The sequence below is a fragment of the Ictidomys tridecemlineatus genome, chromosome 6, assembly GCF_052094955.1.
Source record: "Ictidomys tridecemlineatus isolate mIctTri1 chromosome 6, mIctTri1.hap1, whole genome shotgun sequence".
Classification (NCBI taxonomy): domain Eukaryota; kingdom Metazoa; phylum Chordata; class Mammalia; order Rodentia; family Sciuridae; genus Ictidomys; species Ictidomys tridecemlineatus.
Window position 1 is genome coordinate 184,902,133 of NC_135482.1, and position 61,666 is coordinate 184,963,798.

Below are 61,666 nucleotides of genomic sequence, written 5' to 3' on the forward strand. Positions count from 1 at the left end.
ATACACATTATTTTGATGATTTCTCACGGAATGCAAAAGAAAAGTTCAGATTGGGGTTATAGGTTAAAATTAGCCTCAGCCAAATACCATGGGTCTGAAAGTAGCCATTTTAATTCTAGTGATAATAAATAACCAAAGAAGTTGGAGATAAATAAATATAAATTCCCAGAGAGTTTAAGAAAAACTAAAATTCTTAACTACTGTTGTAGACAGATTTTACATTTCTTTGACTAAAAGACCTGACAAGAACAATGTAGAGGAGGAAAAGTTTATTTTGGATCACTGTTTCAGAAGATTAGTCCATGGTGGGCCAACTCCATTGCTCTGGGGTAAGGCAGAACATCATGGCAGAAGGGTGTGGAGAAAAACAGGACATGGCAACCAGAAAGCAGAGAGCCAAGGCTCATTCACCAGGGGCAAAATATAAACCCCAAAGGCACATCCCCAAGATCTATGTCCTCCAGGTACACCCTATCTGCCTACATTACCTCCCAGTTAATCCATCAGTGAATTCATTCACTGATTAGGTTATAATTCCCATCATCTGATCATTTCACCTGTGTACATTCCTGAGTTGTGTCACACATGAGTTTTGGAGGGGACACCTTTTGTCTAAACCGTAACAACTACACTCCACCATTTTGATATACTTGCTGATGATGTACTTTCAGGGTTTTGTGTTGTATTTACCACTCTTTTCCTTTACAATTAAACCCACAGTTAACCAGCTTACATTCTATCTACTGAGGCTAAACTTCCCCCACTTGATTTCCATTTTTGTTCTAAATGTATTAAGTTCATGAAACTTATTGGAATTAATGCCCCCACCTTTTCCTGATTGGTTTATTTGTTTTGGTTTTGCTCCGTTTTTATTTGCTTTTTAAAAATATTGAGGACTAAACATGAAATTAAATATTCAAATAGGTGCACAATACTGCAGGAAGGGGGAACCTCAGATTCTGTGGGAACAGGTGCTGTGCGGCAGGCAGATGGTGACTGGTGCTTTGGGTTCAATGATAAAACCCAACAAGCAACCTGTAAAGTCAGCCTGAGAGTGTCAATGCACGATTTCTGGAAGAATACGTTCGCCTCCAACACTCAGATGTGTGAAAGGCAGCAGACAAAACAGCGAAATCAGGTTCACGACCCCTGGAAAGTGAAGACCGCAAATCAAAGTGAGCAAGTATCTGGGCACATGGCTAAGCAGAGAAGGGACTCTGCTTCCTGTGAGTGAGGTGGGGGCTAGTCAGCCCCTTTCCTCCCTGTCCCACATGTTTTCTGTTGCTGTCTCACCCCAAATCCAAGCCAAGAGAAACAAACCAAGAAAAGGGCAAGCTCGAATTATCCAAGGCGCATCTGTGTTAAATGCAACCTGAGTTCACCGTTGAAGTTCTTCATCTTTGGGAAAGAACTAGAAACCAGGAACCTTTTCTCTGACTTTACTAGCAGAAAAAAAAAAAAAATGTAATCGGTAATGAAGCAGAAGCACCATGTCAATTGCTTAAAGTTCACTCACATTTAACATTTCACACACCATTTACATTCCAGTTCTCTCTCCACCAAGTGAAAAAGGTAACGGTGCCCTTTGGGGCTTAGCTGGATGGTTGGCTCTCCTTGAAGCACCTCTCTCTGACTCTCTTCCTCCTCACCCGGTGATGAGATGTGACCCACGTGAGCAGCAAGAAATCACACAGGTCCTTCCACCACAAATAGAGACACGAGCTCAGGTTCTACAGCAGAGCCCCTGTTCAAGTTCTAGAGCCAGGATTTCCTGTCTTGATCAGTGGAATTTAGCTGGCAGTGTGGCTTCCACTCCAAGCACTCCAAAAGGATTTGACAAATCAACATTCACTGAACAACTTCTCTTTTCCAGGCTATTATAGGATGCATTCTGTTCCCTCAAATTCCTATGTTAAAGTACTTCAGACTGTAACCACATTTGGAGACAGGGCCTTGTAAAGATGTGATTGAAAATGAGGCCATTAGGGTGAATCCTAATGCACTACTGACCAGAGCCCTAATAAGAGGAAATTTGCACACAAAGACACAGCAGGGATGCAGACACACACAACACACACTGGGGAGGGGGGCAGCAGAAGGATGGGAATCTGCTAACCCAGGAGAAAGCAACTCTGCTGGTAGCGCCTGCATTTTGCATTTCCAGCTTCCCAGAAGTGAGAAAATACATTTCTACCGTTTATACTACCTTATCTAATATGCAGGCACTGTTTTGAAGAAGCTACATATATTAACTCAATTTATTCCAACAACTTGTGTGTGTGCGTATGTTAACAAGAAGAGCATTATTAATATCCTTTTGCAGATAAGGAAATTAAAGCCTAGAGCGGTTAAAAAAATAAAAGTTTGGAAAAGATTACATGGTAAATAAGCAATTGAGCTAGAATTTAATTGCTTGTACTCTGTCTGCCTCCAGAGGCCATAAGCTGAACCACTGAAAGCTGCTGTGCCTGTATATTCTGAGGCATTCTTCACTGTGTGTTAAGGCATTGCTCTCTCTCTTCATGTGCTTTTAAAAAAAAAAAAATTAGTTAAAGTTAGGGTTTATGGTATCTGGAAATAATAAATAAATACACAAATAAGCGAGCACCACTGTTTCTCCCTCTCTTTCTTATTTATTTATCTATTTATTTATTGGGTTGGTTTTTGTTGTTGTTGTTGTTTGTTTGTTTTTTGAGATTGAACCCAGTACGCATCTCCTCTCTCAAGCAGGCAAAATGGCTGCTGCAACACCAGAGCTCACATCTTCACACATATGATTCAGAGGTGACACCATGGTCCTTTTGGCTTTATCTCCCAGAATTCTCAGCAAAGAACCCATCGCTTGACTTTCTGTTTCACATTCATGACCTCATCACTGTGACCAAGGAAGGGTAAGGAGCAGAGTGACTGGTTTGCCACAATTAGGTTTCCACCCAAATCAAAGAGCTGAGGGTCTCTGGGTGGAGGTGGGGGGACATTTCCACCCCTTGTTCGAGGTTGTCTGTGGCCGGGAGAGAGAGAATGGGGAGTTAGCATCTAATGGGCACAGAGTTCCGATTTGGGATGACAAACTTCTGGAAACAAGTGGCGGTGCTGGTTGTAGCACGTCTACTGAATGCCACTAAATTGTAGGCTGTTTCAAATGTCAGATTTTATGTCATAGTTATTTTGACACACACACAAAAAAAGGAATTAAAGAGTAAAGGAAAAAATTCTCCAAATGCATCTCAGCAGCTGAAGCCAGTTGGTATCTCACCCCCTGAAGTGCCCCCTTGCTCTTGCAGGCACCCTCAGGAGCCCTTCCCGACCACTGAAGCAGTGCCCGGGCCCCTGGGCAGGGAAAGCCACCTGCCAAATGTCAGCCGAGAGAATGACCTCCACAGCGTATTGCACAGCACCTTGTGACGGGGCTCAGGAGACATGATGCTGTTCATGGGAGCTGAAGACCCTTATCTTGGACTCCCAGAGATTTCATACACGGAAATGATTAAGGTCAAGTTCCTTTTTGGTGGTTTAAATGGGGGGGGGGAGTGCCGAGCTGCTTACCTGATATTTCCTAGTGGCATTTCAGTGTTCTATGGAGGGAATGAGTTGGGGGACGGTGGGGAGGATGAGAGATACAGCAGCTGCACCTAAAGAGTCAGCCTTCTCCTGTGACTATGCACCGTGAGGCACATACCCAGAAGCCTCAGCAAACCTGGAGGACACCAGGGGCTTGCTTTCGGACAGCTACAACAAAGGCCAGCAGATAGCTCTGGGATAAAAGCCCCTCGATTGCATCTCCAACCAGGGGAAAACCAAGTCCGAGGCAGCCATCTAGCTGCAAGGCGAGTTCATGGTAATCGGACAGTCTGAGTGGGAGTTGTCTAAAAACAGTGAATTTACATCCTTTATGCCGAGCAGTCAACCTCAGGATGATTTTTATCAGGCCTGCTTTTGTGAAGCTAAACTGGAAAATGTAGATGGTGACAGTCAGGCAGAAAAGGAACAAATTTGCATGTTACTGGGTTGTAAGAGACCTTTGATGGTTGGAGAGGCCTGATAATGCTGTCAAAAGCCTGGCAGCCTGAGCGGCACCTGAAATGCACAAGATCTTCCCTCAGAGTGGCTGACAGCAAAGGGTGCAGTCAGCACGGGATCAAAGAGTTGAGAATATCTCAAGTAAAAATGCTAAAACACAAGGCACAGAAAGAAAGACAGTGACCTTGATTCTACAAACTTTCCCACCCTCAGAACCCTAAAATGATGAAGGAGAGGAAATGTGCAGCTCACATACAAGGTTTGGAGCTGGCAAAGGCAGGAGCTGTGAACTGAAGAAGAGAGTCGCCACTGCACAGAGAGCTAAAGGCACAGATTAAGACTGAGATTACCGCCTGCATGGTGGCACACGCCTGTAATCCCAGTGGCTCAGGAGGCTGAGACAGGAGGTTAGCGACTTCAAAGCCAGCCTCAGCAATAAGCAATTTAGCTAGACCCTGCCTTAAAATAAAACATAAAAAGGCCTGAGAATGTGGCTCAGGGGTTGAGTGCCCCTGGGTTCAATCTTGGTACCAGAAAAGAAGGGGAAAAAAAAAAAAGATTGAGATTACATTTCTGTTTTCAAGGTTAATCATTTCCTTGTATAAATAGGTCAAGTGACAATATGCCAACATGTAGGTTTCAGCAAGCTTCGCTCCTTGATTCAAAATGGAAGACTTCTGGGGCCCAAAGATATTTTTTAAGAAAGAAAAAACTGCCAATAATCAAGACAAAGCTTACCATTTAAAAAAGCAGATGAAAATATTAGAAAAACTTAAAACTTAAAATAAGAATGAAAAACTTAAAATAAGAATGTCATTAATAAATCTGCTGCTTTCCAAATGGAGTCTTCAGCAAAATGTGGCCCATAATTCCTTAAGTAGCCACAGGAAGGAAGTCAGCGGTTCCCCCTGAGGGAAGACTGCCTCTGCCGGCAGCCACGTGTTTTGAATTTGGGCCCCTGCTTTCTCCTCTTCCGCAAAATTTCTCAGAATTGGCAAATAAATGATCTGCCCCTGGGTTTCCCCTTCAATCTTTATCCATAAATGTGTCCTAGAAAGGAAAGCTTTACAAAAACCAAATAAAAGCCATGTTTTCCTTATCATCCAAATCCCTCTTTTGTCCATCTAACCTAACTCACAATCGGCACCCAATAAATATTTGCTTTTGCCACCATCGTGACAAAATCCAGATTGGAAGAGTGAATTTCCTCAGTGAAGAATGTTTTCTGATACTGCACACACTCACACCAAACTGAATTCAGTTATGGTTAAATCAGATATAGATGATAGATTAGATAGATAGATAGATAGATGATAGATTAGATAGATAGATAGATATCATTCCCAATTCATTGATCCAATATTTTTTCTAAAAACTTTTCAAAAATTTTGCTTCTCCATAAGTTTTTAGGAAAGACGTTTTTCCAAATTTCCAGCTACAATACAGTCATGTAAATAATAGTTAAATAAATTATACCTTCTGAGTATTTGCCAAGAATAAAAGAGCTTTGTCCAGCAGGTTGAAAGGTTATCCCAACTTTTATGGCTTGCTGCAAACATTTACATTTCAAGATAAATGACAAATGAAATTCTGAGAGCCAGCACTAGAAATTTCTTCCTCCTAAACATCAGGCTTTATCTGTTCTGATTTCTGAATTTAGGGCAAATCTTCCAGTCCTCCCCTATCCCTATTTGGTCAGGCAATTAACCATTGTGGAAGAGAGCAATAAGAACTTGACCACATTGTGCAATTTTCTAATCAAACACAAGAGGGCAGGTTTTGCTTTATGGTAAGCCTAATTCCATCTGCTAGTAATCAAGATGGTCATTGTGCTAATTGCAAATTCAGAAACACTCAATAACGTACAGAGTGAATGAGTATTCATGCTGGGTAACTTTGGCAATGAAAAGTCTATTGTTTTAATAAAGCCATGCTGAAGCCTTTCTCTTTAGCCTTATTTACAAGACAGAGAACAATTACACTTAGAAGACACTGTAATAGTTTTAGTGTATGTTTATAAACTGCCATGGGAGCATAGAAAACAAGGAAGAGCCAAATTCCATCATGTTATATCCAAGAAGTCTGACTTCAATGGATGTGGCAAAGAACACAAGTGGGCTATTGGTTTCTACCAGAAAGGTGTAGTACAGGTGAAAATATACACAGCCTATAGTCCTTGAATAGGCACTTTATATTTTCATCTGCTTCATTTTGTTTAAGGAAACTTTAACACATTCCAGAGCTTACAATTTTCTAGTGTGTCATTTTCAAGATTTCTGTAAACTACCTGCCAAAACATAATTAAATTCACAGAGGTTATTTTCAGCTTGAACTGCTATTACAGCTGAAGTCCAAGTACACTTGGCCCTCTGCATCTGTGGGTTACACTTCAGCAGATTCCCTAAGGATGGAAACTATTTGGGGAAAAATTGCATCTGTACAGAACATGCAGAGTTCTTTTTTCTTGTTGTCATCATTCCCTAAACAATACAGTGCAATAACTATTTCTGTAGCATTTACATTGGACAAGTAACCCAGAAATGATTTCCAGTATACAGCAGGATAACAGAAGTTTATATGCAAATGCTATGCCATTTTGCATAAAGGACTTGAGCATCCTCAGATTTGAGTATCATGGTGGAAAGGATCCTAGAAGGAATCCCCACCCACATACCCAGGGAAAGCTGTCCCCAGTGTTCTTGGAACCAAGTTTTCCAGAGTGATGCTGCTTGGGTCCATCAGTGTGAGAGAGGCCCTGGTTTGCCTGAGTAACTCTCTCCACTGAAGGACATCAGACAACGGTGGGCCCTAAAGTGACATGTGTAAGAAATTTGGGAGAAGTTACTGAAGATCTTAATGTTCTATTCTAGTTCCTCTCAATGGAAAAATTAAGACCTGCCAGTGGTGGGAAGGAGATGCATCTAGAGAGAAAATGAGGCCAAAGTGTCCCCTTGTGTTAGGTTGCATGGAGTGAAGTGCCACCCCATGGAAGTACAACTCAAAATCTGAAGAATAAGTGGTTGTTAATTTCATAGCTGGGAAATAAGACTCCACTCTCATGTTTTACCCAGTACACATTAAAACACATGCCAGAAACCCTCAATGTAAAGTTCTACTTTGTGGCTGGCTCATGTATCCATTCATTCATTCAAAAAATACTTATAGAGTACTCAGGATGTGCAAGGCAGTGTAGAAACAGGAAGACTTAAACTTTGGGATTTGCCATTGCATTGGGCTGGATGATTACCTGACACTGGGCAGGGGGAAGTAACTCTTATGCACCCTCTATCAATTAACTGCCAACATTTGCCATTGGAGCTGTACAGTGAAGTGTGCCACTGACCTCCAAATTCACATGGAGATGTGCAAGTGAACACTGTACAACCATCACCCACTGGCTCCACCTTCCCTTTTCTGGAGGTTTCCAACAGATAGATAGATAAGGCTCACCTGGAGGATCAGCAGTGAGCTGCTCCTGCACTCATCCCCCTTCACCAGTGACTTGAAGCAGCTGCCCACCTCAGGATCAGTCATTCAACTGGGGAATATTGAGCAAAACCCCTCACCTGGGAAAGGCTGCAGTCTCCTTTTTTGACATGAACAGTTGACATCCAAAAAGCAACCATTGCTCAGAAACTCACCCAAGAAGCAGCAAATCAGTTTTGGAAATAATTTTCAGAAGTGAAGTCATGATTTTCTATTTTCTACATATTTGTATTTTGATATATGTATGACAAGTGCCCAAAAGATGGAAATTAATCAAAATTTAAAAATTAAACTAAAAAATAATCTCCAAACAACAAACACAATGTGCAAAACAACATTTATTTTTATTTTCCTCTTAAAAAGTCTTCTAATACTTGTTAGTGTGAGATTAAAATCATTCATCTGAAGTATTATAACTAATAATGTTATATCTTAAGCAAGATACAAATAAGTGTCAAAATTTTAGACTTAGAAGATAATTGAATTCATGAAGGGAAGATGTTACTGGATTGCATTTCACTTCTGAATATCACCTTTATAAAAGCATTTCTATTAAGATCATAATTTATATACATATAATTTTCCTAATACTCAGGATAAGCATATAAAGTGATCTGTTCATTTTCTTCAAGGTTAAATATTTTTCTCCCTCATTGAGAAGTACAGTCCTGCAATGCCCAGTGACATTTTCTGAGTTTATTTGCATAATATTCAATGTAAGTTAACTCCAACTTTTTATTCTGTAAGTTTATCCTACCTTTAGAGTAGTTAAAATGCATTCTTAATTGATTTGCTGTAAGATCAGAAAATGTCACAAAATTTTATTCCTCTTCTATGAACTACAAAATTAGGAAATTATTTCTTTCAGGAAGACTTTATAAAACATAATATTTATAGAAAGTTGCACAAGTGTAATTTGATTACTATTTATCTCTACCTCAAGTAGATCTTTCTTTAACTGAATCTTATGAAAATATGATGTATGAAAATTCTGATATACCTGAAAGATAAACTAGAGATGGTTATTTGCTTTATAGAATTATTCATACTAGTTCATCTATAAAAATGTGATTTTCCTGGGTGTTTTTAACATATAATTGATTTATATAGAACTTTTCAGGAACATATCTTCCATGTACAATTATATCTTTATTTAATGTATTTCCTTTTTTTTTTTTTGTTTAAAAGCAGGAGGTAAAAATGTGTTCCCCAACAATCCTGAGTCAGAGCATAAACTTTCCAGAAAGGACCATATGAACAATGCATGGCCATGTTTTCCATGAATACCGTTAATAGCAGAAATCGAGATCTACACATGTGGCACTGTGACCAAAAATCTCAATCCACAAAGGACACCAGATTACCTGGGTTGTTATTGCTGAGCCTACTCTCAGATACACCTGTAACTTTATGAGATTCACCTTCCAATTCAGTAGCAACGGAGTATTGTCCATTTCTCTGGCATTAGAATTCACTCCAGAGTAAAATGCTGGTTCTTTGAATCTTGTCCCTTCTTGGTCCCCCAATATGTGGAAGACAGCTTCATGGTCATTGTAACAGAGGGGCAGCAAGCCAACAGAAGAGCCAGGCTCTAGAACTTCAGCCCTACTCTTGAGACACAGACACCGGGAGCAGATGAAATTTGCTTTGAAATTTCAATAACCATTAACTTCTCAGAAGTGGGGAACATCAGGATAAGTCTGAACATCATAGCAAAAAGGGCCTCATTCTTATTTCTCATGATCTGACAATTACTTAGAAGAACATAGTCACTTAATTCTGAATTGTTGTATTTAAAGCAGATGGTTTGCTTCTGAACAATAAGACTTCATTGATTAGTATTCATGAGTTACTATCAGTACAACACAACATTAATGAATCTAGAGTCAACTCTTAAAAAATAAGCCTAATGCATTACATGTAAAAACAAATTTTCATCGGAAGTTACCTAGCAAAGGAATTGGTTGAGGATAAGCCAAAGGAGACCTGAGAGTAATGGGACACTAATCAAATTGTCTCACGCTTGGGATTATAGCCTCACCAGGCTTCTCCAGTCAGCCTTCCCTGGAAAGAGTGATTCCATCCTTGTTAATAGGTTTAGAACAGCATGCTAGTTAACAAGGAAGCACTATAATTTTATTCCCTTGTCTGTTTACTTATCACTATAGCATCCGTGTTTATCCAGCTGTAGAATCTTATAGTAGGTCCATTATTAAGAAATGCACATTTTTAATACATTCTGTGAAGTCTAATGTATAAAGAAAACTTACTTAATCATTATTCATTCTTTGGAAAATAAGATCTATTTTCCTCTTTAACACTGGAGAGGAAAAGATAAAGAAAAAAAAAAGATGCCCAAGGAAGACAGACGGGAGGGCATCTAAAGCATCGCTTGAATTAAAAGGGACCTTGGAGATTCATCTCGTACCTGCAGCCCTGCTATGCTTTGAATGTGGCTGGAGTGTCCCCACAAGGCTTCATGTTGACATGCAGTCCCTATTGTGAGGTATTAAGAGAGTGGAAACAATTCAAGTCTGATGTTTAGAAGTAGAGCCCTTAGGAAGCAATGAGAATTAGGTGTGACCACGGGGGCACCCCATGATTGAGTCCTAGAGATTCTAAAAGGAGGGAGAGAGAATACATAGACACGCTCACACAAGTGTGTTCCTTGTCTCTTGCCATGCACTTCCTGGGGACTCCACCAACAATAAGGCCCTCACCAAATGTAGCCCCTGAATCTTACACCTAGAAAATTGTGAGCCAAATAAAACTCTTTTCTCTATAAAGTTAGACTGCCTTGGGTATTTTAGGATAATAATGAAAAGCTAATTGATACACACTTCTCACCTCCATGCCAAAGACACTTGATGATCTAAGCAAAATGTAACTACAATCTTGTCCAGGTCTCAAATTGCACTGTACATTTCAATAAATCCGCTTAATGATTTCACTTATTTATTTTTTGGGGGCTTTCTATTTGGAGAATTCTTATCAGATACCACAAACTGTCAACTCTACCTCAATTTGACAATAGAGATAGGACCCAAGCACTTTAGCTGCAGTTTGTTAAATAAAGCAAACCAGAACCTTTAGCTAAACATCTTCTGTACTGGGGATGATATCACTAGAGGGGAAGCTATGCCAGAGATCTTCAACTAAAGAACAGTGAAGACTTGTCCTATTATTTTAAAGGTCAGAATACCAACTCTTCTTTAGGGTAGAGTCTGAGCCTCCTAAGCGCCTTCTGTGTATCTCTTGTTGTTTAGATGAGTCTCCATCAGGGGTGTGTATCCTTTTCGAAGCCTTCGGTATTGAAGGTACATCAGCAGTACAAAAAGACCCACCATAGCCAGCAGCAGCCCTGAAACCACTAAGAGTGTCGGACTCCAACCTGGAGTTTCTTCCACTGAAATTAAAGCAGAATACAAAGTTCCACAATCAGGATTTCCATCAGCTGAATATTCTCAAAAAAGGGAAGAATAAACTTATTTGTCTATCTGCTTTTGTGCAGATAAACTCTCTAAGGAAGCATATAACTATTTTATAAGTTAGAAACTCATTTGTAAAAATGCATGCTAAAATGGTATCTGGGCAATTACAACTCCTAATTATGCAACCATCAGGTAGGAATATCTGCTTTTGTCTCTGCATTTTTTATAGATGATAAATGTGAACGGGATCAGACTGGCTCTTAAAACAAGAGACATTCAATAGCAGAATTAGATAGATCTGTAGCCCATTAAAATAGTTGTAAAATCTGAATATTCCACATGGTAAATATAACCCTCTACAAGCACCCTTGCACAAAATTAGTGATTTTATTTTTAATATATTTAGAACTATTTGTCATTTCTTCAAAAAAATGTCCTTTTCACTATCAGCTCTTCTAAAAATTCAGTCCCTTGTTCTATACCCTACACCCACCTAAATATAGTATTACCTTCCCTGTTCTTTTCACAGAGGCCATGGCCCATCCTGACCAGATTCCTCCATTGTTGTTGTTGTTGTTGTTGTTGTTATTATTCCATTCCTCCTCCCCCTCCTCCTTTTCCTCTCCCCCCCCCACACACCCCATTTTTTTGTACTGGGGACTGAACCAAGGGTTGCTGAACCACTGAGCCACATCCCCAGTCCTTTTTTTCAGTTTTATTTTGAGACATGGTCTCTCTAAGTCCTTAGGGCCTTGCTGAATTGCTGAGGTTGGTTTCAAACTCAATCCTCCTGCCTCAGCCTCCCGAGTTACTGGGATTACAGGTGAGCACCACCACGTGTGACCAGTTACATCTTCTTAAAACAGATTTTTATTCTGCCATTTCTTTATTAAGGCACCCAAAATGATTGCCTTTTAGTATTGTCCAAATCCTCTGCCTAGCTTTTATAGTGATCTTTTTTTTTAATTGTGTTGGAATACACACATAAAATTTTACCATGTTATCCACTTTTTAATACAGCTCGTTGGCATTAAGGACACTTATATTGTTGTGAGGCCATTATCATCATTTCCATCAACTTGTAAAACTGAAATGTTGTATCCATTAAATAGTAACTCCCCATTCACCCCTCCCCAACCTCTGAAAACCAGTCTCTGTCTCCTTGAATTTGATTATTTTATATTCTTGAATAACTGGAATCATGGAATATTTGTACTACTATGTCTAGCTTATTTCACATTAATAAAGGTTTGTTCTTGTTGTAGCACATAACAGAATTTTCTTCTTTTTAAATGCTGAATAATTTTCCATTGTATTTATATAGCACAGTTTTTTTATTCATTCATTTATTGATGGGCACATGGGTTGCTTCCACCTTTGGTTATTGAGAAAAATAATGTCATGAACATAAATGGACCAATATCTTTTCAAAACCCTTCTTTTGATTTTTTTGGATGTACACCAACAAGTGCAATTGTTAGACTATAAGGTAATTCTGCATTCAGTTTTCTGAGAAATTCCCCATAGTGGTGTGCCATTTTATATTCCCATCGGCAATGCACAAGGGTTCCAATTTCTCCACATCCTTGCCAACACTAACTATATCCTGCTTTTTTAATAGTAGCCACCCTAATAGGTATGAGATGGTATCTTGCTGGGGTTCTGCCTGGCTCTTGAGGGCCTTTGTAATCAGCCTTTTTACAGGTCAGACCTTAATTCACAGTAATCCCCTGTCCAGGTCTTTCTCTACAGCCAGGTGTAGAGGAAAAGGAACACTCTTTCCACTCTATGAAGGTTTGATCATTTGAGTTTATAAAACAAACTAACAGAGAAGAGATTAACAAAAGACTCAGCACACAAGCATGAGCGCACATGTGCAAGAGAGTCGAAGGAGGCAAGCTGAAAGAAGGGCATCTTGATGCTCACATATCCCCTTTTCAGGAGAAAGGGAACTGGGGCTACAGGTAACTTTGGGGGAAAGAGTGAATGATTTAAAGAGAGATTCCTACTCCCAAGAACATACAGTAATCTGGGACAAAGTTCTCCTGGCTCTGACTGCGCGTCACCTCTAGTCTTTGTTCTGCGAGTTCATCTTCTGGAGGACCTGCCTTCAGGTAGAACGGGGAACTTCAGAGACAGCCCTTCCAGCAATTTGGGAGGAAAAGGGGTGGAGATGGCAGGGAGGGGGCAGGAGAAGGACAGAGAGACCTCGGTTCTCCTTTAGCTCAAAGCATTTGGCCTGCCCGTGTGTCTCACTTCGAGAGACACTTTTCTGACCCCTACAGAAAACACGTTAGACCACATGTGCCTCTCTCTGTTTGTCCCCCTCCTTCTTGAGTCTGACATATACCCTCACCTTCCTCTCCTCTGCCTGTCTCTTCAAATCAATGTCCACCTCCTATAAGGAGCCATTCCCCAGTCCCCCACCCCCAGAACAGGCCTCCCCAGAACAGAGCCCTTGGGCATGAGGGTGACTTAGAAATGAAGGCGATTAAGATTCAGTAGATGCAGAAAGAAGCCTTCCCAGAGCTCGCACAGACCTTGCTCAGACAGCCCTCCTCTTCTGGTAGTTTCCTCCACACATTTACCTTCCTGCAGAGTGCCACGTTTGCAAGTCCAAACCCCTTCTTCCTTTGACTTTCACATCTGCTGGTTCTTTGCACAAAACAGTATGGAAGTTCTCAGGCCTACCTACTTCTGTGGCTCTTCACTTCCTTTCTAGAAAGCTCCCCCATGGCACATCCAAACTAACATCAAATTAAATTCCTGGGCTGTTGATCGTCCTTCTGTCCTGCTCATTTGCTGGACACCACACAGTGAATGTGAGAGATAGAGAGGAAAACGTATTTTGAGTCCCCTACTAGTTACAGTTAAATCTGCCCAGGCAGGACTGTAGATTTCATTGTCGAGCCAGTAACTGAATATGAATTTGCATCTTCTGACGAGTTAGCACATTATGGGCATGTTTTGGACTCAGATGATACATGTTGATCAACTGTCATCAGAGGAAATCGAAACAGGTCAGAGTGTACATTCCAAATTTTCAATTATTATTTTGTTTCATCCCAGAGCAAAGACAGAGAAATTGAAAAGACATATCCTCAATTACTCAAAGTTACTTCAAAGAAGAATAAGGAGAAGCAGAGCTAGATGGAAAAACAGGGGACAGATTCTAGTGCCTGAAAAAAAAGACTCCGAGGTCAGAGAAAGATGTGGGGAGCACAGAAGTCATCTTGATCTCTTTGTAGACTGAGATTTGGGGAAAATGAAACAGATACAAATGGGAAAAAGTGATCAGAAGATTGTTGTTGTGCATATTTCTTGAAAATTCAGATATTTTTGTGGTTTGTTTTTTGTTTTGTTTTGTTTTTTTGTTTTTTATCTTTCCTTTCTCAAATTTTCCTAAAATTCTTGAAATGGCATGTGGAGCCATATTAAGGTCTGGGCAAAAAGAACACAGTATTTCCTGGTACATGCTGACAAAAATATTCTCCCATTTTGAACCAAATGAGATGAGTCAATAAACGTTCTATGATTTAAAACCATGACTCAGAAAACATTAACTTATAAACATCACATAAAGCCCCACGTAGCCCAATCTGCTGGCAGGCCAATGTCAACCATCATAAACCTACCCCCGCAGGGTGAACAGTACAGGCAGATGAAAAGGACTAATCCAGTTACAAAGAACGTAAGTGTGTAAAAGACCCACACAACAGTCTGTATTCAAAAGTGTGATGGTGTGTTACTCATCATCAAATTTTTACATTCATTTTGGTCTTTTAAAATACTGCCTGATATTATTTCTTACAACAATTACTGGGCTTTGGGCCTCCCTTTGAATTTTGGGCTCCAGGCGAATCCCATAACTTGTCTCACCATAAGCCCAGCCCCACCTTCAGGCAAGGATCCCTACATCCTGCTAGTCCAGGTCACATGTGGCTAGTTCATTTAGACTTTATTGGTTGGACTTTTGAAACAGCCATAAAGCAGTTTTCGATTCATTTGATTAATTCTGATAGAATTGTCAAATCAGGCAGAGGAGTCAATAGTTCCTCTGTGAAATAAGGTCCCTTAATAACTTTCGGTTTCCTAGAACAACAGGGTGCCAACTAGTGCCTTTCTGATGTTTAATTGGCAGTTTAACGACTCATCTTGTTAAATACATATATTTCAGAAAATAGCCAATAAACTTAACTAGGCCTGAATGCTTCAATTAAAGGTCTTGGTTTACATTACATTAAAAAGAAAGAAAGAAAGTAAGCTCTTTTAGAAGCTGAATGAATCACCCGTGTAGAAGCTGTATTAGCTACCTGGCAGATCAATGGTGTAACTGTAGCCAAGTTGTTCTGCAGGTAAAAAGAGTTCCTCGTTGGTGACCGGAGGAAAGAAAGGAACCAAGTTATACATCCGATTGTGGCCAATGGGTGCCATTTCCTGAGGCCAGACATCCATGGGAGGGTTGTATCTTCTCATCCACTCATCAAAGATGGCATCGGTAAAGGAATGGAGAACCTGCAAGACAGCACAGCACGGTGTTTAACATGGAAGGGCCCATTCCAACCAACCCACCAACCCGACTGGAGCTTTCTCCAAATGGAATAGAGCTCTTGTTGACCCAAGGAGCTGCTGTGTGCCCAGTTCACCCTTGACGACAACATACGCACTGGCATCTCTTACTGAGTTTTCAGGGATGGTGGACATCTCTCTCCAAACAGGATTGTAGACCCTTCGTCAAGTGAACAAATGAAAGTTCGTGTTGCAGTTTTGACATTGGTTTGTGAATATTTGAGGCCTTCACAGTGGGTGTGTTGATTTTAATTTCAGAAAAAAAAATATGTCAAGTATGATGAGATCTACACGCTAGTAAATATTCAAATGTTTTGGTTTAATAGGAAAGAGGAACAGGTGACAATATTACAGTACTGTAATATAAAAAGATAGTAACAAGCAAAAAAAAGAAAATCTCCATGTTTTTGAAATGAACTCTTAAATCTGCCTCATCAGGAACACCCCTCCATTCATTTTATAAACCCTTCACTTGAATTCTTGGTGTTATGAAAGCAATAGGGAATCTAAAGATGTTGTAATGCAGATAGTGCTCATTTTTATTTTCTCCGAGAAGCTGTTAAAGTCCTTTTCAAATACTGCAATAATTAACGTGTTTTAAAATATTAACAGCAAAATTTCCATTTGTACATCCCTGACTCTACAACAGGATGTAAATGCAAGACTCTGTATCTGGTGATTAGAGTTGACAGACTGCAAGTTCATGGAGCTGAGAGAAGGTGGCTGCTTCCCTTTCCTCCTGTGCCCCAGGGATTGACACCACAGAAGTCCAACGGTTCTAAAACAACCATGCTGTGAGGAAGCCCAAACCAACCCCCATGAGAAACCCCATGCAAAAGCCCTGAGACTCCTGTACCATCTGCCACCACCTGGTGCAAGTACACAGACCCAGGCACATCCCATAACTTGTCTCACCGTAATCCCAGAACTGCCAGAACCGCCTGGCCAAGCCTTTCTAGAACTTCTGACCCATAGAAATCATGAGAAATGGAATGATTCTTGATGCTTCGAGCCACTAAATGTTGTGATGACCTCTTACATAACGAGAACTGCGGGGAAAGGCCTGGATACAGTCTCAGGCTCCAGCTTACTCTAGCATGTGCAGGGAAAGGTTTCTAGGTCCCCAAGGAGAAGAAGCAAGACTCCTCCAGTCCTCTAGGAATCAGAACCAAAATGGGAATTCAGAGGTAATCACTTAAGTCACATGGTAGACACAGACACAGGTGCGCATGGAAATTCCCAAGTTCAAACTTAAGGTAGATGGTAAAAATAAGGAGGTAGGTCAATCTTTCTAAATGAGATAATTCCCGATGGCAATTTTGAAAAATGTTGTCAAACTTGTTATTTTATGAAAATGTTTATTTATCCTTCCTTTGCTCTACCAAGGATTTGAAGCAACACATAATCAGAAGGTGGCTTTCAGATTTTCCTAAATAAGCCATATGTAATAGGCAGGAAATAGTTCAACAGCACACAGGCTTCTACTTAGCTGGCTAAGTTCTTTTACTGAGAACATTTTAGTGAGGCATGAGAAATTATCTCCTGCCTAGACTGAAAGTAGGGGACCTCTCCAATTCATATGTTGAAATCCTAACCCCCAATGTAATGGTGTCAGGAGGTGAGGCCTTCAAAAGGTGAAGGTCATGAAAATGGAGCCCTTGCTTTCAGTGATCTGAGGACACAGAAAGAAGAGGGTCCTTACCACACATGGAGCCTGCTGATACCTTGAGCTCGGACTCCGAGCCTCCAGAACTGTGAGAAATGAACATTTAATAAGCCACACAGTCTATGGTATTTGTGTTATAGCAGCCTGTGTGGACTAAGACACAATTGTAGGGGAAAAGGACATTTGAGCAGTAACAGTGTCTTCTAGGCAGAGCTCGGCAAAGATGGTTTGTTTGCCATTTTGATCTAATTTTCTCTATTCCCTATCTACATCACTGGACCCTGATCAGACAGAATAGAAAGTATTTTTTCAGCATTTTGAACATCTGAAACCCTTACTTCTTCCTAGATGTATATAATAGCACTGTATCCAGATATACATACAAACGCATGAAGTGTATACAACATACATTGCCCAAGATATACTATCATATAGAAGAAAAATAGCCAGAGCACTAGAAATTCAGTTGTTAGTCCCTTGAAAAAGAAAAGCCTTTACTTTATGGATTAGACACTGAACAGATAAAAACAGAAGACTCCACAGGGTTCTGCTGAGAGTGTGTCAACTTTAGAAGAAGGGACCATTTCAATATTCATCCATAAGCAATGTGGCAGGTTGAGGAGACAGAAGCAAAGTAACGTGAGAGGAGAATCTACCTGGAGGCAGAACTGTCCCCAAGCCACACTTGGCCACTAGATCATCAAAACTTTAGAAAGGATCAGTGCTAGAACTCTTAGATTTGTATTTGAGTTGTGGCTTGCCACTTGTTCATGCCTTATTTCATAGATAATGAAGTGTATACAATGCATCTCTTAGCCCAAGCTTAGTTCTTCTCAGTAGAGTACATGTAAGGAAGATTATAAAGCCTAGAGTTGGAAAGGACATCTTCAGATGACATTTAGCACCTGCCAAATTAAAAAACAAAAACATCCCAGACTGAGCCCACAGAAATCCTGCCACCTGGAGTCCTTTCCAAACAGGTGGTCCGCCATCCTCTCTGATACCTCAGCTCTTCTAAAACTCACCAAGATGTTTGCTGCTCAGGAGAGAGTGGCTGCCTGTCTGTTACTTTAAAACTGCGTATTTTTAAAAAAGTAAATAAAGCATTTAAGAACCGTAACTACGTATAATAATACCAGTGGCCTCATCTTTTCAAAAGCCATGAAAAATTATTCAGACCTACCCTTCTCCAATTAGTGTTAATTCTGATTAACATGATCTAACAGGACTAAATTATCCCGGCTATAATGAAAGCAATTGTGAAGAGATCAAGTTAAGAATTGTTTAAGCTGACAAGAGACAAAATTGCTGTTAGAAGGCTGGACGTGGGGAAACGTAAGAGTAGGAAACTTCTTACAGTCTCTGCTTAGCCTCTTACTGGATGATGTGCACTTGAGCATTCCTTAGCCTCTCTGGATTCTATTTTCCCCATATGTAAAAAACAAGAAGATTACTTCACCATACACAGCTTTGTGTGGAGTTGAGAGATTAAATTTGCATTACACCTAGCACAGTGGCTGTCACAGAATAAAGGCTGAATATAATTTATATAACATTCTCCTAACCCTGAGCCTCACACATACTAAACACACACTTTCCACTGTCTACACCCCCAACCCCTAACAGAAATTCACTGAGCATCCACTACCTGCTGGGAACATTTCTAGAGGTTGGACATGTTGTCAATGATCCCGTTCACTTCCCACAAACTCATGAAATCTAGAAAATATATCTTTATATGACCAGATTATTAGGTTTTCTGGGAAATAAGATATCTAAAGAGAATGTTGTATTTTATTATTTACTTACATAGGGAACAAACCATTTCCACTAATTCTGACTCTATTAAATGGTGTTTTGTTTTGTTTTGTTTTTCTTTTTCCAGAACTCCTGATCCTACATGAACAGACAGGCCACAAGAAAGGGAATGCAAACAGAATTTTTTTTTTCTTTTTCTGATACTGGGGATTGAACTCAGGGGCACTCAACCGCTGAACCACATCCCCAGCTCTATTTTGTATTTTACTTAGGGACAGGATCTCACTGAGTTGCTTAGGGCCTCACTTTTGCTGAGGCTGGCTTTGAACTCACAATCTTCCCTTCTCAGCTTCCTGAGCCACTAGGATTATCAATGTGCATCACCATGCCTGGCCGCAAACAGAATTTGAAATGGATAAAACGATGCTGAACTTCACTTAGAAGGAGAAGAATGCACATTACAACTCACAGAAGTACCATTTTACCTGGCAAAGATGAAAAGGTAGGATAACTAATAACAAAGACCCCAAGAGTGAGGGAGCTGTGACTCTGATGTACATGTGTGCAGAGGGTAGGTCCTTTGCCTTTGGGAGGCAATTCTACAACATCCGTCCAATATCAGGCATATTTATTTGCCCCTCAACCCAGGGACTGCATTATTTTAAAGTCCAAGGTTACTTGATGGAACATCATTTGTAAAGCAAAAAAATCAGAAGCCACTAAATGCAAGCTAGAGGTGTTGGGACTTCAAGAGGTAATTAGGTCATAAGAGATCCACCCTCATGAGTGGACCATGCTTTTCTCATAGCCGTGAGTTTGTTCTTACTCTCAGGGGGGCTGGATTATTTATTGTGAGAGTGTGTTTCCCCCCACCTCAGCTCTCTTAACACATACATCTTTCACACCTACCAACTTGCCTTTCATTTTCTGCCATGAGTTGACTGTATGAGGCCCTCATCAAAAGCCAAGCAGATGTCAGTGCCATGTTCTTAGATCTCCAGAACTGTGCACTAAAAAAATCTCTTTCCAGTATAACTGACCAAGCCTCAGGTATTTTATTAAAGCAATACAAAATGGGCAAAGACAGTGCCCAGCAATAGGCGACCAGTTAAAAATTTCAGGATAAATCCATACAACAGAATGCCATACAGCCGGGGTTGGGGGGGAGAGGCAAAAAGAAAACCCTTAATGAACTGTTACAGGGATCGATAATTATAAATAAATAGATAAGGAAGGCACAGAAGTATCTATGGTATGTTCCATTTTAATAAGTATGTAAACCTCTTTGCTTCTGTATATATAAAATACATCTGGAAGATTAGAGGAAAAAGTTATAATGGGTGGCTGGAAGATAGTAGTGATATAAGGACTGCATATTTTGAATTCTCATGTGAATTATCCATTTAAAATTTTTGAGATTAAAAAACTTAGGGAGGATTGGAAGTATATCTCAGTGATAAAAGGCTTCCTTAGCATGCATGAGCACCTGGGTTCGGTCCTCAGCACCAAAATTGAATAAAATAAAGAATTCAGGGAACTATGCAACAACCTTAAAATTAGATAAGCTAAAGGAAGATGAGATATTATATGAAATGTGTGCATTATAGCTGCAACCATATAAAACTTGAGAAAATAATCAGAAAATTGAGATGAATTATGGACTTTAAAAAAAATTTTAACCAACTTTTCTGTAATTATAAATAATGAAAAAGGCATTGACCTACTCAAAATAAAAAATTTAACATGAAATAATGCTATTCTGATTTTGAAAGCTGTCAGTCAAATTATGATTTTTGTTATTTGAAGAAAAAGTAGATACTTTTTAAGTTCTTCACTCCAGGGGAGAATAAAGCAATATACTTTACTTCTTTAAAAAAAAAAAAACTTCAGCTAGGGGCTGGGATTGTGGCTCAGCAGCAGAGTGCTTGCCTTGCAAGTATGAGGCACTGGGTTAGATCCTCAGCACCTCATAAAAATAAATAAAAATGAAATAAAGGTATTGTGTTCATCTACAACAAAAAAAAATAAAAACTTCAGCTAAACTCAGAAGTATTTTATGCATGTTATTGAGAAATTTTCATTTTCCTATATTGTAGCCTAGGACAGTAGAATCAGAAGTGGTCTTACAGGGTTAATTCTCGGAAATATATTAGGTATTTGTTTTTAGAAATTTATTTTTTTCTTGTTTTATATTCCTGAATTAATGAATCTAACTTACCCAATTGATTATTATTGCTATGAAATAAAAATGGTAATAAGACTTGTGTAACTTAGTCCAGGTAGAATTTCAGTGTATAAACTGAAAAACAAATACATGAGTTTTTTAGTGAGTAGCAACCATTAACTGGTTCTTTCCAGACACTAAGAATCGAAAGAACTTAGAGTTCACCAAACAATCTCACTAAAAAGGATAAAGGTGAAAATATGTCACCACAATTCCATCAGAATGACTGCTATCAAAAAGAAGATAACAAGCACTATTAAGTACCTGGGAAAGGGGAATGCTTGCACACTGTTGGTGTAAAATCAATAGCACCATTATGGACAACAGTACAGAGATTCCTCAAAAAGTTAAGTATAAAACCACCATATGATCCAACCCACCTGGGTATATATCCAAAGGAAATAAGCTCAGTATGTCAGAGAGAAATTTGCACTCACATGTTTATTACAGCACTATTTACAATACCCAGCATGAAATGGAATCTCTGTAAGTATCCAACAGATAAATAAATAAGAAAAATGTGGTACATACACATAATGGAATACTATCCGGTTATCAGAAAGACAATTTTTATCATTTGCAACAGCATAGATGAACCTGAAGGATAGTATGTTAAGAGAAATAAGCCAAGCACAGAAAGACAAACACCTTATGGTCACATCCAAATGTACTTTTAAGGAATTGGGAAGAATGTTACTAACCTCTAACACAGTTTCCCTCTTGGCAGTTAAAATATTTAACTGTATGATCTACTGGTTTCCTTTATTTTTTTCTTTTTTTGGATTATATCTAAATTTAATATTGAAGGCAGCACAACTCAGCATTTCTGTGGCTTAATCTTATTTTCCATGATAACATGTGCATTTATTTCAATTATCTTAAAAATTATTAGAATTTCAGAGATTGGTTCAGAGTTTTTCTTATATTCTAATGTTCTGCCTTCTTTTACTCACGATTATGATCATACACAATGCTGTACTTCTCCTGCTTGAAGATATTTCAGGAAAAATCATTTTAATAAATGTCTTAAGCAATATATTTGCATGAATTACCTCCTGAATTTGAAATTCCAGAAGCTATAACTCTGTAAACTGACACACTTTAACTTAAATCTTAATACGCAAAACACAATTTAAGGCTGAATTGGCTTCTACATAAAACTGTTTGTAAATAGCCTAAGGTAAGGGGTGTCTTTCCAGAACCAGTGTCATTATTCCTTCTGAGTCTTCAAAGAAAGTCTGTAGCTTTGGTTTATTTATGTGTATATGATAACATGTCTCCAAAGAAAGCACAATTTTAAGTATCAAAGATATTAAACATAATGAAGGCCAACATGATTAAACAACTAATATCTTTGAACTACATGTAGTCATGGGATTACTTACCCATAAAGTTTTTTGTTGCTATTTTTGGTTATTTATTTATTTATTTATTTTGAGTTTTCGGTGGACACAACATCTTTATTTTATTTTTATGTGGTGCTGAGGATAGAACCCAGCGCCCCACGCATGTCAGGCAAGTGCGCTACCGCTTGAGCAACATCCCCAGGCCCCATAAAGTTTCAATATGGGTTTTCACCTCACTGTAGGAAAAGAGTGATATTAGAGATAGTCTGATTGCATAGAAAGGGCATTGATTCCCCAGAGTAAGGGGCAGCAAAGTAAAGCCCTGGACGTTATGTTAAATGAAATACTCCAAGCACAGAAAAATATCATATGCACCCCCTGTTTTTCTAAATAAAGTTTTATTGGAACACCACACTTGTTTGCTTATGCATCATCCATGCCTGCTTTCATACTAACGTGGCAGAGCTCAGTAGTGGCAATAGGGACCATCTGGTTCCAAAAGCCAAGGATATTTGCTGTCTGGGCACTTGCAGAAAAATGTTGCCTTCCCCTGTGCACCTGGTAGGCTTCTTCCAAAGAAGGAGCTAGCAGTTCTAGAGAGGTGGGATGCTGAAAACCAAATTACTAGCACCACCATTATTTCTTGTAGGAGTAGAGAAAGGTTTGGGATCATTCTCAGTTTGTCAGAGGAGTCCATGGTTCCATTAATAATATTTTTGAATTCTGGGTGAGAAGTAATATGACATTTTCCTTATACATATGACCATGTGTATAAATTATGTAGTTGAAAATGTACGTTTCAATAAAGAACATATTTCAAGACATAGAGTTAGATAAACAGCAGAGAAGGCAGACACCAGAAGTGCTCATGCTGAGCACTGAGGGCCGAGATGGTAGCCCAGAATGTGATCTGAAAGATCAAGTCAGAACTGCTGGGCAAGGCAGGCTGCAAGATGGGAAAGGTGGCCATGGAGCCCTCGCAGAGAAGCCCTCGGCCTGGCTGCAGGTGGGACCAACAGGCCGCACTTCTGACAACCCCTTCATTTACTGCTACCACACAAAGCTGAGCAGAGAAACATGTGTTAGAAGGAAGAACCAGCTCTACCAACTGCTTCTATTGCAGGACTTCCTGGATCTCGTTGGGAAGCCCCAGAAAGATGCTCAGGACTGACAGACTCCATTCTTCATGACACCAGGCAAGCTTAGTCATTGGAAACTGCACTTTTACTCTCCTGAATATCTCCTCTTTTTGTACCCTGGGTTCAGCAAAAATAATAAATCACTTTTGAAATACCTCTCATTTTGTGCTATCAGTCAACCGCCTCAGGGTACAACTGTCTACTATGAAGAACAAGATAAGGAACCCTAATTAAGGTTTGGAAATGCAAACCCAACTCATAGTTCTCATTCCTTCCCACTGACTACCGTAACACACATTATTATTTTTATGATAACATTTGCATTGTCCTTAACAGTTTCCACAGCATCATCATATTATCCTAATCTACAAGAGTTGCTTTAATAAGCACAACACTTTTTATCACCACAAGATCAGGTCAAACAGCAGCTCCACATCATTCAGTGACATTCCCAAGGTTGCACAAGTAAGGACTAAAAAAAATCAAATTGGCTCATAACCCAGCGTTCTTTTTACTATGACACGTAGCCTCCCAGGAACCCCCCAAAAATAAAGTGCTATTACCTGATAGTTTGAGGATGCGTTGTGCTGTAAACCAAATTCACATGTTGAAGCCTGAACCACCAAACATGGAAGTAACTAAGGTTAACTAAGGTCACAGGGATGAGGCCCTGATATGTTAGGATTAGTGCCTTTATCAGAAAAGACACTGCAAAGCTCACTCCTTCTCTCTCCATCATATGAGGTCACAGTGAAGAAACCCAGGAATCCTTTACCAAAACCAGGTCAGTCAGCACCCTGATCCTAGACCCCAGACTCTCCAGAATGGTGGGTATAAATGTTAGTCATTTAATTTCTCTAGTCCATAGTATTTCATTAGGGCAGACTGAGAAGACTAACATACATTACTAAGATTAACGTTGAGGTGAAGTAAACTCTGGAAAAAGGAACAGTGTTTTTGGCCATAGTCCAATATAAACTCAGAAGCTGGGCAAAGTGGCACACGCCTGTAATCCCAATGACTTAGGAGGCTAAGAGAGGGGGATCCCAAGTTTGAGGCCAGCATCAGCAACTTAGCATAACTCTGTCTCAAAAATTAAAAATAAAAAAATAAAAAGGGATGAGATATAGCTCAGTGGTAAAGCATGCCTGTGTTCAGTCCCTACTACCCAAACAAAACAACAAAAAGGACAAGGGGTGAAATTTCTTCTTGCAATTGCTCCCAAGCCATCTAAGACATGTAAAGCAGAAAACAATGTTAAAATAGATAATGGTAAAATGAATGCCTGTAAAGCAGAGCCTTTGTTGGGGTTCAGTGGCTGAAACATGAGAGGTTATGTTATGTAAACCTCCTAAGCCAAATTCACTGATCTGTACCTGAGAGGATCAAAACAGACCCCAACATCTAGGAGGTGGCCTGCTACCATCGCCTAAGCCTCGATGTCCTCTAGTCAGATGTAAATAATTCCACAGAACATCAGACATGGCACTCTGTGATGGACCAGGACAAAAACCAGTCAACTCCATAGCCACATCTGAACCTAGACAAAATGTGAACATGACCCAAGCCACAAAATACCCAACTCTTACCTTCCTGACCACTGATTTGCTGGTAACCTAAGCCTAGTCCTTCCTCCCTGCGCAGAAGAACTATTGAGGTCTTCGAACATAGAACTACCCCTGCTTCCTGACATCATCTGATCCAGAGCAAAACTCTTTATCTTTTCCCCCAAATCGCCTATCACATGCCCAGTCCCATCCGTCCTTTCTAACATCTGCTGCCTGAGACTCTCCACCATCTTCCATTCTCTCCACATGAGGAGTAATAAACCCACTGTGCTCAACTACAGTAGTGAAAAACAGAGGCTCCATCCATTCCAAGTCCCCAATGGACGACTGAAACCACAGAGAGTAACAAACCCTATGCACAGTGTTTTTTTCCTATACATATGTACCTATGATAAAGTTTAACTTATAAAGTAGGCACAGTAGAAGATTAGCAAGAATCAACAATACAGAAAGTATAACAATAAGAAAGGAAGGTCATATGAATGTGGATTCTTGAAGGACCTTGTACTGTACTAGCCCTTCTTTCAAACCATGCTTGGCCATGGCTAACTAACCTGTGGGCAAGGGGCTAACGAACAGCTGTGCTCCCAGAAGACTTTGGCTACGGGGCATTGATTACCCGGCAGCTGAATACCGTGGCCCTGACTGGCACTCCCTAATTTTGTTTGTCTCTGGAGAAACCATTGGTGAACATATCTTACACACAAATAAAAGCTTGAAATTCTAAACTTTACATCCCATTGTCAAGTTTTACCATTTTTTTTCCTCTTGTTTTAGAGGGAGACAGAAATTCGACTCAAATGTATTGAGTAAGTTTACCACACATGGGGTGATAAAGAACCATGAAGCCCCTCCTGGTTAAGTGCAAATCTCTCTTCTGGTTGTCTTCCAACTCAGAGGGATAAAGCCAAGAAACAAAGTACCACAAATGTGAGCTTCTGTCTTTTTGCCACTGTTGAAGGTGTTTGTCAAGTTGATTTGGCCAGTACCCCATCTCCATTTTCCTTCCCTTTTTAGGTTACCAGACCTTTTCTTTCCTGCAGGTAATTAACTCATTGAACACGGTGGTTAACCCACTTCAAAACCACTCATTTAACCAACAAGAAACCATTTATAACTACATTAATTTATGAACTCAACTCTGGACTGTCAACTTCTGGCCAAGGTCATCCAAAAGCTACTCATCCCAGAAGCATGAGGTTCTGATTAGGGGCTTCCGATACCAGCTCGCCAACCCAAGGGTGTGGATTATATGAGCCTATGTCACCTTGTTCCCACAGAGGATGAAACCCCACCAAACCTTGATGTTACTGAAAAAATAAGTAAACCCGACATGTTCTCTAGAAACTTCTCCATCTTATTCTCAGAGTCTCGGAACATACCACAAAAACAGGATCATTGGCAGCTGAATGTGGCTGAGCATTTGTCCCGTTCAGGAAGGCGTGGACCAAATTGTGAAGGTTGGCCACTTGAGAGTCGATCGTCCCATCTGCTTTATCAAATCCTTCCAGGGCATTCCTGAGAGAAACCAGAACACCAGAGATATCAGGCAAAGATGGAGAAAGGCCTCTTCTCATGGTTTCCAGCCTAGAAGGCCACTTCTAATCCAGGGCATATGAGAGGCTCTGTCAGACCTGTGATGTTAATCTTCCATAGGGAAGGAGTTCTTAATCCACACTGCTTCTGCCTCTGTCCAGGTAAATGTTATCTTCATACTCCATGACAATTATTTACCTTCATACCTGCCTCTCATGCTCTTGAAGGTCAGGTTTCCCCTCTTTTTTTAATAGCCAAAGTCAAATATCCTGCCATGATGGTGTGTGACTGATAAATTAATATCCAATCTTACCTATGCATATTTCTCAACCACACAGATCTTCACCTTGACTGTAATACAGAATGTCCTAAACATATCCCAGTATTCCCAGTATCTTTCTTTATGTCTTAGGAAAGAATTTCTCAGGAATTTTAATTGTCCATATCCTAACTCAGTGATCCTTAAATCTAAGCACACCTGACAATCACTGGAGACAAAAATCACCCCCTACTCCTAGAGTATCTGATTCAGGAGGTGGGGGCTGGGTCCCAATAATTTGCATTTTTCTAACCAATTCCCAAGTGCTACCATATTTTGGGGGGAGCACTCTCCTAACTCTAATCCATAGGAAATACAAGCTAATTTAATAGTATTTTTGTCATAATAAAAAAACATGCATGTTCCTTTTAAAAACAATATTAAATGTTGCCCTTTACCTACCTTTGACACTACTCTGCTGTATCCAACTCCCGCACAGAATCTGGGCCCTGCTACACCTACACAGCTTCTGCACTTCAGTTGAGCCTACTATGCCTTTGGCCCCAGACAAGTTGTACAATTTACATGAAGTTAAGAGAGAGAGACTCTAGTTTTGGAGAAGACCATAAATATATCCACCATCCCTTTTGGGAGTCGTCTTCCTCTTCATTAAAATCTTATTTCTATACTACTTCTCATAATTCTTCATGAGTCTTTTGGGGCGGAAGAAAAGTAACAGCTGGCCTTCACATTTTGAGCACTGGAATGCCATTGCTGTGCCATAATTTGAGTTGAATTGATAATTTAGACTCCAATATTAAGGTCTGTGGCTGATAAATTTCTAATGTGAACATTAAAAACTAAGAAAAGAAAAACAAGGGGCATGGGCACTTTTAAAGCACTTTATTTAACAAGATGCCATGGTCCCAAGACTATACCTAGATAAAGAGAAAAATTAGAAATAAAAAAAGGTGCTTTTGGACAGTTGAGTTCAAAGGGAAGAAACTCTGCCATTGGCTCCAGTGTGTGGATGAAGACTTCCCTGGTGCAGATGCCTTACTTCCTGTGATTAAACCCCTCCCCGTTACCCAACTTGCAGAAGTATCCCAGTCCCTGGATTTCCTTCCAGGCTACCTCGGGTGTTGAGCTTGAGCACCAACCTGAAGCTGAAGGTGGAGTTCTGGAAGAAAGGAGGACTGTCAAACTTGGGGAGAGACAGACAATCTTGTACACTTTTTAAGGTGGGCAGTTTCTCACTATTTCTTCCCACTCGGTTTCTTCTCAGCAAACCTTCGTAAGTGCCATTACACAGGGTGACCCGGCGGTTGTAGTCATCCAGACTAAGATTTAGAAGATTAAAAAATAATATATTTTAACTCATGAATATAAACTTGGGTCCAACAATCATATTCGTCGTTATGGTAAAAATTTTGTTAGTTGCTGAAAATCCTACCCCTGAAAATAACTTTTACGGATCAAAAAGTTTAAGAATGTTAAGAGGCACAAAATATGAATACAAGGATAATACGATAATAATTACTGTTCCATTGAAAAGACAGTAAGAGGCCCTTTAAGCAAGATGGCAACTCCTATGATGGGCATTTGGATCTGGGACAGCACAGTTGAGATCAGGAGGAGCCACGTTACAGTGAGCCAAGCCACTTTTGATGGAAGTGGCTATGTAGATCTAGGAAAGATCTCAGGCAAATTGCAGGCAAACAGAGATGAACGGCATAAACGCAGATGCAACTAGACAGAGGAAAGGTTGATCAAAAAATTATTTTTACCCAGGTGCCGTGGCACACACCTGTAATCCCAGAAGCCCAGGAGGCTGAGACTGGAGGATCATGAGTTCAAAGCCAGCCTCAGCAACATCAAGGCGCTAAGCAACTCAGTGAGACCCCGTCTCTATATAAAATACAAAATAAGGCTGGGGATGTGGCTCAGTGGCTGGGTGCCCCTGAGTTCAATCCCCGGTACCCTGTCAAAAAATTATTTTAATGTTAAAGGAGATGGAAATGTTAATTACCTCAATTTGATTATTACACACTATATAATCTATCAGATTATCACACTGTACCCCATAATTTATACAATTAAAATAATAATTATCATTTTTGAAAAGAAGGAACACCATCTCCAGAAATGTACGATGGCTACATGACAAGCAAGGGGCTGACAAGGTCCCATGAAACACATTCTGCACGGCCATGGTGACCTGGAACTCCACCTGGTTCAGACCACTGGTTCATTGATAGCGCTTTAAAGAGGTTACTGTGTGGGGGGTTTTAAAGGGTTTTTGTTGTTTGTTTGTTTTAGTTGTAGATAGACATAATACCTTTGTTTTATTTATTTATTTTTATGTGGTGCTGAGGATCAAATCCAGGGCCTCACAGGTGAGTTTTAAAAGCTAAGGGATCATGTCCGGTGTGGAGAATGGAATGAGCACACACACGGACAGAAGCAGCCAGAACCCAAACACTAAGCAAGAAAGGCCTCCCAGTCAGCATTTCCCAAAGTGTGTTACAGGGAGATGGACTGTGAAATAAGATCTGATCAACTGAGGTTCCTCTCAAGAATAATAGTACATTTATCTAAGGATAGTTAAGGCTCAGAGATGTTCTAAAAAATTTCTTTAAAACTCTTAAATTCAGCTTTTTCTAAACACATGATCACAAACACCTCTTGACACATCACCTATTAATATCCAAGACACTATGGGAAATGGCACTTTATGGAATTAAGAAATTGAGATAAAAACAGATGGGTTATTCCACTTATCATGGAGCCTGGAGCCCTGTCTTGCTACAGGACATGTGGAGGATGTGGAAGATGAGGTTCCTGTGGAGAGGCATGGGGCATGGGCTCCTAAGAATACATGCCTGTCCAGGCTCAGTACTGGCCATGGGCCAGGAGGTGTGCTGAACTCAGTGCCCAGGTGCAATCTAAAGATGGAGAGGCAGAGTAGTGGGGTTAAAAGGATGCGGGGGGACTGGGGTTGTGGCTCAGTGGTAGAGCGCTTGCCTTGCACGCTTGAGGCCCTGGGTTCCATCCTCAGCCCCACATAAAAATAAATAAATAAAATAAAGATAACGTGTCCAACTACAACTAAAAATAAAATGGGGGTTTGGGAGAAAAGAAATGAATAAAGGCAGGCAGAGGATCCTCTTGGAGAATTGTTTTCTGAGATACAATTGTCCCTCCTTCTCTGCAATTTTGTTTTTCATGGATTCGGTTACCTGCGGTCAACTCCAATCTGAAAATATAACTGTGATACACTAAGGAATTAAGATATTCTGAGAGAAAGAAGACATTCACATAACTTTTATTATAATGTTGTTATACTTGTATTTTATTATTACTTCTGGTTAATCTCTTACTATGACTAGTTTATAAACTTTACCATAAGAATGTCTGTCTAGGAAAAAACATGGTGCATATAAGATTTAGTACTAGCCAAGGTTTCAGGCATCCACTGGAGTCTTGGTACACATCCCCCCTGAAGGTCAGATAGCTGTACTGTGCCCAGAGACAGAAATGGGTTCAGGGAGTCTTTGAGGAAAGAATGATTCCTAGGCTGCAGGTCACTTACCTTCTTATGTGGTCTTTAGGGGTTCATAGGACATTCTTTCTGGGCCCATGTCCCCCTCAACTGCATCTTGTGGTCCAGCCACACCAGGCTGCTTCCAGAGACTTTCCTAGTTTCACACATGATGTTCCTTCCATGGAGAACACACTGCCACCCTCCCACACTCTCCTCACCCTCCCTGATACCTGACTGAAGTCTGTGCCTTCTTGAGTCTCAGAACAATCATCTCCACTCATTGGGGACTTGTCCTGACTCTCTTCCTGGCTTTGCATGTGCACCGGTTATAGTACTTCTCAGACCAAATGAAATCCATCTTGCTAAATACAAAAGTATATAGAAAGGGAGGCAGTGCTTGCATTCCTAGCAGTATCGCATCCCTAGAACATGATTGGTACTTAGCAAAGGTTGACTGAATGCAGAAACTACTCCTAATTTTAAAACAGTTGGTCTCAAAGTGATGGCCAAGCATATTCAATTCACAAGGGTAATTTTGATACATGTACTTTTTTTTTTTTATTAAAGAGCTTAGAATTTTAAAAATCCCACCTCCCAAGGGAAAGTTATTTTCAGAAACATTAACAGAACCCTACCTAGAGTACATTAAAAACAGAAATCTAGCCAGGTGTGGTGTTGCATACCTATAATCCCAGCAACTCAGGAGGCTGAAGCAGGAGGATGACAAGCTCAAGGCCAGCCTCAGCAACTTAGCAAGTCCCAAAGCAACTCAGTGAGACCTTGTCTCTAAATAAAATATTAAAAAGGGCTGGGGATGTTGCTCAGTGGTTAAGCACCCCAGGATTCAATCTCTGATACCAAAAAAGAAAGAAAGAAAGAGAAGGAGGGAGGAAGAAATCATTCTAATGAAACAACATCCATCTTTCAGCCACAGAAGACAGTCTTGGGCTTCTCTACTGCAATGCATATGTCATTACCTGTCACAGACAATTTTCCAGCTGGAAAATCTTGAGTTCTCACTGATCAGAGTGGGATCATCTTGTCTTGCTGCCCCCAGCAGCTGGTCTGTGCACACATCACACTGGTTCTTGCCAGTGGCAAAGTTCCAGTATGGCAAAGCAAAGGATGCATTTCCAGTGAGTCGCTAAAAGCAAAGGTGGGGTCCAGTCTTTAAATTTCTTCAGATGCAATGGGAAGGCATACAAGGTAAAGATCAGCAGGTGTCTTGACCAAATGCATTGTGAGATTAAAGGTATGACAGACAGATGGCTGAATAAAGAAATACATTAATGCAATATTGTTCAGCCTTTATAAAAAAAGAAAACCCCACCATTTGCAACCATAAAAATGAACATAGAGAACATCATGCTAAGTAAGCCAGATAAAGAAAGAAAAATTCTGCATGATCTCATTTACTTAAAAAAAAATCAAATACATAGAAACTGGTGGTTACCAGGGATGGGGCAGTGGGAGGCAGAAGGGAAGATGCAGGTCTAAAGATACAAAGTTGCAATTGTGCAGGATGAATCAACCTAGAGATCTAAGGTACAACCTGAGGACTGTGCCTCATCATACTGCACTATGTACTTGCAACTTGCCTATACAGACTTTAGATACTCCGAACACTCACTAAAAAGAAAGTTAGCTATCTGAGATCCTGAATATGTTAATTTTCTTGACCGTACATATCACTTTACCATGGATACCAAGACAAGCATGCCAAAACATCATGTTGCAGGGCTGGGGTTGTGGCTCAGTGGTAGAGAGCTTGCCTGGCATATGTGAGGCCCTGGGTTTGATCCTCAGCCCCATATAAAAATAAATAAATAAAATAAAAGAGCTATTGACAACTAAAACATATTTTTTAAAAAACATGTTGTACAGTACTCATTAAATATATATATATATATATATTTTTTTCTAATTAGAAGTATCAAACATATAAGTTTTGACCAACCTGCAGATCTCTTTCCAGCCACAACAAATGGTACCGGTGCCAGGTAACAAAGGCAGGCCCTTGGTGTGAGAAATCTATGGCCTTGTAGGGGCGCCCTGGTCCTAAAATAATTGGGAAACATATTAGAGATCACAGAGTAGGGTATTATATGGGATGTGACTATACAGCCACAACACTTTAGAAAAAAAATGTATATTTATATTTTATATGTTTATAAAATATATATTTATATTTATATGTTTATGAAATATATTTTTTAAAGATAAAATATACTTTTTCTAGAATATTTATATTTTTTCTAAATATGCCTTTTATCTCTTCAAAAGCAACAGTAGCAATAATGACAAAGGAATTTCAGAAGCCACTAGCATTTTAGGTTAAAATCCCTTTTATTTCCTAAAAGCCTGATTTTAAGCAGAAAGCCAGAAAATTCAAGTCATGCTCAGCATCAAGAGCCCCATTACACAACAGCAACTCATTAAGAAGAAAAGTGTATCCAAAGTGGAGACCATTAGGAGCAAAATGAAATATATACTTTTTAAAAAGACATCTTCTAACCCATTCCTTGCAAATGCATAAATTGATAAGGGAAGCATTAATTAATAATATAGCAACTTCGACCACACTTAGTCCTAATGCAGCTTTTGTATAACAAAAGAGAACTTTCGTGGATTCATCCTTGTCCATCAATCAGCTACAACAGCTAGTTGACAAGCATGGTTGCCGAGACCAGAGAGAGAAAACTACATCCAAACCAATTTGGCTGGCCACTGGAACTGCCAATTCAGTGAAACGCTTTGGGCAATTTAATGCCTTCCTGGCTGCCTGTTCCATCCTTCTTCCCTCTTTCATAACAGCTTTTGATGGTTATGTAGAAACTTTAGCTAACTTTAGTTCTTTTTCAAAGTACCTATAATAACTTCAGAGAGCTGAACAGACATGAATATAAATTTAATTCCTAGATATGACCAGAAACTAAAGTTTTCTTTTCCTCTTGAGAGACTACCCTCTCATAAAGCAAAAACTCCTCAGAGTGATGACAGGAAAACTATAAAGGTTGATAGCCGGAAGAGCCACCTTCCCTATCGATAAAGAAAGACAGATGTTTACCTGAAAGGCAGGTTTTAAAAAGACTTATACGAAAAGCAAACTGCTATTGCTGCCATTGGCTACAAAATTACAAAGTCTTTTTTTTTAAGTGTTTTAATCTAGCACAAAGTTTCAAGTCCTCTAAAAATAATAATGAGGAGGCATAAGAGACAGGAATAAGGAATGCCACAGGTGGGCAATACCAAGTGAGAAGTGCACCATTTCAAGTGAGTTCAATGTCTCTATTCACCCTCATCCCAATGAGGGAACTCCAAAGTAGGACCAGTTGCAGGTATAGCTAAGCGTGTACAGCTGCCATGAGAAGAATCTAGAATGCATCCATTCTCCTGGAACAAACTGATGGCTTCTCTCAACTGATAAATAACTCAGGATAAAGCGGCGCCTATTTGGTTAATGAGGTTCACAGAAGATAGTCTTCCAGTCCAGGACAGGGAAGGGTCCTTGGTATTTCTCAAGTATCATTTGCATTTCACGTTTTCTCAAGCATTCAACGTAACCGTGGTCTGCAAGGCCAAACAGGAGGAACTCTAACATTGTTGTGACCCAGCCTGTATTTTTTCCTTGACAATACAACTCCAAAAAGCCTGGACATTCCTAACACAGCCTGGGAACCATGAGTGATGATATAATTCAAAGTCTAAAGACCCGGGAGTTTAAAGCACTGTCCACCTCCCACAGGAGAACTCTAGTTCTGCACAAAGGAGCATCATGTGCTTTGGCACTTGTTTGGTTAATTCCTCTAATTGGAAGAAGAGGTCAGAGAGGGCTTCCATAGCCAGATTTGTAATTTTTTTTTTTTTCTGGAATGGAAAGGAACTTGCTCTCACTTCACCGACTCATGCCTTTGAAGATTAAGGGCTTCATAGAGAACAGCTTAGACTTTGAACCAAACAAACTAGAGGAGAGAACCCTTTGAAATGTCTGTAGCCAACATACAGGAAGAAACTGCTGCCTTCTGCCTTCAGGTAGCATTTGGTGATTCTGTGACTTTGATAAACCTAGCCCTGCCTTGAGGTTGCTCTCTTGTTAATTAACTAGTGTCAAAAGACTCCCTACCCCATCTCCCCAGCAAACGCAAACCTGTAATAAACCTTAAGCCAAGGGGAAAACCCACCTAATAATGTATCTCTAACAGAATAATAATGCAGCCACACAAAAAAATCATAAATGCTGCAGTTGGCGATCTGTGGCTCAGTCCTATTGGGCCCAAGCAGGCCCAGCCAGTGCTGGGTAGTGATCACGTAGTCAGGGTGGGTCCTCTGCTTGGCGAGGTCTAAGGCACCCAAGAACTGCTCCCTCTCCTGAGGGGTCAAGGAGTGAATGTTCCGTCGAACCACTGGTGGCTTCCTCTGATTACAGTTGGGGCCGGTCCAGCCAAATTTGCAGTCTCCACAGTTGTAGCCAGCAAAGTTTCCTAGTATAAAAAGGGAAAGGTGAAAGAAAAGGTAGGTTATATAGTTTGGAAGAAATTTCTGAATTGGAATCTTGGAGTAGAATTGAAGAGAACGTGAAGGTGCTTAGAAAAGGATAGAGACAAGTCAACGTGTATGTGTAGCGTGCACACAGACACACACACACACACACACACACACACACACACACACACTGAAGACCAGGCAAAGCCTGGCAGGGAAGCAAGCCAGTGAGAGAGGCCTTAGAAGAAACCAACCTTGCTGCTGACACCTTGATCTTGGACTTCCAGCTTCAACAAATGTGAAGAAATAAAGTCCAAAACAAATCACAGTCAATTGACTTCCCTTCGTCTCCTCTCAAAATCCAAGTGAACTGAGCATCAGAAAATTAGCTAGAAATATTCCCAGCAAAGAAACGGGGTATGAAATGCATGAGCACTGTTATAAGCTGAACTGTCACAAGGACCCATCCCCAGTACCCCAGCCTGTAACAGTACTTAGAGCTCAGGTTCTTACAGAGGAAATCAAGGGCTGGAGCTGAAGCTCAGTGAAGTGCTTGCCTAGCAAGTTCAAGGCCCTGGGCTCAATCCCAAGTACCAACCGAAATAAGAATAAGAATTTAAAAAATAACATTAAAAGGTAATTAAGACAAAATTGGGTCATTGGAGTGGGACCTAATTCACCATGATCGGTGTCCTTTTAAGAGGAGATAAAGACTCATACATGGTTGAAAGAGCGGCGAAGACCCAGGAGAGGACCGCCATCCATGAGCCACTAAGAGGGACCCTCCGAAAAACCAACCCTGCTGGCATTTCGACCGTGGCTTCCAGCCTCCAGAACTAGAAGAAAGCAAGTTTCCACCGTTTAAGCTCCCCTGTCACCCCAGCCACCCCAGCCACCCTGTCCCCACTGTGGTTCTTGGTTCCCATAGCCCCAGCAAACTGCTGAGTGCTCTGCGGCCTCTTGCACACCGTACAACGTGTTCTAACCTGTTCCTTACAAATGCACACACCCATGGTGCATACATTGGACATGTCCCTTCTGATGTCCCCCCATGCCGCCCCGGGATGTCCTCAAGGAGCCGGCTGACCACGTGGCGCACACCACAGGGCTGGCTCAGAGCCGTGCAGCGACATTGAGAGTGAAGAGAATGCACCTCGAGCTAAAGTGGACCCGTAAGAAGGAGAGAGACAAGCTGCCGCCAGGCATGGGGGAAACCTGACGTCTCAATGCCGGTTCACTTCACCAAGGAGCCGGCCTGGAGACGAAATCGAGGGTGGCTGGCAGGTGGTAAAGGTGAGTTGGCGGCCCTGACGGGCAGGTTTCCGGCCAGCAGGCTGTCCCCGCTGCCTCTGATTTCGCTCTCGCCCTTGCTGCTGGTGGACATCCTCAGGTGGCGAGGAGCCAGAGAGCAGATTTAACTCCTGTGGGTGGAAAGGCCCAGATGCTCCTCTCGCTGAAGACCAGCCACTTGCGCTCACCCTCTCCCTCTGCCACCAGATGTGCTTCTGTGCCCCTCCCTGTGCCTGCAATACTTTTGCCTGTCCTGCTAATTCTGTGCACTGGCTACCAACCAACCGGTCCCTGCAACTTCACAAGGGGGTTCTCCACGTTGTCATTCCTCTTTTTTTTTTTTTTTTTTTTTTTGGTTTGCTTGTTTTGTTTTAATGGTGGCCTTGAACCCAGGGCCTCACACAGGCTTAGCTAGGCAAGTCCTCCTGTAGGATCCTTTAAAGGAAACAGCATGAACACAAAATCATTCGCGTTTGTACTCTGCAAAGAAAATGCAGAGGCTTCCCTTTTCATTAACCCAACAAATTTTTTTTTTATAGAAAAGAAAATTTCGGGCTGGGGATATGGCTCAAGCGGTAGCACGCTCGCCTGGCATGTGTGCGGCCCGGGTTCGATCCTCAGCACCACATACCAACAAAGATGTTGTGTCCGCCGAGAACTAAAAAATAATAAATATTTAAAAATTCTCTCTCTCTCTCTCTCTCTCTCTCTCTCTCTCTTAAAAAAAAAAAGAAAAGAAAATTTCATTAAAAATACAATAGGTAGGGAGAACTAAATATAAAAATAGTTAGTTATTTGGGTCCTATGCTCCCTTGTTACATACAAAAATATTTTATCTACTCTTAGATACGTTAGTTTTTTGTATTTTCCTGTTTCAGTACCCCGCAAGAACATAAGTAAAAATAGGCAAAAAATACTTAAAAATTATTTTTCCAGGTTGAAAATCATGTTTTTTAATACTGTGAGTTAAATAATGAAATGCATGTGGATGACTGGAATAAGGCACTAAATACATGGTATTTATTAGTAAGAATTTATTGAGCAGCTACTACACTACTATTTGCTTTACAGGATGCTTCCAGCTTCATGTAACTTGAAATCTATTCATTCTCCCTCAGGCAACCTTACTAAAATTCTACAATCTCTATTTTTTAAAACAAATTTGATTAAACCTAGACTGGTAGATTTTACAGTAAAAGGAAATTTTTCAACATGTGATTGAGCAAAATTCTGTGCCTGAAGAATATTAACTATCCAGAGGAGAATTTGGTCAAACTTCCAGCTGTCTTCCTGGAGTCGGGTTAGATGATGGGAGGTAAATGTACAGTCCTTGCTCTACAATTGGACTCGTTCCTTGCTGCAAACTGCTAAGAAACCTGGTGATACTGATGTGTCACTGACCACACAGTCATACCAGTGCAGGAAGGATGTGGACAGTGAAGGATGTGGGGACCTCGGAGGGGTGCAGGGTATATGTCCTCTCTGTTCAATTTTTTTTTAATCTAAAACCACTCTAAAAATATTTTTTTAAATGCTAAGAAATAACACACTGAAGGTTTATAATGGTAAATTCAATACATACCAATAGATAAAGGTGCAAAAATTGTTTTTGAATCTTGGGGGTCAGGTTGTTGAAGTTGAGTAACTTGCAACTTTATTCGGTGGATTTTGCAACTATACACTTTCTTTATTGTGATTGCTCTTGGTTGGTAGAAATAAAATTATCGATAACTGATTATTTATGCAGCAGATAATTTCCTGACCATCCTCTACTTGTGGAGCAGTCAAACTAAACATGCCTTGATCGTGGGCGAGGCTGTACAGAGGGGAGGATTGGGCACAGGAGGTATGGGCAATTCCTAAAGTTAGCTAATGGCTAACTTTACAGTGAAGCTAAAATTGTTCTAAAAGTAAAGTCTGAAAGAAAAAAATCTCAGCACACCTTCCTCTGTGCTCCCATAACTTTTTGTACTTTGATTCAGATGAGTTGGCAACTTTGAACTTAACCTCTCAGAGCCTGTGGTCAGGTACAAGAGTTCTATCTCACCCAGCTCTTCTGAAAAACAAGTACATTAATTCACAGAGCGCACGGCTTGGTGCTTGGTACAGAGTCTGTCTTAAGTGGTAGCATCCTTAGTATTTTTAGATGTCACTAATCAAAAAGAATAGCAAGTTTTTGTTTTTTGCATCTGTCTCACTGATCACTACACCAGGCACATCTTAAGAATGACATTGGGTTCATCCCCCTCTCTGTGTGCTGGCTGGGCTGGCATTGGAAGAATCAGTGAAAAGCTAAATATAAGGCTGTGCCACCACGGGGTACAAACACAAATAAGGTACAATGCTGGTGCCTGATGGAGATGAAGGGCTTCCGCCCATTGAAGCATCCCTCATGTCTGTGGGAAAAGTGAAATGGGAAGAAACCACACTCTGGGATGACAAGACCACACGATTAGCCTGACTCAGGAGATCACAGCTGCCTCCCGACCATGGCGAACAGCTACCAGCTAAATGCAGAGGCATTTCTCTGCATCTGAGCTCACTCGTGACCCAGAGATTTACTCAATTAAAAGAGAACGATTCTGTTTCAACAGGTCTCAGAGAAAAACCACCAGATCTCTGCAGCCAGGTCTCTTTGGTGGTTGAGCTTACAGATCTGGCCTAAAGAACTTGTGGAGACGATGAAGTCGATCGGAAAGTGTAACGACGTGAAAACCCAGCACCAGACACATTCACTTCTTTCATTCTGTTTCCTGGTAGGCTCTTAGGTCAATTTAACATGATTAATTTTCTTCCCTTAAGCCACCCATAGTTAAAAAAAAAAAAAAAAAAGAGAGAGAGAGGTGGGACATTTTAGAATGATCATGTTCTTACTGGGAAATGGAGGGGGTGGGGATAGATGATACCAATCTACCATTGAGTATGTCCTTGAGCAAAAATTAAATTTAAAGAGTCAAAGTTGTCTGCCTACTTAGGACTGGAACGTCTGAACCCCACACGTTCCTACACGCACCGCATCAGCTCAACCTCAGAAAGCTATTAGGCTAAATAGGCTTAACGACCCCCGATTAGTGAGTTTACAAGGAACCCTAAATAGCCTATTCCTTTTAATTAGAGATTCTATTATTTTAATAACAATACTTTATACTTACCTAGGTCCTTTCATCTACAGAGCTCAAAAGGATTTTACAACTGCGGTTTCATCATTATCCCCATTTCAGAGATTGGAAAATGGAGGCACTTAGTCACTTGTACAAACAAGAAGTGCTCAGCCAACTGCTCCAAAACTATTTGGTACCCAAGCTTTTCAAAAGCCCAGAGACACAGCTGCAACTGACATGTCCTCATAAATGCCAACTGGCAAGCAAACCTTATAAGGTGAATGGCTAATGCCAAAATTTACTGAAATTCAGCTCTTCCTGACAATTAAGTTCAGTAATTATGTTGTGTTACAATTTATCCCTGCAGAGAATAGTGAAGTTCTCTAAGGGGAATTTGAACATTAGAATTTAGGGGATTTTTTAAATCTCAGAATTTGGATTTGTTTTTACTTATTATGCAATATTACTTTGACCAGCTTTGTGCTTATGGAAACTATGGGATATTTATTTTCCAAGTACACTTAAAAAATTCAAAAAACATCAACAAAAGCTAACTTATTAGTTGACTGCCAAAGCTAATCAGCATTTCTTCCTTAATAACTTTTGGAGGATGCTAAGAGAACTTCAGGGGCTCCTTTATGAGGCTACCAGAAGGGAAAGTCTTTGGGAAGCACAAGATCGGGTTTAAACTCTAAAGACTCCCCTCAAACCATGAAAAAAAAAAATTATCCCTGAAGGCGAGTACCTCACTCCAAACAACTGGAGGACATATGTCCTGCTTTGGGACAATTGACCCATCACAGAATGATAATTACTGAACACTTTTCAGCTCAGGCTCTAAGGACTTAGTCTGGTGCCCTAAGACTCAAAGAAAAAGTCCATCTAGCCAACATAACCAAAGCCATTCAAGGTTGGTATGCAAGCAGAATGGAATATTATTCAGCCTTGAAAAAGAAGAGATGCTACCATTTGCCACGACGGGGATGGACCTGGAAAGCATTGTACTAAGTGAAATGAACCAGTCACAGAAAGACAATTACTGCCTGATTCCTTCTGGTGAGGCATCAAAAGTAGTCAAAGGTACAGAAGTAGACAATGAATGGCAGGAAGCTGATACACAATGAATATCAAGTTGCAACAATACAAAGTGAGGAAGTACCAAAGCTCTGCTGTACAGCACTGTGCCTGTAGTTAACAAGGTACCATGCACTTTCAGATGTGCTATCAGGGAAGCAATTGTGTTAAATTGTCTTACAAAAGCAAAAAGCTAAGAGGCAGAAGAAAACTTTTGAAAGTGATAAATATGTTTGTTACCTTGATTGTGGTGACTGTAACATAGATATCCATATGTCCAAATGCACCAACTTGTATGTATGTGCAGTGTTTTGTATGCCAATTCTGCCTCACTAATGCTGGTAATAAAGGAAAAGTCTAATAAATTAATTTTTTTAAAGAGAGAGGGAGAGAGAGAGTTAGAGAGATAGAGAATTTTAATATTTATTTTTTAGTTTTTGGCGGACACAACATCTTTGTTGGTATGTGGTGCTGAGGATCGAACCCGGGCTGCACGCATGCCAGGCGAGCGTGCTACCGCTTGAGCCACATCCCCAGCCCCATAAATTAATTTTTTAATATTTATTTTTTAGTTGTAGTTGGACACAACACCTTTATTTTATTTATTTTTATGTGGTGCTGAGGATCGAACTCAGGACCTCGCACATGCTAGGTGAACACTCTACTGCTGAGCCACAACCCCAGCCCATAAATCAAATTTATAGCTACAGCAAACCTTGTTATCTAAGAAAACAAAACATGAACTTGCTATGGGAAAGCGTGACGGTCCTGAGTGAGTCACGAAAAAGTAAATCACGGAGAAGAGGTGAGCCAGAGCCGAAGGACGGGGCCCTGGGGCGGCCATGGCCTTGACAGTGGCTGGGAATGAAGACCACGTACCCTGAAAAGGCTCTGCTCCTTCGCACAGGCCTGTGCCCATGTGATGTCCTTGCAGCCTGGACTTACAGGCTGGACTTAATTCTGGCTCATCGTCTTTTGAAGAAAGGGGGTCCCTTTTGTTCTGAGAGTAGGTCACTGTGACCCTATGTCCCTGCAGTTATTCCTTCTATCCTGCATGCTCTATTCTATCCACCTCCACCTTTTAAAAATAAATTTGCTAGCCAGGTCAAAAAGATGAGGGAGATATTGATAAGAAGAGTTAACAATTATATCTGATTACTAAAATCTGCCCCAGGATTATATAAAATGGAGATTCCCAACTTTTGAAAATGGTGGCACTTTGTCACCTAATACTATAGAAGTATTTTAGGGACTTGGACAAAGACAGCCTACACCCGCATCACGGCTACCTTCCCTTAGTGAATCCTCCTCAGACCCTCATGTAGCTTGATCATTCTCCTGTGTCCCAGCATCATGTGAGAAGACAAGGATAAGGTGTTCTCAGAAGGAAAACGTCTGATGCAGCGGCCACCAAAGCACAGCATCCAAGGACTTCACTGCATTTTGTATTTGAAATGCCTCACCAGCCTCTGAATGGTGCATGGCTGCTAGAAACTGAGGAGACACACCATGAGGAGGACTTGAGACGGTCCAGAAGAGCCAGAGGAAAGAGCAGTACAGAGATTCCAAAGAAACAGCTGTGACAGAGACCAGCATCTAAAGGAGGGACACTGAGCAGATTTGGTAATGGGCACAGTTCAAAATCTGGACAAGAGTGGAAAAAAAGCTATTGTCACCTACTAACAACCCTCCCCCCCTGCTCACTGAGGACGCTGTCTTGCCTCATCTCCCCAGAGCTGGCAAGGTCACAGCCCAGGCATAGCTGTAGTGAGAAAGATGGAGCCTGTTTGAGCCGTTCAGATCTTGAGAAACGCTGAGGCCAGGCCTGCGGAACACCTGCCTGCCACTCTTGCCCCTGTCCACATGCCAAGCTGCCCGCACACACACCCCCCATTCAGCATGTGGGAACCCATTTCAGGAGATGGCACCGAATCCATCCTGAAAGGACTTGTTCTGAGTTTCAAAGCCTACTCTCCAGCTCTTTAACTTCCCCTCCAACAAACAAGCCACAGGTATGCTGGCGTGCATTCAAAACCAGGCTTGGCCCATGTGATATTTATTCAGTTTCCATAACTGGATACACTGGAGGATATGATATAACCAGGACTCACTGAGCTACAAAACACATACAGGTTTGCCTCCCGAGGCCTGGTCTGACAGTCTGTGTTAACTGTCCCATCTCAGCGGAGACCCTCTCCACCAAGCTCTGAGCATGGCCCAGACCTGCCCAGAGGGGCCTCACCTGTGCACTTGCAGGTCCGGTTGAAGAACTTCCTTGGCCACTGCTCACGGTCATCCCGGTTTCGCAGGACGTACGGGCCACTCCAGGGCCTGGTGTCAGCTTGCACCTCCGCACACTGCCCGCGGCCCTCCTGTAAGCCACAGACGTTGGCCGGATTGGCACCCAGTGGTGGGCAGCACTCCTTGTTCACCAGGTTGTCCAAGGTCATGCAGACCCGGGGGAACTGGGCCCAGGCTCCAGGCAGGATTCTGCAGCCCAGGCACCCCAGCAGAAGCCCCCACTGCACAGGGCTCATGGCTGAGAACTGGGAGGACCCAGCACACTTCTCCTGTCTTGCCTTTCTCCTCCTTCCACTCTTGAATCCTTGAGCATCCACTTGTCAAGTCTTTCTCTTTTTTGGTATTTATGGTTTTTGCGTTCTATTCCTCTCCTCTAAAAAAAAAAAAATACCCACAAAATCAGAAGCTATGTGTGTGCCCGTGTGTACGTGCACACGCACATGTTATTTTATGATTCAAACAACTAACACAAATTTAATTTCATTAGAGGCACCTCTAACAGCCCAATTTAATGAGGGTAGCACTTCTCACCATCCTTACCCCGTTAAATCAGGCTTTGTCTAATTGAGTTAATTTACAGAGCGCCCCAGTCATACTACTTATTATGCTGGTATTTCTAAGCCTCCCTCTTTCCTCCTTAGTCCTTGACTTTAATTGCCTTGAACTCAGTTCAAAAGCCAAACACCGTGCTGTCTTTATTCTTTCTGGCCCGCCAAGCCACGGGGCCTGGTGGGGTTTGTGTAAGGGCTGGGAGAAGCCATCATTAGGGGGATTAGTATTAGAGAAATCCTCATCGTTAGCACATGACCCAAAGCGCACAATGAAGGAGATAAAGTTTCTGGCTTGGTTTCAGGAGGGCAAAACCATCCTCTTTATTGGACCCATGTGCTCCAGCCAAGCTTGTGACCTCAGACTTCCCAGGGAGTCAATAGATGCAGTGAGCTCTTCAGTCAAAGGCTCTTTGCAGACAAGCACGCATGGCTAACTACATCGCCCTCATGACTGCTCATGACGTGCAAGAGAGATCACCACGGGAGGTCACACAATTTCGAAAATAAAGAAATATTTATTTAGGGCTGGTGTACAATGAGTTGCTTTGTTTCAAAATTATGAATTCCCTTCCTTCCAAATAATAATTTGTTCTTCCCCTGTGCGGCGCAAATAGGAAGCAGACTTTTTAAAACATTTACGTGATCTATCCCACCTCAGAAATCCATGATGGCCATTATCTAGTTACAAGGAAGGCCAGGGAAGAATCGGGAGGGAAGGCTCCCGGGTGAATCTGCTAATTTATATTAAAGCGAGGCATCATCAAGCGCCAGTCTAGAAAGCACCTCCCGGTGCTCCTGGAGGACGCAAGCGAAGCACCAGAGGGACAGAGGTGGTCACCCATCAGAGTATCGGAGGATTCCTTCATGGAGAAACAGGACTGTATTAGTGCCCTAGGGTCTGTACAGACCACTGACTGACACTGCCTCAGTGTTCATAAGAACACTTTATATCTGGACAGAAAGAGAACTGAGGTTAGATTTCAGAGCAAGTTCTGAAGGTAGGAAAAAAAAAAAAAGTTACAGGTATCCACCACCTGGACATCCCTGTCCCTCACCATTGATATTGAGTTGTTGTGACTAATTAAATAGCAGTTCTCAAGTCAGGCTCAATGTCAATGCCTGCCTGAAGCTCAGTCCCATGGAATCATAATCTGAGCGTCTTGATACATTCTCTAGGCAATCCTACTCTACAGCCGAAGTTTCAGGCCACTGAGTGAGAACGAGGTACAGCCCCGAAGCCTGAGAGTAGTTCGTCTCCTCGGGCTCCTGTAACAGACGTTCACAAACTGGGTGGCTTAAAACCACAGAAATTTGTTTTCCCACAATTCTGGAGCCAGAAGTCTGCAACTCAGGTGTTGGCAAGGGGCTGGTGTGTGTCAGCACCCTGCCTTCCCTCCAGCACCCTCGCCCCTTCCAGCTTCTGGTGGCTGCCCGCGGGCCTCGGCTTCCCTGGCTGGAGTCTGCAGCACCCTGATCTCAGGGCATCCCCTCCCCTGTCTGTGTCTCTCCTCTGGGTCTGTATCTCATAAGGGCACTTGTCACTGGATTTAGGGCCCTCTTGGATAATCCAGGATGATCTCATCTTAAGAATCTTAACTCAATTTCATCTGCAAAGGAGACTCTTTCCAAATAGGGCCGCAGTCACAGATTCTGGGACATGGACATATCCTTGGAGGGACCACCATTCAATTCATGATGTCAAGACTGGGGAAAAAAAATGAACTTGAATGGCACTAGAATCATAACATCTCAGAGTAGGAAGGATATTCTGGATCTCCCTCTGACTACTTCCTGCCAGTACTGTAACACTTTGGAATTTTATTTTACATTGTATGAAGCTTTGGAGTTCCAAAAAAGTGGGAATCAAATTTCTTGAATACTGACTGATAGAGGCAGCAACGTCACATCAGAAGGCCCCACCCCCTTCAAGGTCTAGGTCCTGGGATCTTCTTCCTTCATTATGATACATGCTAGATCACTCAGCTCATCTGAGGCTCTAAATGCAGGGTGTCATGACTCCCTCAAATTGCATCTCTGGCCTGACCTCAGATGTGAGCCCCAGATTTGTCTATCCAATTTCCTATTTGACCCCTTGGAGGTCTAGACATCTCTCTTTTAGAATGTTCAAAGCAGGACTTTTTTTCCTCCTTCCGTTTGTCCTCCCTTGGTGTTCTCCATCTTAGTAAACATTTGAGTCAGCCCTTGAATCTTTGACTCTTACCTTACCCCCTTCCTCACATATGCTTTCCAACGTACTTACCATATGATCCAGGGTTCTTTCCATGCATTCCTCTAATTGTGGTCTGTGGATCACATGAATAGTGTGTTACTGGTCTGCATCAAATACAAGGAGGACCCAAAGTGAAAGCCAGCCTTTAGAAACCTCCATAGCCATTAGCGGCACACACTGAAGCACATGATCCATAGTCTTATTAAAGAGGGCAGAAGCCAGCTCGTGCGTGGTCAAATTTGCACAGTGATGATCATGTGGCATGAGCTGCAGATGGTCACGTGCATTTGGATTCCAGGTTGGTCTGTGATTAAAAATAGTTTTCTAAAAATTCCTTACCACAGACCATTTGAGATCTGACTTATAAGATCCTCAGTGATCTGCCCCTTGCCCCCTTCCTCTTGCTCTGCACTGGCAGAAGAGTGCCATCACTCTGTTACTCAGATGCCTCCTGTTTCCACCTTGACCTCTGTACTGCTGTTCCCGGTGCCTGGAATATTCCTGCTCAGAAGAAACCTCCTTGTCCTTCCTTGTTATTCGGGTTTCACTCTTAAGCACAGCCTTCCCTTACAGCTCATCTAAACACATCTACACCTACATCTAACCACCTGCTTTCTTCCATGTTGCATTGTTTTATTTTTTGCATAACACCTATTTATTCATGTATTATGTTGGTTTTACAGTTGAGGAAACCAAGGCTGCAAGACCTGAGTTAGCAAACTTAGAACAGTTTTACCTGACCCCAAGGTCATGATCTTTTTACCTTGCAGCATTGCCTCATTCATGGTCCTGGCAAAGTCACCACAGTACCTCAAAATAAGGAACTGAGGGAAACTTAAAATTCTTCATCTCCTACTCTATGCAATGTACAGGGATAAATTTCCTTCCTTGCCTTCCGTGATCTCATTTAACTTATAAGGAACTATTTAAATTTAAACGCTTCTAATTTAAATGAATTGTTTTAATATCACTACAGAAGCCCTCAGCAGATCAGAATATTACTAAGAAATCCTCATTTTGATAGACGAGATTGATGGTACTTGAGAGAGGGCGGGGTCCCTACTAGCCTGGCATTAACTGAATTACCTTTGGATATCAAGCCATCAGCCTTTATGAAGGGTGAGAAAATATGTGAAGCTTGTATGGTAATTTTTATGTCATCTTATACACCTTTCAGTGGACAGGTTTCTCTCAGCACTCAGTATCCAGAAAAGCTGCATATCCTCATAGCAACCAGCTTGTCCTGAGTATTCAGAGATGTCAATCTCATGAGTTTCTTTCTTTGCCTTGGCCACTTAGGAGGTGTAATGCCAAACCTGCAGCCCCCACATCATGCAGTATTTCTGCTGATTTATGCAGTATTTAGTTGGATATTTTCCCTCCCTTGGGTTCCTGAGTTCTGGGATTCTTATTTTATCTTTTTGCAAATTTATGTATTTCTCCAGCTGTCTCAAATCCTTTGAGAAAGGAGGCAGAGTGTTACATACATGCACACTTATATTTCTATGTAAATCTAAAAATAATAAACATCTAGCCAAATCATTGTTGGTAAGCAAGACACAACTTAGAAAAGAATTCAAGGAGAATCCCTGAGAAATTGATATATATAAACTCAGATCTAAGGACGTAAGCCAAGAAGATCCCAGATCATAGTTGTGGTTGCAATTAAGCATTGCCTTATTTACATGATGGAGACTCTGCTGGGGATTCAATAGCAGAATCCAAGAGGAGGTAGTTCAGGGTGTATTGAGACTTTTTGTTGCCAAGAAAAGCCGTAAAATCAAGGATTGTTAGAAAGAATTTTGAAACCCAGTAAAGAAAGGCAGCTGCATTTTATGGAACTAAATAAACTGAATAGAAAAGTACCCTTTTCACTATTCCTTTTACCCTCTCTTTTTAAAATTGAGGCAAGACTCTAAATGTTAAAAAAAAAGATGTCCTGCACATTTTCATTTTGCATTTCAGCATGTAGCTCCACCTTGCCCATAAGAAAGACTCAATGCATGTTGATGGAAAACGAATTGAATTCGGTACTTTAGAAAATTAAGAGTGGGTGAGGCAGGTTGGGCATGCAAAACTTTGGAGCAGGATGACAGCCCCCGCCGTCCCTACATTCAAAGGAAGAAATGGCTCCAAACCTGGTGAGCTTTTGAATCAGATGGTAAATGTCTTAGGGCCATTGCTAAGATTAATATGAGAAAGTGTGCGCATCTTTCTTCTGCTTGACAGCAAGTCGCCTGCTCTTTTCTCCCATGCCTCTGAATGTGAAAATCCTCCCCATTTTTTAGCCCCCTGCTGGACTCTGTCGGATGCTTTTTGATCTATTCTCCGCTGCCACATCATGGGGAAATGAGATTATTTTTTTCCTGTGTCCAAATTGTTTTCTAAATGCTGGGCGTCTGTCCTGATAAGCTTTTGCTTTCTACATCTAAGAGCTTTTCTTTTCCTTGTGGTGTGAATTGTTCTTCAGAGGAATTAAGGGTTAGGAATGGGCTGTGTGGTTTCTGTTTTGTCAATCGAGTGCATTTTCTCCCTTTTGCATGACTTTATGGGTAGTGGGTCCTTCTGACTGTGTGTATACATCAAACATACCTTTAATTTCACATTTTGCATCGCTCGTCTTTGTATTCTTCTCAGTTCTTTGTTGAGCATACTTGTGCCCTCCAGTGCCCATTTTATCTTCTTGATTTTTATCCTCCATCCTGGCACATGGGCATCCAGTTTGTATTTTTGTTATGTGTCCCCCTATAATTTAATGACTGCCTGGGATAAGTAATAGAGCTGCTCCTCCTTCAGAATACGGATCTGTGGGAGGGAATAACTCCCCTTCCTGCCCACTTCTGGACAAGCCCAGCACATATCACCTACACATTTGCAAGAGGCTATACCTGTCTCTCGACTTTGGTACTAACACAGATGCCAGGGATTCCAAGTGTGCCATTAGGATTGTCACAGGGCATGTGACTATGAGATCAATCTGCTAACATTTGCTGGTACAGAGAAGGGATGGGGAACATATCCATGTCTGTCTGTTGGTGCCTGTCTGCATGTGTAAATATATAGAAGAAACACAAGAAATGTGTTGTGTGACTGTTCCTGGGAAGAGAGCTTAAAGAGGGAACAAGAAAGGAAGGGAAACATTTTTAATTCATGCTTTTATACTTTTTGGTTTTGAACCATGTTCGTATAGAAGTTACTCAAAAAATTAATAAAAGAAATTCAAGGACGGGGGCTGTAGCTTGCCTAGCACATGTGAGGCCCTGGGTTCGATTCTCGGAACCACATAAATAAATAAAGGTATTATGTCCATTTACAGCTAAAAATATTTTTTAAAAATTTATGATGATGCGTATTTGTGAGGATAACATTACATAAATAGAGAAAGTTAATATAAGTACTAAAAAGAGTATATTTCAATGGAAACCCCAAGACAAGGACAAATGCATCCTAAAGTTTATAAGGAGAGACAAATGACCTGCAGCCAAACTCATCCTCAGTTTCTTCATCTACAAACCCCAGAGTATAATCTCTGCTTCATAAAGCTTAATGGTGAGGATGAAATATGGCACCTTTTATGTTCTCCAGCTGAACGTGTGGCACGTGGGACAGTCAGCACTGGCACCCAGGAAACGGGGACTGTAATTACTCTTATGGCCATACTCTATGGTAATAATCTGTTCAAGAGGCTACACCGGTCTCTAGACTTCTTAATATTCTATTCAGATTTCTACACTGGCAAACCATTTTCTTACCCATTTTTGTCCTATGGGAAACAATTACATTCTAGGCAATTTAGACAACTGCCTCTTCAATGGGCAACCAGGAAGCCGGGAAATCCTACTAGCGTATCAAAAAACCCGTCCCACTTCTACACACACACACACACACACACACACACACACACACACACACACTTATACACACATATACACATTTCATCCTAGAATCTACTTGTAAGAACTTTCTATAATATTTTTCTTTCTGGAAGCTAAATCATTATTTCCAACTCCAGCATAATTCAAATATTCTTGCCCATAAGATGGTACTTCTACACAGAAATGAAAGTAATCCTTCTTTCTTAGATTCTGCTGAATTAATTGAATGACAGTACGTTTACAAGGATGCTATTCTATTAGGCTTAGAACTTAGAAATTTCCACCAGTAATTATAACAAGTATCTGTGAGGACAAACTTTAAGTAAGTCACAGAGACTATGGGTAAACTACATATGAGACCAATCATTAATTTCAAGAGCTGACAAAAATGAATTCTATCATTAAAAAGAAGAGAAAATTTCTTCAAAAAATTCTTGACCTGCATCTGATACTTTTACACCAAGCTCATTATTTTATAACTGCTGTCAGAAAGCGTCTAACCATGGTGTCTGTCTGACATTGTCTTTGATAATGAGTCCTTATTTAATCTCATCTGCACTAATTTGGTTACTTTTAGTGGAGCATGCACACACACACACACACACACACACACACACACACACACAAGACAACTCTAAACTTTCAATTCATTTTATAAGCAGTAGAAAATATGTCCTTACAAATCATGGCAGACAGCTGCCTAGTAAATGCAAATGCTGCTGTTATGAAATTTTCATTTCTAAAAAGGATTCTAGTGAAAGAGAAAAACAAACCAAAAAAGTAGTAAGTACAAACCAAACCGAGATGATTTCTAGAAATTTTGATTTACCCTCAATTGAAATTTAGAATGATGTCATATTTTTATAGTCATGAAATTAATTAAATTTATGAAAGTCCATTGTCTGTTTATATCATGGAAATGGATTTCACCTTGGGTTTGAAGACCAGATCAGAAGTTAGTAGAGAGGTGCAGTCATCACGGAGGGGAGTCATCCTCTTGTGGAAATATCTAGTCCTTACCAAAGACCAGAGTGAATGTGAAGCTGTGGGTGAGTGAGTAAAGTCATGGTCCACTTAGGGACTGGGGACCACAGAGGGTGAAGAGTTAAAGAGTAAAGGAAAATGCCTACATTTTTAAAATAAATAAATGAGTCTCCCTACATGTCTTTGATAGACCTCACAGATGGTGTGTTAGTTTACTGGGCTGCCATAACAACGCACCCCACACGGAGCAGCTTGAAGGATAATCACTCATCATCTCACAGTTCTGGAGGCTACACGTCCAAGATAAGAAGTTGGCAAGGCCATGCTCCTTCCAAAGGTGCTAAAGAAGTGTGTTCCAGCTCTCCCCCAGCTTCTGCTGGTTCCTTGGCTTGGGGAATCTTCACATGGCTTTCTTCCTGTGTTTGTATTTCTATCCAATTTTCTGTTTTATAAAGACACCAGTTTATTGGATGAGGAGACCATCCTGCTCCACAATTGCCTCATCTTAGCTAATTACATCCATAACAATGCTATTTCCAAATAAGATCATGTTCTGGGGTACTGGAGGTTTAAACTTCAATATACATAACTTTGAGGGGGCACAATTCAGCCTGTAAGGGATGATAAGTGGTAGAAATGGGCATCAAAGCTCATAAGCTCATTCTCTTCCGAATCATGTCACCCATAACACATCTGCAAATTTTGGGGTTTAGAAAAAGTGTTAGTATGGGTCACATTGATGAAGAAGAAAAACTGAGGAGACAGAAGAAAGTCTTAGCTGCTTTCTAATGACACAAGGAATTCTGCTAATCTTACTGAAATTCCAAAGGGTGAAGGGTTAGCATCCGTAAAGGTTAACATTCTTCAGCCAGTACCAGGAGCCCCAAGTCAGCATTCTCCAGTAAGTGTTATGCATGGTCCCTTTGAACCATATCATCTCATAAATTTTACATCTAAAGGAGAAGCTAAAGATCATTTAGAGCATCACTCTTGGTTCAGAAAACCAAAGCCCATTTAACTTACTCAAGACCACAGAGCTAGTTAGTGATGGAGCCTCAATATCCATCAGTCAGCCAACCAGGAGCAAGTAAAATATGAACATCTCTTCCTTGATATAGATGTTATTTTTCCTTCTCACCTTTGTGTCAAGTATCTCATGTATGAAAGCCCCTCTTACCTAATTTTTCTGCCAACTCAGTAGTTAGGGGTGGACAGATAACAAGTATTCAACAATATCTATTGTATTAAATGAACTCGTACATGAGAACAGAGAAGCTGTATGCCTTTAAAGATAAACTCTTCAACTGAATGTACAGGTAGGTGTACTAGGGATTTGCTTGCCCCTCCATCTCTGCAGAAAGGTCCAGAGAGATACTTTGCTTCCTTCTGAATTGGAGGTGGGTTGGGTTCTTTCTAGTTAAACCTTCTCCTTCTTCTTTCTTAGATTCTTCCTTTGAACCAAACTCATGAGAGTCTCCTCATGTGGCAGCTGCTCTTCTTGCAGGAAGTATGGACACCTCCTGGTCCCCCAGGACAGCATGATTGGTGGTAGCTGGGGACTGCATTCACCTCCTGTTGTCCCTGTCCTTTTGGTGTTTCCCACTCCAGGTAAATAGAATTATTCATTCCCTCAATAGATTTTTTAATGTAAGCTTGCAATTATAATCTAGTTGTGTATCCCTTATTGGAAATGCTTGAAATCAGAAGCGTTTCAGATTTCTGATTTTTTTTTTTTAGATTTGATAAGACAGAGGGATGGAAGGGGGTTAGCAAGGATGGTGGAATATGATAGACATCATCGTCCAAAGTACATGTATGAAGACACAAATTGGTTTCAACATACTTTATATACAACCAGAGATATGAAAAATCGTGCTGTATACATGTAATAAGACTTGTAATGCATTCTGCTTAATTTAGTTTTTTAAAAAATCAATTAAAAAAAAAAAAAGAAGAATGGACCCGCTCTCAGAGGGACCAAGTTTCAAGTCACTTAAAAAAAAAAAAAAGAAGAAGAAGAAGAAGATTTGGGAACATTTGCATATGCACAATGAGGTAACTGAGGATGAAACCTAAGTCTACACAATTTATCTTATACACCTTATACACAATACTTGAAGATAATTTTATACATTTTTAAATAATTTTGTGCCCCCACCAAAAAAAAAATTCTTGGAGTGAAATTTTCCACTTTTCAGTATCATGTCAACACTCAAGAAGTTTCAGATTTGGAACACTTTGGATTTCAAATGTTCAGATTATGGGTGCTCATCATGTATACATATTTTATAATCTAGTTTTAACTCACCATTTGATTATATACTTAAAGTGCATGTCCATACTTTGCAGCAAAGTTCAGAGCAAAGAAAATCTATAACCTGCACTCAATCAAAACCACAGCAGTTATATCAAAACACGGCCATCACCGAGGTGGCAGCATCCAAGGGGTGCATCATGCTTAGATACACAGATTCATGTATCAAACTGTGAAAATGCTTCATGTCTGTACTCAGGAGAGTGGACACTCATTTGCATCATGACACTGGAGAAAATAACACTTTTGACTCTTTTCAGAATTAGTATACTTTATAAAGGGGTCTTTGATAAAAGGATGAATCTCTGACTCTTTATTATTCGTTACCATCCCAAGGAGATTTACCAACTTCTCCAAGTATATTCAATCTAGGGGAAATGCTTATGCTGAGTGAAAGATGGCAGACAAAAAGAATATATACCATACGATTCCACTGATGTAAAACTCTAAAAAATGCAAATTAACCTCAAGTGACAGAAAGCTGGCAAGCGTTTGCCTGGGGAAAGGGTGGCAGGCAGGGCTGTGAGGAATGTGGTAGGTGTATTCATTATCTTGATTGTGGTGATGGTTTAACTTGTGTAATCCTATGTGAACAGTCACCAAGTTGTAGACTTGAAATGTGTGCAATTTATTGTACATCAATTATGGGGGGACAAAAAGGAGCAAGAAGCAACCAAGCTATTCTTTACTAGACAAGTAAATAAACTGTGCTACATTCCTCCAGTGGAATGTTATGTCAGGATAAAAAGAAATGAGCTAACACATGTAAAATGGCATGAAGGGATCTAAATGTATATTGTGAAGCAAAAGAAGCCAGTTTGAAAAGGCTGGGTACCATATGATTCCAAGGACATCCTGGAAGTGTCACAACCATGGAGACAGTAGAGACCAGTAGCTGCCTGGGGACTGGTGGGGAGAATCAGGGGTGAGGGGAAGGAAAGGGTGGATAGGCAGAGCACAGGGGAGATTTAGGGCAGTGAAACTATCCTAAAAACCATGCATTCCACATATCACCAGAGTGTACATTTTAGTGAGTTTGGCAGCACTTGTCAAAATATAAGGTGCAAAAATGTGAAGAGAAACTAAAAATAGAATACAGGTCCTTTTTGGAAGAGGTCATGGCACTAATTGTATAGACTTTCAGTTAGAGTTCATTGTCACCACTGTAACTCTGTAAATCACTCCACAATTGTAGATGACAGAGGATATTATAAGGGAGAAGGAGACAAGGTTTAACTGTATGAACCTTTCTGGAGCAGTGAGTGTAACATATTTCAATTATGAGGTCTTTATTTTAAATCTGGTTATAAATAATTTGACATGGCACCATCTCAGAATTCCTGCAAAGATGACCCTGCAGGACCAGGGAAGCTGCATGTGAAGGCTGTTGTATAAATGACAGTCCAGGCTGGCCCTTCCCAGCCAGAAGCATTACACCTGCATGCCTCCAGTCACTGACAAGTGGCGCTTCTCTCTGCCTTTCCATACCCTATTCACTCTGCCATCAACATCCACTTATCTTCAGGGCACGTTGCTGTTACCCTACCCACTCTCCTGACCTCATTCTGAACCCTGTACTTTACAATCCAGATTAATCAACTCAGAGCTTAAAAGGAATTTTCTATACAAGTTGTTTTTGGAACAGATTCTGGCAGGTTACCAACATGTCCACCCATCTCAGAGACTTCACAGTGGCATGTTGATCTTCTTCAAATATGGGCTGATGGTAAGGCATATAATTTGGATGTGCTAAGGCAGAGAAACATGAGGTGTGGAGGAGAAAAGATATTTATGTGGGGTGTATTTTAGGCTCAATATGCTGAGCTTTCCCTTTTAACTGCTAAAGCACCAAGATTGCAAAATGTATGAATATCTGGTTGACAATTATCTATATAGAACCAAAGTCCTTCTGCTAAGCTAGGAAAAAAGTAGGGATAATCTATTGGCTTCTTTCTCAGGATTCAGCAGAGCTTTGTCCTGTTTTGATCACAATTTGGCTTTCTTCCTGATTATTCATTTAACAAACATGTACTCAGAGTCTGCTATGGGCTACACACTGTGTGAAGTCTGAGGACCGACCAAAACACACAAACACCACCAAAGTGAGATAGCAAAATCCTAAAGGAGAGGCACCTGGGAAAGTTCCATGGGAGCCCAGAGAAGAAGGTACTGACACCCCTACATTTTCCATTCCTCTCTTTGTGTCTGTTTCCTGTTTGTGGAATATTTGTTTAGCTTGAAACAGTCTCTGTCAAAAGTGAATATTAGCCAGGCACAGTGGTGCACACCTGTAATCCCAGCAGCTCTGGAAGCTGAAGCAGGAGGACTGAGAGTCCAAAGCCAGCCTCAGCAACAGTGAGGTGCTAAGCAACTCAGGGAGACCCTGTCTCTAAATAAACTACAAAATAGGGCTGGGGATGTGGCTCAGTGGTCGAGTGCCCCTGAGTTCAATCCTTGGTATCCAAAAAAAAAAAAAAGGTGAACAATAAACCAGGTTAGTTGAGTAAAAATTACTGTCCCCTACTATAATTTGACATCTTAAGCTAGATTGATAAAATTTAGAATCAAAACATCATTTAGGAAGTTCTTATTTAGATTTTCTATACCTAGTCAGCTGAATTCCTTATCTATACCCATATAAAGTACAACATTTTCTTCCACAAGAAACGAAGGAGTTGGTCTTTTTAAATGCATGTCTTGTGGCTTTATTTCTAAGACTGTCAAGTAATATACTATTGTTTTGAGGACGTGTTCCAGTCTCATGAAGCTCGGGGCTCTTGGAGTCCTTGACAAACAGCGTGTGGCTCTTGGCTGGGAGACACTCTTTTCCTCTATATTGTTAGTCACGTGATTTCTATGCAGATCGTTTTCTTGAGCCCATCCGGGTGGTACTTCTAGTCTTTGAGTTTGTGATATTGAGGTTTTTCATTCTTCTTTCCATATGAAAAGCACAATTATTGAGGGATCCCAGTAAAATAGCTAACCCTGAGATTGCAGATTGACTTCCATCTCTTTGCTTTCCTCAATTTGGTGAGATTCTATTTCAGTTTCCCTGTAGCACCTTGAGGCAAATGCCACTCCATTCAGACAACAATGTCCACTTTCCATAGCCCACTCCTGCCATAAGAGACCCTGTACCTCACATAAACACACACGAGCCTCAGAAGCAGATCTGTGCATTGTGCAGACCCAGGGGGCACTGGCCTGCATGTTCCCTGCAGGAAACCCAAATAGCAGCTTGCAATCTGCTTCTAGGTACCAGGACCAGAACCAGGGGAGATGCACATCTCAGTGCTGCCACCATCGGTACCCAAGGCCAGGGGCTCCTTTGGATCCACGCGGAACCTGTTGAGAATGGAACCAACTTGTGTCTCATAAATGCTCTTTAGTTTGACGTTGGGAAATCTTTTTCTTGACACTGTGTCTTATCTCTGCCATTTTCATTTTACTTTACCCTGGGGAAGGACAGGGACCGACTTCCTCCAACGAGTACTGTCATATCCCTCCGCGCTTTCCCAGCCAGACTTCCCGAGAGAGTGTCTACCCTCCCAGCCTCTGCTTCCTTTCCATTCACTCCTCAACCTCCTGCCTCTGGACTCAGGCCTCCCTCCTCAACACTCAACTGCCGACACACTCATTGTGATTGAACACAGAGAACTTGGCCACCCTTAGCTTTGCAGTTTCTTGACCCTTCTTACCTTTCTTAATGTACCCTCCTTCCTGGGTCACTGGCTACCTCGTTCTTCTCCCTTCCCCCTTCTGTTTTAATATTCCTCAGTCATCTGTACAGTCCTTTCTCATCTACCAACCCTTCGCTGTGTCTGTCCTTTCCTGTCCTCGCTGCACTGTCCCCTAAACCTGAGTCCCAGCCCATCTCTGCTCTTGCAGACCAATGATCCAACTTCCAGCTGTTGTTAACCAGCTGCCGCAAAGACCAGTCTCCTCAAATTCCCACTGCCATAGTGATCCAGTGAGACCTCCCAAAGTTGGCTTACAGGAAGAAAAGCTTAGCTTAATTAATGAAAAGATTGATTTATTGAAGACTTTTAAAAAACACTGAAGTGGGTCAAATAGTGTCCACCAAATAAATATGCCCAAGTCTTAAGCCCTGGTCCCTGTGAGTGTGACCTTATTTAGAAACAGGGTATTTATAGATGTAATTGAGGATCTGGAGATAATGGATATGGATGGGCCTAAAGCCAATGACCAGCGTCCTTCAATAAGAAGAACAGAGGGCTGGGCGCAGTGGCGCATGCCTGTAATCCCAGCAGCTCTGGAGGCTGAGGCAGAGGATCATGAGTTCAAAACCAGCCTCAGCAATTTAGCAAGGCTTTAAGCAACTCCGTGAAAGCCTATCTCTAAATAAAATACAAAATAGGGCTGGGGATGTGGCTCAGTGGCTGAGTGCCTCTGAGTTCCCTGGTACCTAAAAAAAAAAAACAAAAAAACAGAGGGACACAGGAAGAAGACCATGTGAAGACAGAGACTGAAGTGATGCTACCACAAGCCAACAAAAACATGGAGCCAGCAGAAACTGGAAGAGAGAAGGAACGATTCTCCCTGGAGTCTCTGGAGGCAGTGAGGTCGGCCTGCACCTTGACTTCAGGCTTCTGACCTCCACAACGTGAGAGAAAAATTCTCATTGCTCTGAACCACGTAGTGTATGGTAATTTGCTACAGCAGTCCTAGGAAACGAACACAGATACAATCCATTATTCTCTTTTTAAAAATTGTTCATATAATTATCAAGCAAGGGCCCTGGCTTTCAAAACAATTAGAGTTATTGATGAACAAGCTGTTTGTTGTTTACCTATAAAATGAAATGTGTTGGTTGTGCATAAGTGAGGTAAACATTTTCTTTCTCTCTTGGTAATGGTCTTGGCTTGGTGAGCTCATTTATCATAGTCAAGGATAAAATAAACATTAGTCCATCCTAATCCAAAGCCAAATCTGCAAGATGCGAAATTAATAAGATGCTGCCGTAAAATGGCACAATCCTATTTTACAGAATGTGATGCTCATGTTTGGTAGGCGAGATGTAATTAATCTTCAGCTAAAATCATATGTTCCAAATTTATGCTGTTTTCTGAATGCTTCAAAATGTTTGGAAAGCTGCATACTGCTTCCATTTGCTTCTCAGGGTGAGCTCAGCAGCTTGACTGCAGGGAGATTCTTGCTGTCTGTGAGCACAGATAGAGCTTCTCAACCAATGCAGAGCCCTGCCTGGGAAGAGCTGGGGTATGGCTTTTGATCCAGCAAGGTACTTGCTCCTGGCATTCAACAGACAGGAGCCAGAATGGTCCCACCCAAAATGCACCACTGTGAAAAATAGTGGTAAGGCCTTCCATTGCAACATTTGTGACATGGCAAGGTGATACCATTTGCCACTAGGTGATTGAAAAACAATCGAAAGTGACTTGTAGGGCTGGGGTTGTGGCTCAGCAGTAGAGCGCTGGCTTAGCACATGTGAGGGCCTGGGTTCAATCCTCAGCATCACATGAAAATAAATAAAGAAAATAAAGGTATTGTGTCACCTACACTAAAAAATAAATATTAAAAACGTGACTTGTATTCTCTCTGTATCCGAGGCAACTTATGTGTAAGTCTCTTGTATCTTGTTTTCATCAGGATATGTGTGCTCATATGTGCATCTTCCCAGAGTCTCCATGCTATATTAGAACAGGGAAGACACTTCATTCATTGTGGCATAGTGCAGGAACACAGTGTGAGCTCTATTAAGTTTGATGAGTGAAGAAAAACATGGTAAGCCAAGAAGTTTAGAAAATGTTCACACAAAATTATCCCTTTTGTTGTTCTGTGGGCTTTGGTCTAATCTTGCTGGGAGAACACAGGATTTGGTATCCTGGCCTAGGGTTCTTGACTTAGGTTCTATCATTATCTTACCAGGTCTTGGGTTCTTCATCTGGAAGATGGAAGGAGTTAGGTTTTAAACTACATTATCCTAAGGTCTCTTTCAGCTTTGAAAATTCTACTTCCCTGAAAAATGGAAATAATATTACAACAAGATTTAGACATCATCACCCTATTGTCAAGTGCAAACAATTTCTGAATTCTCAATTAATGCTCTAACAGCAGTTATTATCTCATTCAAAATCAGAATCTAGAATTGGCCCAACATCAATCTGTGGAAGCTGCAATACAGAAAAATGCATGTACCTAACTCAAGAACATAAGCTATGTGAGCTGTGCATCTTGGTTTCCATGGTAGCATATTTTTCTTGTTGGCTATAGGAAGAAAGTGAGGACAGCAAGGTCTGTTCTTATAATGAGAGCAGAAAGAGACTGGGCATGACAAAGAGTAGAAGAAGAGATGTCAGGGTGGAATGTCACTGTGATTTCTACAAAAAAGGCTATGGTTTCTAGTTGCTAGCCAACTCTTTCTATCGCCTTCTAGGCTGGAACAATTTGACTTGTGGAAGAGACCCTTGTGGGAAAAATTGAGAGCAGAATTCAATTGTCAGCCAACAAGGAAATAAGACCCTCAGTCCAGTAGCCCAGAAGGAGCCAAATTTTTCCAACAGTCATGTGAGCTTGAAAGCAAACCATTCCCAATTGAGCCTTAAGATGATACAGCCCAGCCAACCTGACTGCTGCCTGTTAGACCCTGAAGTAGAGAATCCAGCTCAGCCATACTTGGATTCCTTGCTCATAGACACTGTGAGATCCTGAATGTGTGGTGTTTTAAGCTGCTAGATGTGGGGGTGCATTATTCCACAGCAATAGATAACTAATACACTTGGTACTAAGAAATTCACAGACCATCTGTTATCTGCCACCTCAGAGTCTAAACACAAGTGACTGCCTTTTGTCTCCCTTCTGGTGTTTACTTTATGGATTAAAACTCCATCTGGTCACCTAGCATCCAAATCATTATTTCCAAATTCCATTCTCCATTAAAACAAACCAGGGCTCTTAAGGAAATAGTTGAATCCAGGGTTAGTAAAAGAAAAAAAGAAAGAAAAAGAGAAGAGCCTGCAACATTTTATGGTGTCAGAGAGTAAGGAAATGCTCCCCAAAATAAAGGGACAAGGCAAAAGGACACAGGAACCAACTTGAGGGAAACCCCAGTGGTCAAATCTGAAATAATTTCAGCAAGAAAATAAATAATGATAGTCAAGGATTATAACCCATCAGAATAAAATAAATAATTATGAGTCCATACTACCATTAAGAAATAATTAAATAGATAAGTAAGGGGGAGATCTGAGACTGAAAAATTTAATTAATAAACACACCATGCAAATAAAAAACAACCATTAGACAAATCCCACAGTTTTCATTTTTGCATGATGAAAAAGAGTGCTTTTGCATAGCTCCAAAATATTTTCTTAGAAGATACTTATTAATTACAAAGAGGGAAATCATTTCTAAAAAGTAGAAAAAACTGTAAGATACTACCTTGAGCAAGTGATTAAATTTAACATAACCAATGATAACACAGAATATACCAACATCACGTACCTCCTGATATCATGCGCTAAGAGGAGCACAGCATCATTTTGGTAGTTAGTGTTTTTTGCAAAAATGCTTAACTTCTATCTTATGGAAAAAAAGACATCAGATACACATTGAGTGTGCTACTATGATCTTAGTGTATGGGACTCTCTGAATCTTGGTTTCTTTACCTAGAAAAAAGTAGGGGTTGGACTGCCAGCATTCTTTAAAAGTGTCCAAGTCATGGAAGACAAAGAAAGATTAAGGACTGCAAGAATCAGAGGAGACTATGGAAACATGAAAATTCACTGTCATCTGGGATCAGAAGAGGGACATTGATGGAAAACTGGTAAAACTCAGGTAAGATCTCCAGATTAGCTTATATCAAGGTATCAGTATAATTCCTAGCTTTGGTGATTATACTATGATCATGTAAAGTATTAACTGAAGTGGAAGCTATGGATGAAGAGTAGATAGGAAGTCTCTATATTTTTGTCACTATTCTGCAAGTCTAAAGTTATTAAAAATAAGAAAAATCTGGTATTCTAAAAATGGAATCCTGGTGGCCTTTAAACTTCACCTTTTCTTTGATGTAAGCTACAGAAAAGTCTCTCCTTAGTAGAGATCTATCAACCCATATCAAAGGACATCCTGCTTTTGAAAAACAGGTGGAGTTTGCATCTCTGCCATATTGACTACTTTTATCTACACTCCTGTAAGACATTAACTCAGTTGTAATTAATCCCTTCTAGTTTACAGAGTCAAGAATCTACAAGTTTCAGTGTCTGTCCTTCACATTCTAAGTGAAGGAATTGCTCATCTGAATCATAAACAAAGAATAAATGGGCTCATCAGGGCCCTACTTCTCTTCAGTCACATTTTAATGTTTTCACATGACAGTCAAACCTCACTTATCGGCAAATATGTCCATGGCATACAAAACATGCTGCAATTCGTGGCATTAGGAAAAAGTGATTACTGCTAATCATTATGTATTATCTTGGTGGTAAAAACTGTCTATTGTTGCCCTAATTATTTGTCGTAATAACTACAATGTTATTCTGACTACACACCTGGCACCAAGGAGAACACTTTATGGATTATTTATTTCATTCCTTCAATGGCTCTATGAAGAGATGAGTCAGCAAATGCATTCACTAGTACGATCTGGCTTCAGAGAAAGAGCTGAGTGGGTTCCATGGAGCCCTGGGGAAGGTCTGTCCTGAACAAGTAACCAACTTGTCTCAGTAATGTGGACACTATTGATCAATTCCATTCTATTATGTATTTGAAATCAGTTTATCCAGCATTGGGAGAAGAAGGTGGGAATGGAAGGAAGGAGGGGAAAGGGAGAAAGAAGAAAAGCAAAGAAGGAATGAAATACCTTAAATTGAATCAAGAATCTCAGTGTTGTAACAAAAATGGAACAGCTTGATGTGTTTTAAATTAATTTCAAAATGGAG

At 40.8% G+C, this 61,666-nt stretch overlaps 1 protein-coding gene and 1 long non-coding RNA gene across 2 annotated transcripts; one reads left to right on the forward strand and one right to left on the reverse strand.

The window, feature by feature from the left end:
• Positions 1 to 7,826: 7,826 nt before the first annotated feature.
• Dct (dopachrome tautomerase) lies at positions 7,827 to 43,537 on the reverse strand. Its single transcript, XM_005317141.4, has 9 exons — positions 43,335 to 43,537; positions 42,736 to 43,167; positions 34,728 to 35,027; positions 32,504 to 32,604; positions 31,524 to 31,690; positions 28,163 to 28,342; positions 26,590 to 26,725; positions 15,251 to 15,452; positions 7,827 to 10,912 (listed from the first exon to the last, which is right to left on the reverse strand). The coding sequence occupies exons 2-9, from the start codon at positions 43,028 to 43,030 to the stop codon at positions 10,740 to 10,742; spliced, it is 1,554 nt and encodes a 517-aa protein (XP_005317198.2). The 5' UTR covers positions 43,031 to 43,167; positions 43,335 to 43,537; the 3' UTR covers positions 7,827 to 10,739.
• LOC144365188 (uncharacterized) lies at positions 35,865 to 37,004 on the forward strand. The gene is made up of 2 exons (XR_013423473.1): positions 35,865 to 36,321; positions 36,858 to 37,004. It is a non-coding gene; the product is annotated as an uncharacterized LOC144365188 (long non-coding RNA).
• Positions 43,538 to 61,666: the final 18,129 nt, after the last annotated feature.

Coding starts and splice junctions, on each gene's coding strand:
- Dct (XM_005317141.4), bottom strand. CDS start 43,030: ATGAGCCCTGTGCAGTGGGGGCTTCTGCTGGGGTGCCTGGGCTGCAGA. Junction 28,343..31,523: donor TGGAAAATTGTCTGTGACAG/GTAATGACATAT, acceptor TCTAAATCTTAG/TCTGGATGACTACAACCGCC. Junction 15,453..26,589: donor CCAATGATCCTGTTTTTGTG/GTATGTTCCGAG, acceptor GCTGTCTTGCAG/GTTCTCCATTCCTTTACCGA.